Here is a 72,089-nt window from a genome sequence, read left to right as displayed (position 1 = left end):
GGGCTACCTCATATGGGTATGAGGTGGATATTTGGAGTTTGGGTTGTATAATATACGAAATGATTGCAAAGAAGCCATTATTACAGGGACAAGATAAACAAACACAGCTCGATTTGTGTAATTCATTGAATATTGAGCGCCTGGGGGCTGAATTGACCAAAAAATATGGTGTTCCCATATTCTTTGTTGAAGTTATTAAAGGATGTTTTGCTGTCAATCCAGATCACAGAATTAAAGCAGATAAAATCGTAATGATTTTAGAGAAAGTTTATTATAATAAATAATTTTTTGTTTCCATTAAAAATCTTTTCATTCCCCCCAAATGTCAAAGAAAAAGCACTCATTGGCTGGACTGCTGTATAATGATAGATTTTCTGGGGAGATGAAATCAAAGAAGTACTTACAGAGAAACTCAATTACAGAATATACCGGACTTTCTGCATTAAATGAGAAGTTGATTGTAGAGAACAAGCATATTTCCTGTTCAAAAGATTTAGACAAACCAAACTCGATAGTAGAGCGATATTTTGAACAGATTCAGAATTTAAATTATAATTTGTCTATCCCCCCACGCGTTCCTCATGTTGGAATAAGTGCAGAAGATTACAAGATAGTTGAAAGTTATGCATTTAACGCCTGGAAATATGAACATAGAGATTTAATTTTTGAAAAAAATATTGAAATTTGGCGTCAATTTTGGTTAACTTGTGAACGTGCTGATACTATTGCTCAAATTGTTGATTCGAGAAATCCAAATTTTTTTGTGAATGAGGACATTCTAACTGTGTATCCGAAGAAAAATCATGTTATTCTGTGTAATAAATTCGATCTAGTTGATCGGATAGATCCAGTGTATGAAAATGTGTATAGGTATTCTGCTCTTGACAATTCTTTTGATTATAAGCTTGAGGGTACCGTCGGATTAATAGGGTATCCAAATGTTGGGAAAAGTTCTACAATAAATTTTATATTAAGGCATAAGAAAGTTAGAGTAAGTAGTACGCCTGGAAAAACAAAGTATATTCAAACAATTGAGACTCCAAAATTTACTCTTTTAGATTGTCCTGGATTAGTATTTCCAAAGCATTCGAAAGTTGATCTTATCATGATGGGGATATTGAACATTGATCAAATTACAGATTTGCAAAAATATGAGAAGTATATTATTGAGTTCATCGGAGATCAAAAAATATGTGATTACTATAAACTCAAAGCACATTATAATAATGCAATTGAAGGAATAAGCAAAGAAAAAGGTTGGGTTAAGAGCAAGTGTTTAAAAATATTAACGAAGGACTTTGCCCTTGGTAACATAAGATTTTAAATTAACAAGGTAATTTTTTTAATAAATAAGGGTACTACCAAAAATCTATTGTTTTTATATCCTTAACTCTCTTATTTTTCTCAAGTATAAAAATTGGGGTTTCCAGGGATTGAACCCGGGACCTACAGAGCTTCAGTCTGGTGCTCTCCCACTGAGCTAAAACCCCATGCCTTCAAGACTTAACATATAATAAACAAACTTATTTCAAGTTTTAGAGTTTTGGTATCGTGCTATTTTATAAATGATTAAAACTGTACCGTCAAAGCTACATTTACCATGGATTAAATACTATAGAAGTACATGATTCTTAAAAGTGATGAGTATGTTGGTGAATTTATCTTTTATTCTTGAATCATACTAAAATCTTTTGATGCTTATTCATAAATCTTACGAATATATTTCTTAAAAGATCCGTCAGGGAATTAGCATACAATAAATCTGAAAAATATCATTCTTTTTCTAGGTTTTCTTTTATTGTCGTTATAATAAAGTTGTTTTGGGAAACTTAAATATTTTTTTAAATCATCAGATTACACTGTCAATACAATTTCTCAATACACATTTATTTTATTGTTTCTAGTAATTCTGCAGAATCTTTCAAAAATTCCACGTGAATTTGTGTAAATCTGCCCAAAATTGAGGCAACATCTGTGGCCTTAATAAAAGACACCATTTCTTTTTGAGTTTCCTTGACTTCTTTGTCGAATGTTTTCCTTTCAACCTTTTTTATTTCATCGTTGTATCCACCATCTTGCAATAGTAGTTCTAAATCATAACGAGTATTCCTTAAATTCTTTCGTAGTCTATCAATTTCATCAGCTTTAGATCTTAATATATCTACCTCTTCACATAGTCCTTTAACTTTGTGGTTAAATGTCTTTTTTGAATCCGAAATACCTCCATAAGCATTTTCCATTCTTTTTGCTGTTTCTTTCAAGTTTTCATCATTACACTTCCGATTCAAGCTAAGCCCTACAGAAGCAATTTTTTCAAACATATCGGTTCTCTTGTAGAGCTTTGTTTTTGCCTTTTTATCAAGGAATTCAAGACCATCACCTATCATCTTTAGTAATTTGTTTCCATGCTCATAATGCCTGAATGACTTTAGGCAGTCTTCTAAAATCGTTAATGAATTCCTTATCGATTTGTACTCGGTTTCAGTTGATGAAAATGCGGGTGCAAGAGTAGTATGAATATACTCAATGGATCTTATCCTTCTCATAACGGTTTTTGTAATATCATCGAGATTTATAGACGTTGAAACTTCATCCTGCATGCTCCTAAATCCATTTTAATATTTAAATTAGTTTTAAGGGGACAGACCAATAAAATATTAATTTCAAGGGGAAGAATAAATAACAACTTACCAGATCAGATAAAATGAAATACAATTCTTGTACTCTATAAAATATTTTGTGCAAATCAACATTTAAAGTCTATATTTAGTTTGGAATAGGTATAATCCACAAATTGTTAAAATATTTCTTATTTTTAAGCATTAATAGGTTTTATTTCAAAATGTTTATTCATGGATAAAATGTTTGATAAACCACAAACATTGATTCTTCAAATGTAAATTCCATCATTGTACGATCAATACATGAACATGATCCTACAAAGTGTTGTCCACCAAAAACACACCATCCTTTTCCAAATTTTTCATCCAGTGCATTTTTGACTAATTTTGTGCGCTCGGGTAAGGATGATTGATTAACTGTTGATAAGAATTCCTTGATAAATTCTTCATATTCTGGTTTAGCCGACATTTTCTTAAACTCAATGGTTGAATCGTTAGTCATTAGGGAGAAAAAATTATTATTTTATTTCTATGAATAATCTCAATAAACGGAATATACCCCTTAAAATTATCCAATTAAATACTTTTATCTAGAATTAATTTTTTAATGATAAATACATGATATCATTTAATTCTCATAAAAATAAAAGTTGTAGGAGTGACCATTTTCTTTGAAATGGCCATCACTATAGCATGCTAAGGTATCTATTATGGGTGAAACTTCATTGTCCAGACTAACTAATCTGTCAAAACCTAGTTGACTAATGTTATCTGTACTATTTGGTTTAATCTCTATTGGAAATATAACATCCCCAATCATAGAATCTTCTTGTACAACTGTACATATTAGTCTATACTTATGATTGAGAGCTTCTCTGTAAATACACTCTCCACCCATTATAACGACAATCTTATTTTTTGCTAAACTAAGTGCATCATCAAAGCTATGTGCAAATAGTAGTTTACCATCGTTATAAACGTTGTTTAAATTTTCTTTGTTCCTAGTTAGAACAATTTTGTGATATTTCTTAAACTTAGCAACTTCAAATGTGGTCCTACCCATTATTAATATGATATTATCCTGTGAATTGATTAAATGATTCATAACTTTGAAATCTCCTGCAAGACGGTTCCATGGTAGGTTATTCTTGTTGGAAATATACTTGTTAATATGAGTAAAAGCCACCAAAATATTTAATCTTTCCGTAGAAAGTTCTAACTTACGGTTATTTGCAAATTGTTCAAGACCATGATACATTTCAGAGGCTAAAATTTTGAAAAAAATATTATATTTTAAGAATAGCAATAAAAGTGTAAAAACCTCATGCTGTAACCATTTAATTTTCCAAAGTAAAAGGATACTTGCTACTAAATGGATAGAGATTTATTCAGGTTTGTTAGTTCAATTCTAAGTTAATAAAACTTATTTTATATAATATTTTAAAATTATCCAAACTTTATTCTCAAGTTTTCAATATCCTATACTCTTTATTGTTGGTTAAACATAGCACTCTCTTAAAATTCTGAGGATTTTCATGTATACTGTTGATTAAAATTCATGCTTACAAAGTTTACTAACATTTGATAAACTGAACTTCCTCAACTATTATGTTTTTTTTATTTATCTAAATCAAAAATTCACCAAAATGAGTTTACGTATTGTTAATCGAAGTATTTCTCAAATTTCCCAGGATTAAAATTATCTGGGTCTGGAAATCCTGCTTTCTTATTTTTCGATGGTGCTATTTGAGATTTGTGGATTAGAGGATTTAGGTCGTCGGATTGGAACATTTTCGTTGTAGCTGAACTATGATGGCTAATTTCTCTCCTAGAGGATTGCTTAATAATCCTTTTTACATCTTCCTCAGTAACTATGGAGCCAGATATTGGAACGTTATCAATACCATCTTGATTATAAAATGGATTTAAATCTGCTTCCCCAACTTTATAATCTCGGTTTCCATGAATACCATTGATAACCGGATTTGAGGATCCAAAATCTCTACTCTGTAATATCTTATTAAAGCTTTCTTCGGACAAAATATTCTCGGATAAATTTGATGATTTATATGGATATTTATCTGATATGTCTTTTATTTCATAAACTGTATCACCATCTTTCAAAATAAGTGTACCTTCTTCATTTTTTTCTACCAAATAATTTTCTAGTAAATATTCTATCAAGTCTACCATTTTAAGGGGTCTCTTATTTTGCAAAATAAAATAACTGTACTGGGGTAGAGATCATGGCTAGCAATATTTACCAAAACTTGCTACAAATAAATTTTAAATTTATTTCTTATAAAATTTTTTATCAAACATTGAAGTATATGCTATTGGAATACACTTTTTTGGATGCTTTTTATAGAACTTCCTATATCCACCATCCAATATGTATATTTCTGGAAAGTTCAAATTAGGATAAATGGACTTTTGTCTATCAAAGGCACGAAGTTCCATGGCCATTGTAGGAGCTCTTTTTGAAGAATATTCACAGTGGAATATAAGGATAGTATTACTAAAGCAATTTCCATAACAACAACTGCTGTTAGTTGCATCATCACAACACTCCTCTGTGAGATTCACAAATTCATGGGTCTCATCTTTTGAATCATTTCTATAACAATATTTATCTATTAAATTGGAACAATTAATAGTACCATTTTCTGCATTTTTCTTTATATATAATAAACTATTCTTGAAATTTCTGCATGAATCACCACCCACTTGTAACAAATTAATCAATGTTTTTATATTCTCAATATTAACAGCACCATTTATGTGACCACCATCAAACTCATACAAATTCCTTACATCTATTACTATAAAATTTCGCTTTACAATCCCAGTAAGTAACTTATATAAGGTATCTACAGAAATTCTTTTAATTGAATCAGATCTACCCTGTCCAATGGTTGGCAGGGTAATGTTTTCCCCTGGATTGATATAGCATTGAGAGTTTTTTGAATTCGGGAGCAAATGGTCTTTGTACTTCCTCACAATCTTAGGAATATTCTCTATTGGTTTTAGAACGTTTGTTCTTTTGGAGTTGTGGTTTTTTAAAGTGTAGGCCTGCACAGTATCCATAGACTTTGGGACTGAATTATGTAATTCTGAAAAGTTTATAGTACTTTGGAATTTATTGGAAATGGACTGATTAGAAGTAATAGACTCATGATATCTATAGCTACCACACATTTTAGTTACGATATCATTTTCTTCTTTCCCAAATGTCTTAAACAATTCATAATCATGATTATTTTCATGAACTTTGCAGTTTACATTTCCTATGTTTTTATAATTTATATTACAATCAAATGCCAACTTGTAGGTATCATCCTCGCTTTCCTCTAAAACGTACTCTTCGCTTTCTTCTACCATTTCCTTAAATGGTTTGTTATTTAACAACTCTATTTGATCAAGGAAATCTTCAGATACAATTGAAGGATCTGAGAATAATGAGTCTAAACGCATTAAAGTATAAAAAGGGCAAGGGATTTTATGTTATAAAAAGAAAAAGGTTAATAATTTTTTCATTGGAAAATTTAGAGATCCAATCGCTTGTTCACAATTAATGCGTCGTACTACCCTTATTATTATGTATTCTATTCAAAATACTGTAAATTTGTTGAAGGCAATTGCCAAAAAGAAATATCTAAACCGTCATTACGAATCAAAAACTATGAGAAATCAACCATGTGAGACAAAATATATGAACTTTGTTTGTTCTGGTGAATTATTGAGAGAAAGGAGAGAGAATATAAAGAAATGTAAAAATGAAATAAACAAACTCATTAAAAATAATATTGAAAATAGCAAATTGATTAACAAGAATATTATGAGCGATCTTGAAAAAAGAAAGGAATTCTTAGATAAGTTCGATAACAAATCAAGTGAAGATGACAGAATTAAAGAAAAATTAATTAAGGAGATAAGGCAAATTACTGTGGTAAGTCCCTCCGCCACGATTTGTATAGAAAATGGAAATGGTGATTATGCTTCAGATAGTTTTGTTTTTGATAAACAGCAAACAATCTTTCTTTTGAAGAAATTACATGAGAACCTATTTATTCCAAAAAATGTTCATTTAGAAGAGTTTCTAAGTGAAAAGATTGTGCTAGATATAGAAGAAATCACAAATAAGGAGGATGAAGTATATAGGAGAATACTTGAGATAAAAAATGTACTATAATCGAAATCCGTTTTAATTATGAGTATGCCCTGAAGCCTCTAAAAATGTATTGAAGTAGTAATCTTGAATAAACATATTAATTAAGAGTGTGGTATTATATCTTTCAAGTATAATATCGATTCATGTCTAAAAATTTTTTTTCTCAATTTAATTTTATTGATCACATGAAATTATTTTGGCAAATTGTGTGTGAGATTACTGTAATCAAATTGTTTTTGTTCTGTTGGAGGAGGACATTTACAATGCAGATTTTCTTGCTTCACATTACCATGTACAGTTGCATTACGACAATCCCTAAAAACTCTCTTCTCTTTTGATTCCTTCTTATACTCTTGAACCATGGGTAAAACTTAAATCAGATATATATACTTTGAGGGGTACAAATATTAATTAAGGAGAAAAACAACCAATCAGATTAAAAATATTTTTTTAAATGCAATAGGGAGGGAGTCCAAAGCTAACTAAATATTACAAAAAAGTTTATCCAATCAATATTTATTCTCTAAAATCATGTAAAATTTGTTAAATAGTTCATTCGATTTTATGGTTTTGGTACCAACTCCACAACTCTTCTCTTTTTTAGGGAAGCTGTATTTAATCCTGCTGAATTTACATTTTTCATTGTTGGAATTGTCACGGGTTCTTCAGTCAGTTTTATAGAAAGAATATATTTCACCATAATAATAGTTGAGAAAATTATTAAGATGGTCAGACAATGTGCCAAAGATGTTACATTTATGACATATGACATAGTTCTGTGTGCTATTTCTGCACATACATTTGAATTAGAATTGCTAAGAATTCCCATAACTTCTCCCCCAATGTCTGTGGCTGTTTTTACTGCTCCTCCAACTTTCTGTCGAAATTCAATTTTATAAATTGAAAATATGTAAAGTGTTAATATGCCTAGCAATATAGAATATATAAATGATAGCTTAGCATATAGTTTCATATAGGACTTACGACCACAGGTTATAACACAATTTGAAAATGTAAATATCAGTAGATTTATACCAAGACATACCACATTTACATCATACTGAGTAATATTATAATCTCTCATGACAGTAGTTTCCACTCTCCACATTTTATAATTATATGCACACACGATCAATGCCATAATATTTATCAGAATGCCTGTAAGTGTAACTAACTGGGCCAGGGCACGTGTTGATTTATAAGCTGGGGTTGCTTTCATTGAGAAATTGAATTTTTTTGCTAAAATATCCCAAAAGGAGAATATTCAACAATTGGTTAAAAGGAGATTGTTAATCAAGTACATGTGACAAATCAAAGACCATTACATATCATTTGGTTAAAGATAAATATTGATATTATTTTTGATTGAATGACTTTATTATATTGGTTAAAAAACCTATAATTAAAGATAGCTAGTAAAAAGGAATCTTGCATTTATAAATCAAATCTTCAAATCCTTGTTAAATATTCATTTAAAGCTATTTCAAATTATACTAAAATAATTCACTCTTGAAAAGCATGTCTACTTATTCAGTCAAAATACAATATATACAATGTGCTTACTAGAGGAACAGAGACATTATCATTGATTGGTGATATGTATTCTACAATGCCTGACATTATGTATAATTTAAAGTCAATCGTACCAAATAATAAATATTCCACAATATACGAAGATATTTGCCCGGCTATAAATCCTGAAATAGATTTGTGATAGTTAAACAAAATACGTTTGGCATCAAATATAATATGAATCGGAGAATCTTTACTAATTGTTTGTGGGCAATTCCATTGATTTAAATATAATTTGAAATAATAGTCTGAATCATTTTTTATGGAAAGAGGATAAAAATCAGGATTACAATCACAAGTATTTTGTTCTACCATATTTATAGCATTAGCTGTTAATCTATGACATTTACTAACCATAGGGTCATAAGGAATATCATCTGTATAGTGGATCTGTGTGTATTTGTCGAGTATTAAACCATTTTTTTTTGTATGTCCTAAAGAAGTTCCAAATATGGAAGCGAAAGAATCCATTATACAGATTGGAATGATCGATTTTACATATGCTTTTCCATCAAAAAGGTAACCGGGAAATAAAACACCCATAAGCAAGAATACATGTGAAAATATTATTGTTCCAAAATCCTTTTTACTTTTGAATAGAGCAAATATGTCATGAGAGATATCAAACTGGGAGAACCACAATAGAAAATACAGCAGACATTCTCCATATTTCATCATATTTTGGGTTTTATCGATAAAAATGCAAAATATCAAACAATGAAAGAGTTTACGCCTTAAATTAACTGTGATTTTGCTATTTGGATATATATTGTGATAAGTTATGTAGGATAGAATTACCTGAAGCGAAAGCCCCACAAATAAACAAATGCATGCTTTAGTCTCTAAAAAGAGAATATTTAAATCTATTTTGAAATTATATTCAAAAAATATTAATGTGTTTATTGCTGACATGATATAGTTCATTAAAAATATTTTGCAAGGCATTTGTTGCAATATTGTATTGAGGGATATGGCACACTTTGGATTCTCATGTTTATTCCGAAAATTGTTTCTTTGGTTATTGTCTGCTTGATTCAAAACAAAATTGAAAAAGGAAGCATAGAGAATTGAGTTCTTTTCAAAGAGTGGGCTTTTATCAGTATGCTTCAAAATCCTGCAGAATATTAATGCAATAATCCATAATTCTAAGGTTTTAAATGAATCACTATGTCTTTCTAGTGAAAGGACAAAAATAGGAGAAATAAGCCAATAGACCATCAGGGGTATATATGTCCCAGAAAGTTTATAATTGTTTCTAGTTCTATTATTCAATAAACTGTGGTAGTAGAGAAAAATATGCTGTGTTATTGTATGATGGAAATCATTTATTTTGAAACTTACTATGCTAAAGTCTTATATAAAGGCTATTTATTACTGTTGCAGATTAAAATCACCAATCTTATTGTTAGTTTGGTGATTTTTATTAAATTAAATCAAAAACGCTTTCTTCTGCTTTCTTCTTTATTGGCTTATAAATACTAGAGTTGTTATTAACTGGCTTAAGTTTAATTAAATCTACTTTCTTTACTGAAAATTCTTTGAAAGTATCTGGGAATATATGATTAAGTTCTATCTTTTTAGCACATTCTTTAATTTTAGAGGATTGCTGATGATTTATCAAGCTTACGTTTGATGCAGTGATTGGTAAATTTCTAATGGTATTTTTATTTGAAATAAGCTTGTCTTCATTAGGGATTTTAATGTCTGTGCTGATTTTGAATTCCACATGATCATTAATGTTGCTCGAAAGTAACTCTGTCTTCATCTTTTTGATCTTCTCCTCCTTTATACTTCTTTCTACATCCCTTTTCATAATCTCCTCAATTGATCCTTCTTTTCTAAAATTATTGCTTGAAAGTGGTTGTTTATCATTTACAGAAACACACTTCTGATTCTCAGATTTGTAATTGATGGAAGGCTGCAGAATAACTGGTTTGTTTAATCCAGAATCAGCAGCCATGGTTTGTTTGATATTTGAAGGCTGTAGATATTCTAGGGATTTCATAGTTTCATTGAGTTTATTAGGCTGCCATTTTGGCATTTGCAAAGAATTTGTACGCACCGCCTGTCTAACAGTATGAGATATTGTTTCCGTATCCAAATTTGAATGACACTTCTGAAGCAAATTACTTCTAATGGGCTCATCTGTTGCTACATTGCCCATCCTGGCATTATATTTCTTGCTTATAAAAGAATCATTCGAGAATTTCCAAGTTTTTGAGGTATTAATCTTTGTAAAAGCTTCTCTTAAAAGCGAAATCTCCTCTTTTTCTTGATCTGAAGTTGATTTAATATGAAGAATTTGGTCTTCTTTTAGCATTTCCACCGTAAAGATATTTAATATTTCAAATCCATCTGAATCTACAAAACATATATTATTAAAAGTTTGTAAATATTTTATTTCTAATACTTTCTTTACCAAATATTCTAGTGTAGAAATGCTTGAGTTCTTATTAATCTGAATATAAAAGTTAATAGTGTCTGGAAGACTAATTTTGAGACGAATTAAGTTTGATAGCATGAGGAGGGGGAAATATTTAAAAATAAAATAATGTATACATATAGCTGAATTACTGCTGTCAGATGTGCTTCAATAAGCTTGTAAACCCATTTGTAGGTCAACATATAATCATCACCCCGTAAAAAACACATAAATTATGAAAATAAGTCTTTAAAATAAATGCGAGCTATTTACTACTATATGTGTGCTCTTGTAATTATAACCTCTAAATAATCTTTTGATGTAAATATTTCTAATGGAAAACTACTTAATATATTGATCTCTTCACTTCTTATCTTCACACGTGTTGTTAATTATGCCATCATAAAAATATCACATTTTAATAACTAGAAGTTATAATGTCCTGATATATACTCTGTTTCTAATTATTAAAAGTTTTATTATATACGATTTTAAGTATTCGAATTTTTTATTTTTTCTATTATTGAGTGTATAAAATACATATTTATAGATGTAGTAGTTAGTATCTTTCTTTATTATTTTTTTATCTAAATCTATTGATAGTGTTTATATCAATGAATATTAGGAATAATAATTTACGCTTGTTAAAAATAATATTGTGCAAAATAAACCTTCAAATTAAGATTTAATATCATAAAACCATTCTATTTAATTTCTTGATTACTTAAATGCCCATTTCTCTTTCATCCTATATTATATTCCTTACATCAAGAATACAGATAATACTCTAAAAATTTTCAATGTCAATTTCTCAGCATTTAGGTAAAAATACGATATTCATTTAATCGGTACATCTATAATTCCAGCTATTATGTGATTTGTTTTTAGATGACGCGGTTTTTTCTCCAGTCTATTTATTTCAAAAAGAGCTTTTTATAGTTTAGTGTTAATTTTATCAATTAACAAAACCAGCCAATTACACTATAAAATATTAATTTGAGATTCCTTGACTTGAAGGGTAGGTTAAGACTTGAAAGCTTTTGCTTTAAGTTGCAGAGGGATATAAACTTCATTTGTATATTTTTCTAAATTGTGATTTTCTGATTAGATTTCGTTTATTATGTTTTAAAAACCCTAACTATGATCAAAGGTATTTTTCCAACTCCACAGGTACTTACATATCCTATTATGGTGCACTCCATATCATTTGTAATAAAGAATTTCTGCATCTTCTGGCTAACAAATATTGATATAATTACTGGAAAATCATTTTCAATCGAGGTAAAATCCAAAATACTTCAAACCTTTCTGATAAACTTTGGAATATTTATCATGTTCGTGTATAGTTGTATAACACTGGATATAATTCGGTATAATTGTCTAATCTATATTACCTTGATCTATATATATTCAGCTAACACATGTATACAGGTAGTGCAGACTTACCATCATTATGAAATACCATTTAATAGGGGCCTAGTGGTCTTTACATGCTTGGCTTCACTTTCAGAATTTATATTTGCAAAGTGTTATCAAAAAAAATTAGCACCTTTAAGTCTCAGAAAATACAAAAGAATGTCTGTCAATTCACAAATTATTGAAGCCCATATGATTAGGCTGAATATTAAATCACTTAATGACGCTCTACTACTAGGATTATTCTGCAGCATGATTGAGCTATATTTCTTTGAACAACCTTCTAAACTACCTATGGCTGGACTATTTAGTAGAATAACGATTAAGATAATTGAATCTCAAAATTCAAAGAATCAAGCTTCTTTTATAAACATCTGGAGTATATTTGGGGTGAAGTTTTGTCAGAAGGTGCTATTATGGAATTTAATCGGAATTTTGATACTTTTAAAAGTTAATTTCAATGCTGAAATTAAATGGCAACGAACTATTGCTATTATGTTCCTTATTTTTGGATTGTATGGCAATATTTCCCTTTATGAGCTACAAATCTTCGGTAATTTTGAACAGTAAGTGTTCATATTTTTAATTTAAGTGTAAATCATATTTACTTGCTACTAATCATATTATACTTTTTTACTCTATATTATATTTATAAAGATTATAAACATCTAGGGTCGGGTTTAAACAATGTGTTAAAAAATGATTTAGATGTGCAATTTTTAAAACTTTAATAAATGTTTCCGTAAAAACTTTATCCTGTATTGCCTTAACAACACCACATCCTTCTTAAGTAAGAAAGTATACCAACTAATAACTATGGTATTCTAAGAAGTTTTCTGATAGAGCTATATAGTGACACATGCCAATATGTTAATTTCAAACTAATATATTTAATTTTTGATAATGAATAGAATAACATACAGTGATTTAATAAAGATTATACAAAATAATTTTCTTTAAATCTAATAATAGAGTTCTTAATTTACATAAGTAATATGAAGGACTTAAACTATTTATAGTTAAATGTTCCAAAGAGAATTTACATAGAATAAAGGCAATATTTATAAGCATAATCTCAAGATACACTCCTATGAATAAATTATTACCTTGGATTAACCTAATCATCAGGATCTTCGTGGGCTAAATTTACTAATTCACTAATCTTTGGAAATAGTTTGATAGTGTTTACATAGGTTGTATGCTCTACCTCTTCTATATTTACTCCTTTAATACTTGCAATTATCTGAGCAATTAGCCACAGATATTTGGGTTCATTGTTCTTTATTTTTTTAATATCTTTTTTTTGATCCTCTGATAAATATTCATAGCACTTATAACTTTTTCTAATAAAACAATATGGGGAATCTGTTTCTATAAGCATATACTCCAATGGAATATCTCTAACAACCTCAATAGTTGATTTCATAGAACAGCCATTTATTCCAATGTAAAATCCTAGTTCAATCAATCTTAAGGCATCAGCCAGACTTCCATCGAAGCTGTGTACTACACCCCTTATTTTAAAATTTTTAAAATCCTTTGTATTATCTTGGAACTCCTTTGAGCCATATATTAAACTGTTAAAATCAGCCTCACTTATAGGGAGCTTATCAATGTTGTACAAATGTGAGATTATTTCAATAAAATCTTCATAAGCTTCCCTGACATGGAAGAAGTATGGTTTGTCTATTTTCCATAATTTCAAATGCTCTAATAAAATAATTCTTTGTTCCAATTTGTTTGATGCTCTGAAATAATCTAGCCCACACTCTCCAATACCAACTATATGAGAGTTCTCCCATAATATTTCATTACTCAATTGATTGGCAATAAAATTTTGAAATATATTCTTTTTCTCGTTATTAAATGTACATTTGACAGTCTTATTGGAAGTGCTAAGTGGGTGAATACCACAGTAACACACCAAATTGTGTTTTTTAGATAAATCTAAGGCTTCTTTGCTACTTTCAATGTCCAAACCAACAATAATTGGGAAAACTCCAACTTTCTTACAGCTTTGAACTATCTTCTCTACTTTTAAAATGTCATGGGTTGCATTGAAAGCTATATCAATTAACATGGGATTAAAATAGTTGGAAATCCATTGTTTTTAATATTTAGAGTACTAATAATCAATCTTTCATTAGATAAAGCCTATTCAATCCAAGCACAAATCTTCTACTGTTGATTTTATCTTTTGGGAATATTTTAATGATTTATTTGACTAGTTGATCCATAAGGTATTACCAAATGTAATTCTTTCAATACTGTGGCCACAAGTTGCTGAGCAATCAAATAATATTAAAGCAAGCCGATATATTAGCTTCGTTCAATGCTTTAGTTATTTTGTCAACCTTATTTAATTGTGATCATATCCAAAGTTAAATACCTGATATTTTCAGAAGCAGAGATTGGGGCTTTTATGAACCAATATAAATATTTGGTTGAAAGAAATTCGGAAACATTTGGCATTGTAGTTTTTAATTTTTAATAGAGTAATTTGAATAACATTGTTATTTATTTTTTCGCCCATGCGTAAAATATATAAACCGTATGACAGGATTCAGAAGAACGCTGAAATTTATAAGGAGAAGAAAATCAATCTAGGAGACGAGCTAAATTTAAAGAGGGATGAGAATGATATGGAAAGCATTGATGAATATTGGGAGATTGTTAATGGTGTTATTGGAAATGATACTATAGAGTTAATAGATATGAAAAAGAGATCTTTAAGGAAAGTTTCCACTCCAGAAGAGCAGGTCAACGAAACACTCTTCGATTTAGATACTATCAGAAAGAGTATTAGATTAGGAAGCAGAGAAAATCAATTAAAAGATAAAGCAAATAATGAGGATGATAGTATATTAAGAAAACGTAACAGTAGTGGGCCTGCTTTTCTTAATTCTGATTACCTAGATGAACTCTTTAATAAAAGTATTAATGGCGATTCTAATGATAACGATTTTTTAAAGAAGTTTTCAAAAATGGGAGAGGTTGGAACTAAAGAGGAATCAAAAAATTTAATTTTTGATGATAGCTTTATGGCCCAATTGAATGAGGAGGCTGTAGTTGTAGAAACAAAACCAAATATTTTACATGATAGTGAAGATAGCTCATCTGATGGAATTAAATTTATAAAAAATACAGAAGAAACTAGACAGCATCTGAATGAAGGAGTTTCAATAATTGTACCAACACCCGCCAGTGTTGTACAAGAAATTGTTGATATTGGTAAGCAACCAGATAATAATTCTGCAAAGGAGAAATTCAATAATCAAAGCATGTGCAATTCGAATATAGAGTTAACCAGCATTATCGATGATGGAGGCGCAATCAATAACTTGGTGGCAAGTAATTCCGATAATAACAGTTTTATAGAGAATGAACTTGTGGATGATTTAGTTAATTCTGATTTTAGAAATAATTTTGGTGAGAATAACGAAGCATGTAATCCTGCAATAAATGATCAAATATTTCATAGACCAATTGATAAAATTACAGAACCCCTTAAAAATAACAAGCAAATAAAAAAGTTAAATGAAAAGGGATCAGAAATGAAAACTAGGCGATTTGATGATGGTAAGATCCAAAATTCTTTCAAGGAAAGTATTTCAATCTCTAATGAGAAACGAGATTCATCGCAAAAAATACCCAAAGAAAGTCATCATTCATTAAATACTGTAAATATTTACAAATCTAAGAAATTGAATAGATTGAACTCTTTGGTGAATACTAAGGAAATAAATACCGGATTGATAAATATGAAGTATAACTCGATGATTGAAAATGAATTGGCCGAAAAGGAGTTCTCAATCTTTGTAGAAAAAGGGAAAGTTGAAATAAAAGTTGCCAGAAAAAACAAGGAAATGTGTGAAGATGATTTAAAAAGAGGAGATATTGTAGTTATAAAGAAAAATTCGACATACTCCTTGAAATGTGTTTCGACTAATGGTGCAAGAATTATTATGACCTTTGCAATATAAAAAACCGGCTAAGCATAGAATTTTAAATGTATATGAATAAATGTGCTCTTTATGCATATGCATGCGGCCAAATGAAATAGGTTTTAAGAATTATCGGGTTTGACTCATAGTTACAAATTGCTATTTTACAGAGGCTTCATTCTACCTAATAACACTAGAATTTCGATTTATTGATATACAGAAGAACTGTTAATTTTCAAAATAATTTATTCTGGGAAACTAAGATTCTCTTCATAAAACTCTAACAGCCTCAATGGAGCTTTTGTGTGAATCTCTTCCGATGATCCAACTCCTTTTTTTCCATCATAGGTTTCATATTCCACCTCTAATTTTCCAAGCTCATTCTTAGAAACCCCAGTCACAGACTTAATAGTTTCATCCCACTCATTCGTAACTATAGGTCTGAATTTATTAGGCTGCATTTTTTTATCCTTAGTTTTTTTACCCCCTGATTTTTTCTCTTCATATTCAAGTTTTAGATCATCACAAAAAATATTTGATTCATATTCCCATGTATTCTCAGATGAGGGATATCCAAGCCATTTGATAAAGTACTGCTTCTTACCCTTAACAGTTCTATCTTTGAGAATTTTTTCTACTTCATAAACCTCTTCATCACTAGAATTACTCATTTGGGGTTAAAAATTAATAAAATTTTTCAAAAAATCTATAAATTTTAATTTGTTAAGCTTCACGGTATCTTAATAACAGAATTTGAAAAATTCCCGAGTTTTAAATAGTATAGATATATAAAATATGATCTTACGGCTGATTAAATTTAGATAGGAAAAAGTAGTGTTCTGCTATTCTTTTATGTTAATAAAGTCCGCATATTGTTCTTGAATTTGAAATGTCCACACTAATTTTCATTCACCTCTAATCATCTTTTATAATCCGATAAATTAGCATAAAAATAAAGTGAAATTATCTTAAGGGACATAAAAAAGGTAAGCATAAATGAGTATATTCATTAAAAAAATATATGACTAACATTAATTTTAATATTTTTTGTAAATATCTTAGTGTTGATATTACTCACCAAATTACCAGAGATGAAAATATTGTTTTTGAGCCGATTATCTGTTATTATTGTATTTTTTCATAATCATTCAATTTTTATCAAAATATAATTGTTTGAGGATACAATCCCTTACCATGGTAGGATATTAATATTGAATGACATTACATTTTGATAGAAAATATGGACTCTTGTCAAATATCGAATTATCTTTGATTGGATAATTTCAGGCTATTTTTATTAATAATAAACTTGCAAGTTGTTAAATGTGTCTCAATCCTTTTTGTATTGACATTCTGGAATATGTATTTGTCTTGTACGAATGGGATTCTTATTAACAATTCTAAACCCCAAAAATATTGATCCTCCAAATATCACTACTATTCCAAATAGGAAATTCCTGAATTGGGATGTTGAGAAATGGTCAAAATCTTGGAAATATATTCCTGCGGTAAGAATACTTAAAATAGTCCATGAGATGTGGAATATAGGAATAACAAGCAATGCATCAAAATGCTTAAGGGCTCTGTTCAGCCAATATATTTGCAAAAGTGTACATAAAATAAGAGAAAATAGAAAGACATAAGTAATGGATTGAGTGAATTGATTTTCACCTCCAATAGTTTTGTCAATAATTTCACCTAAACTTTTGGCTGAAAGAGTTGTAAATGATGCTATAAAGGAGGATAATCCAACGTAAGCAAAAACCATAAAATACTTACAAACGTATCCATCTTCAGGGAAAAACGCGTCAGTTTGTAAAAATGAGAACGAATCGTTGATCAGATGCCAATCACTATTAACCTCTACAAATTTGATAAATAGGAATAGCATTATAATTGCAAAAAAAATAAAGAGAAACCATACAATAGTTCCTGTTTGCTTATACATCTTTATGAGTTCACAAAGAGTATAGATAATGTGTGAACGAGATGTATTCGCCATAATAATTGTAGAGCCTATAAATACAAATAAAATAGCTATCACATCTTTCCAGGTAAATGTTTCATTGTTTATTAGAGGGGCAAAAATTGAATTGGATACCAGTCCTGTGGCACTTAATCCTGCCAACATAGATTGGTTTCCGAAGATGTATGCTGTAAAGCTGACTAATTTCCCAATCCCATAGATTACACTTCCAAAAATCAGAGTATTCAATGAAACATTGAAGATTCTAATATAACTTTGCAAATAACTTTTCTTTTGGAAGTTAATTCCAATATTTATAAATAGATTTCCAAAAACACTACAAAGCATTCCAAGAATCCATGATTTTCCGGTTTTTTCTACACATATTGACTTTCCATCAACTAAAGAACAAACATGTGAATTAGCGCATCCACTGAGAATACCAGGTCTGTCAATATTACAGTCTCCCATCTTAGGAATCGATTTACAACAAAATGAGGTTGGATCAACATGAAGTTTGCTACATTCCTTCCCCTTTTTACATTGGGATGAGCACGCTAAGGGGCCAAAGTATAAAAAAGATGAACAATCTTCCGGCATATTACAGCTACTTCCAGGCCCTTGTAGTTTACTACATCTATTATCTACACAAAAGAGGGAATTAAAATCTGGAATAGTAGACACTCTACAATCAGAATCTACAGAGCACTGAAAATTATTTAAGTCACCTGCAAAAAATGGAAAAATCATTTTGTTTATTTAAATAAACAAATTTATTAAACTTTTTCAGAGTTTTAAAATAAAAACAATTTGAGGCTCATATACAAAGTTAGTTATAGAAGAATGTTTATTATTGAAAAATAAATTCAATTCACGGGATAACTAGTACTAAAAATCTACTTTCCGACATTTTTACATGACACCAATAACGAATACAACAGAGGCCTGGTTTCAATATCGTAAATATCCTCATACTTTAAAGAGAACTAATATGAAAGGAATCAATATGATACAGTATTCTGGATGAAATGCTTTTTCTAGCATGAAACTTAGGTAAACTCCAAATTAGTGATGTACTTTTCAAGTTTTATGAAAGTCTCTATTCTAATTACAAACAATATCAAAAGAGTTATCATGGTGATTTATTCTTACTTAGCTTAATATAAATCAGCCCTAATATTGGGCCTGGATCATTCAGCATGATGCAGTAATTCCTATATATTTCAAATTCTTCATCACATTCATCACATAGGATGTTTACCAATTGCTTATTTTCCAAAATAATTTTTATTTCCCTGTAAGAAGAATTGAGCAGTGGATCTATTGAAACTTCAATAATGCAACTTATCCCTTCCATGTAGACCCTACATTCTCCAAACAGTTTCGTATAAAACTCTGTCAATTTTTCATACCAATAATATACTTCCTCTATGTCATTTTCAGTATTCTTCTCAGTTAATCTTTTAATTTTTGCAGTGAGTTCTTCCCTATCTTTTCTTAACTTTAACTCTTCACTTTCCATCGATTCTATAGTATCGGAAGCAACAAACCTTTTGCTCTGCTCTATTTTTGCAGAATAATGCTTTATTTCCTTGTTTATTTTATCGAGCTCATCAGTGAGATTTTCATTCAATACTAAATTTTCCTTGAGTTCACTTAGTCTTTCATTCTCTTCTAATAAGTTTTGATATGTTGCTTTCAGGGAATTAATTTCAGTCAGCATATCTATATTTTCAATTTCATAAATTTGCTTGCTTAATTCTTTAATTTCTTCATCAGCCATGTCATATTCTCTTTTTACTTCTTTTAGTTGGTTCTTGGTAGTTTCCATAATTTTTGTGCAATTTTCAATTTGTAACGAATTACCGATTGAGTCTTCATTACAAATAGAATCATAGAAGAACAATTTACTAAATCTTTCTCTAAAAGCAAACTTAGTATTGTTAAACTGATCCTTGGCATTAATATAATCATATTCGATGGTTTCACAATCTTCGTCCATGGGGGAAAAATAGCCTCAAAATCTATTCATAGGTATTTTACAAAAGATTAAAATATACAAACCATCTAGCAGAAGTAAATTTAAGCCAATAATTTACTATTTATATTTTAGTTAAGCTGTTGAATATATCTAAGTCACAATTATACAAACACACATATTTATTAAGCTATACTAGAGTATTACATGCATTCATAAATCAGCATACCATAGCTCTTTACTGAATAATAGTGTTTCTTCAAACCTATCCATAACTACGATAATTTTCCACCCAAGTAATAAATCAGACAAAAGTATTGATTGGTAATTACCAATCAATATCTAGTCATGTAGCATATAACTATTTGTGAAATTAACTAGATCTTTTTTATTTATATCGATGTATAGAATTTGCTTTCAATAATTTGTTTGTTATTTTGTACCCAATGGATATACCTGAATACATTTGTAGCGAAATTAACATTCCGATGTGTAAAGCACTCAATGTGAAGCATACAACATATGGAAGTCGACCAGGAAAGGTTTTTTTTTTGGAAATAATTGCGCCATACACGCTCTGTCTACTTTTAGCTTCCATAATTCTAACAGTAAGAATGATTCGACAAGTTAATACATTATATGCTTCCATAGGAAGGGGAGAAATGAAAATAATATTCTACTTGTATATTATAAGCGGTATACTAATGTCGATATTAATTTCCTTTGAACCATATATAAGTAAGATGGTGTATTCTATTTTATCCTCTTTACAACTAACCTTCTCTACAACCATGTTTTTCGGAATATTTGTTTCTGGAATTACAATTGATAGGATTTACGGCATAATGAGGACGACTTCTGAAAATTTTATGGGATCTATTGTGGTTTTATATTTTGTTGTAATGCAAGTGTTCATTTTCTTAAGCCTTTTTATAGGAAATACCTATGTCTTTATAATTACTACAGCCATAAATACAATGAGTTTAGTCCTGTATACAATTTTACAGATCCAAAAGCTTAGGAAGATAAAGTCTGACATTTGGTCTTATGGAGTCCTCGGCCTAGTCATGATTTTTTATATATTTGGGATTGTAAATATGTGTGTTGGGGCTAAGTTAATTGCGTTTATTTCAGAGAGAAATTTAGACAGCTTATTCTTTAACCTGCTAAATAATTTTGTGATGGTCATGATGATTCATAAATATTGGCTAGGTACATGTGACTTTGAAATTGAATGCTTAACCCTTGAGCAATAAATATTACAACAATTGTTTGTACAAAAGTTAGGTTTATAGTAGCTACCAAATTTATTAAATCTTTTCAATTATTCTTAAATGCTTTATATAGCTTCCCCTCACAAAAGTAGTCCTTAATTTTATTATTTCTTCTTCATTTTTTGTATTTTTTTCAGCAAAAATTGCTTTTTCTAAAATGGTATTCAAATATCCATCTATTGATCTACAAACTCCCTCAAAGTACGCTCCATCCGAACACTCCACATTTATATTTTTATCAACAAATTTTGTTAGAATAAGCTCCTCACCATCCATGGGGCATATTTAAAGAAATTAATAATAATAAGATAATACAATAGGATAGAATTAATGGCAAATATATCAATAGATACACTAAGTTGAGATAGCATAGTCTTTCAATCCAGCTGGAATATTTATAGATCACTCTACTGTTTCAAACCAATCATATTCTTTTTCTGTAGAGCCTTTAGCATTTAAACTCGCCCTTAGTTTAGAACTCTTCATCCCTACAAGTCCATTTGCCAGCAATTTACAGCACAGTTCTAAAAGATATACATACTCCAAATAGTTTGCAGCTTTGCAAACATTTATAATTTCGTGGGGACTCCAATCATCAAAGTAAGACAAGTGTTCTGGTGAAAAATATATTTCAAGTGGATTGTAAGAATCAGCAAGAATTGTACCATTAAAATTAAGTACTATTTCTAGAACATTATAATCTACAAGAAGCGGAATAATAAATCCATCACAATCTCTTAAATCTGTAATGCGACGTAAGAGTCTACATTTTACATACTTATCATAAGGTATTTCCATAAGTAATCCATCAGATGTTTTTACGGTGAGTTTATGCTGCATAATATAGGGTGCAAAATATTATATAATAATAAAAATTGGTGAGTCTTTCGGGAAGAACTACTATTTTTTTATGAAATCCATTCCAAATTATTATTTACATCATCCATGTTCTGGAACCTCTACAACAAAACATGTCTCAAAACTTATTTGCAAATACTTATTTCGTAATATATAAGGAATCAGTTTCTATCAAAATACTATTAAAGAGTATTTATAATATACTCAAGATATATTTTTTTAAAAAATAAATATCTTGTATAAAACGAGGATAGTATTCAATATCATTACTAGTTGTAATAATACGTAAATTGATGCTTACACCCCATTTTAGTGGAATAATAGCCATTCCTTATGAACGCACTTATATATCATTAAGATCAGGTCAAGAATATTTCACTTTATAGTAGGGGAAATCGTTACTAAAACTAATTATTTGATCACTACAATTGTGGTTGACTAGATTATAAAGATATTTTAATTATCCATATTATTGCTTTTCATTAAAAATTTTCATGAGTGGACTTTTCCATTTTCTAGTGTGATATTTTTTCCGAAGAGAGAATAAATAGATTCAATTCAATTCAATTTAATTTAATTTAATTTAAAGTATGCTGGACACTTTCAATTTATTATTTACCATATGGTTTCTACATCATAACCAAGTAAGATACAATTAGAATATGATGATTTCATTAAATAGTGAAATGGCTACATTATTGATTCCTTGGTAATAGGTCCTATATCTCCGAAATATACTCTTTTCAATACACATACACGTCATATCAATTAATACTCTGATTTTTAAGTTTATGAATTATTACAACAGATTCATATTTCACCATCCTATGTAACATGGTTGATATATGATAAATTATAAAACCGTTTATTATTAAATAAATAAACTTGCATTTTCATCAATCTTCAAAAACTGAATTATAATTTCAATTAATTTACCAAAAAGCACAAAGATTACATTCTCATAATTATTTTATTAATTTGATAAATCATACTTAGCTATATTTCTTGTCATCTTCACTTTTCTTTGGAGTACGGGGGCTGATATACCTTCCAGATTGTGGAGAATATCCAGGACTTTTTGGAGTGTAAGAGGGCGATTTGGGTGAATATTTTGGGGTCAATGCCGAACTATAAGAGCCGTTGGGACTGAATCCAGGTGTCATAGGAGAATATATTTGTGTTTTTGGAGAGTATCCAGGACTCGTGGGTGAATATGTCGGACTACAAGGTAAATAAGTTGGACTATTAGGTGAGTAGTCTCCTCCTGATCGTGGACTCATACTGAAACCAGATGGACTTCTTGGACTATAGCTAGGACTAGAAGGTGAATATAGTGAATTATACTCTGGGTTATAGCTGGGACTCTGTAAGTAGCTTGGAGACCGTAAAGTAGGCTCGTTATAAGCAGGGGAGAATTCCATGCTACTTGAGTAAGCAGGACTAAATATTGAATTGTTTGAAGAAGGAGAGAAACATGAAATTGGAGAAAATGCACCAGATTCACTCGCTGGGCTCCTAATTGCAAATGAGCTAGTGTTTTGGTAAATTAATTTCGATGCATCCAATTTTTTAATATCTAAAATTAGCTCTACATTTCCTGTTCCGAGAGGAGCAAGCTGGCCCAGCATAATACTTTCTGTAATTCCACGAGTATAATTACACTCAGAATCCACTGCTGCATCGAGAAGAATATCCACGGTTTCTTCAAAAGAAGCTTTTTTAAGGGCTCCAGCAGTCATCTCTCTATTAACACCATGGCGTGTAATACCAGTAAGATATCCACAGACAGTCATCACATCTGCCAAAAGACTCAAATGCCTATTGTTAACATACGAACCATTTGCCTCCATAACAAGATTTAGCTCATTAATAATCGACTGTCTAGCTGCTTCAATCCCAAGTGTTTCGAAAACAACATAAAAGTCATTTGGGATAACTCTAGGTGCATCCACATTTTCTGTCGAAAGGATAGATTGAAAATTGATTCCATCGGTTTGCAATGACCATCTAGACTCTTCTTCTTTATTATTCTCTACTGAGTTATCTTTCGTTAAATATGCCTTTTTGATATTTTCAAGCCCTTTAACATGCATTTTCAGTAACTTCTCTTCTTTATCATGATAATAATCTAAATACTCTGTATCTCCAACCTCAAATCTAATACGAAGAATTAATTTCTGATCATTTTCATCAGAATTGATTATGTGCACGACAATGTTTTTCTCTTTATAAAATTGTCGAATTTTAGACGCAATGTCTTCTATGGAAATATTCCTGGAAATTAAGCTATACCTGTTAAGCTCTATACGAATCACGAATTTCCCCAATTTTGAATAATCCACTTCCTCATCAGGCATTTCAAAGTAATTTGTTACAAACTCCAAATCATCTTCGATAGATGTACTCATCACATCTGAATCATAAACTACCATAGAGCTCTTATACAAATCTTCCAAGCAAACATATTCTATTTTATTTTGAACAATTCTGACTGAGTTTATATCATTTTTCTTAAGAAATATTCTCAGGCTGGGAGTCTTAATAGTTCTTGAGACATTAATAATTTCATTAAGCCTGGGAACTCCCATTGTTACAGTAGAAGCCACTCCTGCCAAATGAAATGTGTTTAAAGTCATTTGGGTAGCTGGTTCTCCTACAGACTGGGCAGCAAGTGTACCAACCATTTCATTGGCATTAATTCTTGCTTTGAATATTTTGGATTTTATGGCGTTTATTATTGCAAAGAACGATTCTGAATTCAGCTTAGTCAGACAGGTTCTCATATTCATAGAATATCTAATGTAATAATTCAAAAAGTGGTTCGAGGTCATCAATAAATCCAGTGTATCCAAAACAACATAAGGACTCACAGTAACTGAGGTAGTTGTCAAATTATTTTCATGCACTTTTATGGTTGCATAGTTATTATTTGTATAATAATCGTTTGCATGAGCATTTTTCAGAGAATTAATGTGTTCCTTTAAAATTCTCTCGATATTTACGGGTGAAGCATAGCCATTATCCAAAATATTTATATGTTTGGATAGGTATTCATACTCTTCATCTAGCTTAATCTGTAGATCCAAGTCCTTGCGGAGCATTTCATAAACATCTTGAGATACCTCATTTCTCTTAATCTCGTATTCTAAATCAACAAACATGTCGATGAAGAATCTCTTTTTGAAATTCGTTTTATCAATTGTGACATTTTCCAAATGTGTAGCATCAAAAGAATCTTCCCCATACATAAACTGGTATATTTGTCCATTTCCATTTCTAACGGAATAGTCGTGTCTGGCAGTAGCATCTTCAAGGGCTTTGACAAGACGCCTTTGGATGTAACCAGTTTCTGCCGTTTTAATAGCCGTATCAATCAAGCCTTCCCTACCCCCCATAGCATGGAAAAAAAACTCATAAGGTGTCATCCCAGTAAAATACGAATTCTCGACAAACCCTTTAGACTTAGCAGAGAAGTCATACTTAAGGAAATGAGGCAAAGATCGCTGTTCAAAGCCAAAGGGAATTCTCTTCCCTTCAACATTTTGCTGTCCAATACAAGAGGTCATCTGTGAAATATTGATTGTCGATCCTTTAGAACCCGACATTATCATGGCATTCATATTGTTATATATAGAAATATGACCCTTGTAATCTCTAGCTTTATTTAGTACCGTATTTACCTTTGATTCAAATGTCTCCATCATTGAAAGACCTGGCATTTTCTCCAATTCATTCTTTTTTGCAGATTCAATAAGAATATCAACCTCTCTCATTGCCTTTCGAATATTATCTTTTGAAGCTTTAACAGATGGATTATCAACAAATGCATCGCCTATTCCTATGGAAAAAGATGACATGTGGAGCATAAAGTAGTTAATAAGCTTCTGAATTGCATTTATAAAATGTTTTGCAACCGAATTCCCACAATCATTCACTACAATATGAATCAACCCTCCTTGTTGTGCTCCACACGATTTTTTGTCTAAAACACCAGTCAACAATATTCCACTTTTAATAAGGAGAAAATCATCATATATGTTACTGTGGAACTCCTTTAACAGGGACAATCTATTTGGAGCCAAACTTCCTTCTTTTGCAGCATTTTCGAGCTTATAAATCTCATTTTGTAACTCTTCATCGAGAGGTATATTCTTTGGACTATTTATTGCCTTTGCATAATAAATGCATGGTAAAATAGCTGAAAAAATCTGTTTCCCTGTCCAAAGCTCAATAGGAGAGCAAATAGTGGGCTTCATAAAGACATGAAAGTTATACTCTCCATTAAAACTATATAATAAATTCATAGCCTCTCTTCTGTTGAAAAAGGTATCCTTGAGTGTAAACAATCTCAGTCCAACCAGAGTATCTTGAACAATTCCAACAACGGGCTTGTTTGATTGGGGGGAAATTATTTGATTTTCTACATTGGCGAGTGAGTCCAACTCTGATCGGCTATTATAACTCTGTGGCATATGCAAATTCATTTCATCACCATCAAAATCAGCATTATAAGGGGCCGTTACACTCAGATTCAGCCTAAATGTTTTGTTTTCCATAACCCTTGCTTTATGACCCATCATACTCATTTTATGAAGAGATGGTTGTCTGTTGAAGAGAATATTATCTCCGTCTTTCATATGTCTCTCAACAACAAATCCCCTTTCCAGTTTTAATTCGTGTCTGTTATAGTGCAAGTCAATTCTTTGTGAATCATTTCTTATGACATAATTCGCACCAGGATACTCACTCGGTCCGTTGTTAACAAGTTTCTGTAATTCATTTATATTAAAAGAGTTGACTTTTTCCGGGAATGTATGAATTTTTGCAACCTCTATAGGAACCCCTACCTCATCCAACGAAATATTTGAATCGGGTGTAATAACTGATCTTGCTGAAAAATCAACTCTTTTCCCCATTAGGTTTCCTCGTACTCTACCCTCCTTACCTTTCAATCTTGCAGTCAGACTCTTTAATGGCCTTCCACTTTTTTGTAACGCCTGTGGCTGCCCACCAATATCGTTATTAATCAAGGTGGCCAGATGAAATTGCAACAACTGCTCATAGTCTCTGACAATATGGCCTGGCGCACCTTCTTGTTCATACTTCTTCAAAAGTGAGTTTGATTTTACTATATCTGCATATTTATGAGTCAAATCATCTTCTCCTCTTAGCCCACTACCCAAAACAATAGATGGTCTCATCGAAGGAGGAGAAACCAACACAACTGTAAAAAGCATATGCTCAGGATGACAAAATTCTGAGTTGAACCCCAAAAATTTATAATCATCTTTAGAAATTTTCTTGAAAATATTATAAACCCTTTCTCCATTTAAAATCACCTTACCCTCATCATCATTTCCCTTCATATAAGCAATTAGATTCAAGCCATCCTTCTTTATTATTGGTTGTTTGTTGCAGCAGCCTATTTTTTCCCCATTTTCGTTTTCTGAATCACATATGGTCTTAGATTTCAAAATATCCCAACAATTGTCTAATCCCTTCGGGAGATTCTTTCTACTTTTTAACTTACTGCAGTAGAAGCAAACACACTCCAACAATTTTTTGGTTTTACTTAAATATCCGACATGAAACATAGGCTTACATAATTCAATGTGACCAAAATGTCCAGGGCATTCAAACGATGTACCATTGCAAGTTTGGCAATATAAGCTTCTTTCTGTTGTACCCATTCTTAAATCTATCAATCCGCTTTCCTTTGGTGATCCACTCTCCATGGTTTCTGGATGAATTACATTGCATACGCTTCCATTTTTTATTTCTTCTGGACTAAACAAACCAAACTGTACCGAAGAGACTCTTCTAGAAACATTCTCATTGAACATAAGGGCTGAATAAAATTTTCATTAAAATACACAACTAAGAGACCCAAGCAATTAATATAAGTTTACTACATTGAACAAAACTTAAGAAGAGAGTATTATCAATTATAATACATGATTTCGAAATTGAAATTGGAAGCTCTTTTGCAAAACTCACGAGGAAATATTCTTTGTAAATAATTGACTATGTGGTTAAAATTGTCAGAATACTGGAACCTATTACTAAAGATAAGATGATTTTAAGGTCTGTATTAAAGAATAGTATTACAATATAGCTTTACTGTAACAAATGTCTATCTTAATAAATAGCTTATATGTGTTTATTTTTAGATAACTATACGTATGATGTTTAAAACAAATTTTCGTAAAGAAAATTAATTTTATTGCCTTAAGGTAAGGATTATTACAAACTACTTTTTATATGGTTTAATCTCTTAACTAGCAACCGTATTCTTGAAAAGCATTTATTAGTCTTCGAATCCAATAGCATATTTAATTTAAATTCCTTTCATAAAAATGTTTTAAGAATCCCAAGATTGAGAGGAAAAAATCAGTGAAATTTTATAAACCAGATCATTTTTGAAATCTGCAAGGTTTTCAAATAGTTGTCTTTACTTTTTCAAGAATAATGGCTTAACTATACACAAATTTCAATCAATAAGATTATATTGGTTTTATGATGCAATGAACTCTGTTCTTTTCCATACAGTAATTTGATGATATGCAATTTAGAATTGCAAACGAATATTTGATAACTTTTTCGAAGAAATGTTAAATTTTTTAACTATTTTCTAGCTTATCCCAAATGAAACCAGTTAGTCATCGGGAAGTTATTTCAGAAAGTTCTATATTTTTTGATCGGCTACTTACAGATGCTGAAGAACGAAAGATGGAATTTGTTCCTATGAAGGCTAGAAAGATCAATCCTACGGATATTTCCAACCAAATTAACAGAGTGAATATTCCAGAGCACTTGAAAAGCATAAAAAAATATACAAATGGAAGTTATATTTTACTTGGGAAAAGTAAGGAGTCAGACCCCATAAAAGAGGGCTGTGAAGGAATAGAATGTGGGGTTACAAACAATTTAGCCTATAAGTCTCCATATGATGATACTATAACAGTAATGGTCCCGGCATTTAAGCCAATAACTCTTAGTCAAATAGAAGAGTGTAAAGACTCGTGGCCATTTATTTATGCTAAATATTCAGAAGAGAAAATTGACGAAGTAACGGCAGATTTAATTATGAAGGAATTGAGGAAAAGAAGCGAATCAGTTATACATAAGCCTTCAATATTAAACAGTTTAAATAAAAGCGACCGTCAAACACAATTAGGTGTGATTGATATTCCAGTAGTTGGCCATCAGAGTAATCGAAATTTTTGTAGTTGTGGAATTATTATAGCTGATAAATCTAATATTTTATACTGTGGATTTGATAGTGAACCACTTTTCGGACATTGTATTCTTGAAGCGGTAGAAGATGTCAGTCAGAGAAGGAATTTAAAAGGTAGGGATGGGGAGTTATGTAAAATAAAAACTCAGAAAAATGGAAACGACAGTGAAAAAACCGCACTGGATTCAAAAAAAGGTTTAAAAAATAAAATAATCTTGATTGATGATTATAGCTCAAATATTAATCAGTATTCCACAGCTAGCCAAGTCAATGATGATATCGCACCGATTTCGAAAGGTTATTTGTGTACCGGTCTTTCGGCATATTTATTGAAAGAACCGTGCCAATCCTGTGCCATGGCATTGGTTCATGGAAGGATTAAGCGAATTTTTGTAGAACAAAGAACAACAAATAACAAAGGTGTTTTTAGCGGAGAGAAATTCAATCACAATACTAATCTGAATCACAGATATAATGTATATTTTATGAAGAGTAGTGTATGTAAAGGAAGTTCGATTCGAGGTATAGTTTTAGATGTTTGAATTCTATAGTTCCTTTAATATTTCATCACTATTTTAATATTAAAAAGCTTAATTACCTTGTTGAAACTAGTATGCAATAGTTCTAATTTTAAAAAATATTAGTGAAATTTGATGAAATAAAGTCATTTCAGAGTATATTTTACAGATTAATCTTTACCATAACAGACAAATACAATACATCTGGATCATAACTGTTGAATTCAAGGTCCTACGAACCATTCTTCTATACATTGCTTGTGTGTTTGTTTTCTTATACATCACTCTTTAATGATGAGTGGGTTTCATGCTACTAAATTAGTATAGAATCTTGGAATAAAATATTTTACTTTGCTTTAGAGATTTAACTATGGAATAATTGAACTCCTATATCTAATGCCTCTTGGAAAAAAAACCTGCAAGACATGTTGCAAAGTATCGAAAATACGAAAATTTTAATTTATCAACATAGCTGTGTTAATTTGTTAAATTCGACTCCTAAAACATTCCTAATTTCTCTCTCTAATGGTTTATTTTAACGGTATGATTTTTGGTATCTTGCACGTGCACCTGGACCACCGTATTTCTTGGCCTCCTTAATCCTTGTATCAGTCACGAGAGAAAACCTGTCAAACTTCATCAAATCCTTCTGTATTTCTTGTTTTTTATACTCATCAGAATATGTTCCAAAGTAACTGAGCACAGCTCTGCAAAAAGCCTGCCTGGCAGCATAAACAGTTCCCGTAGTACATCCTGCAGCATTTTTGAACTTGATAGCGAAATCCAAACCTTCCAGAGCCTCTGGCGTAATAATTTCCAAAACCTCTGTTATCTTGCCTACCATTATTGGATCTTGACAATTTGAGAGTGGTACACTGTTAATTCTAATTTCAAAATCTCCAGTCTTCTCACACTTGCAGACAGCTGTGCTACTCTTCTTCACACCTCGTGTAACAATCGAGTTCATATGGGTCTAAAAAATTGTACAAATTTTTTAAAAAACTATCGATATCCTTCGGTTCTCCAATTGTGAAGCACCAAATGAACCAAATGAAAAATCTTTCATGTATAACAAGTTTTCTTTAGCATTCTTATTCATGCTATGATAATTGCTTTTTTAACTAATTTTTTGTAAATTTTTTTGTAAATTTTTTAAACACCCATAAATGAAGAGAAATAATGCATTGCCAAATAATCATTTTAAGAAGACTGCTAAGAAGATTAAGACCTGGTTTGGTCAGGCTGCTGGTGCTACGAGGAGAAGAGCAAACCGTGATCTTAAAGCCAAAAAATCCTTCCCAAATCCCATAGATAAGCTTAGGCCGGTTGTGAGATGTGAGACCATTAGATACAATAGGAAAGAACGATTAGGCAGAGGGTTTACCGTAGAGGAATGTAAGGCAGCAGGGCTTGACTATAAGTATGCAAGGACTATTGGTATAGCAGTTGATTTAAGAAGAGCTAGTGCTAATTTAGAATCGTTTGAGCAAAATGTTCAAAGACTAAAGGAATACCAGAGCAAGATAACCATATACGATTCTAAAGAAGCAGCAAGAGAATCGAAGGCTACATCATTTAGAGGTATAATTATGCCAATTAAGAAGAAGGCCATAATTGTCCCTACAATTAAGTCAAGTGAAATTGCTTCATTTAATTAAAGTATTTAGTTAACTAGTGTTTTGTCTTTTTATACATGTAATAGAAAATTATTTATTCTTTCTTTCCAGAATCTTCATTATCCCCATTGTGGACAAACATTATCTGAGTTACAATTCCTATCGTAGCTAATGCTAGCCAAACGACTGTATAACTGTTGGACAACTCATTTAGACCTTCTGGACCATTTAGACCATTTATGTACTGTGTAAATGATTCTGGGGAAGGGATAGTAATCCATAAAGCAGAGATCAAGATTGTAAACAGAGCACCATAAAGTGCAAATACACCAATCAAAATAAATTTGAACAAGCCGGTGATCCTATTAAAGATGAAGTGTATACCTATAATCATCAATATTAGAATAATTAAATTGATAAATTGATTCTCTCCAATTAAGGAAGAACAGATTAATTCATATACGAAATATATCAATATGGCTGCAAAAACAGGTCTCATTAAAGAGTAGAATAGAATGAAGAATATTGATACGAAAGCCACTATGATGAATAAAAATTCTCTTGAAGTTAGTGCTCCATGTGGAATGTATGAGGCATACCTAGAAAAGAAAGAAAATAGGAATACACTCATAAATGTGGCCATTGGAAACTGTGGTTTTCTAATTCCATAAAATGTTAGATTGAGAGCAGCTGGTGTTATTATTATGACGAATAGAAACTCTATTGAAAATATCTTGTTGTAGAATGGTGTAAAATTAAAAATTTTATCTACAGCTGAAGTGTATACTGCCAAAATATTCAGCAAGTTCGTTTTGGTCTCGATGAAAAGCGTGGTACAGCTTGCTGAGAGTGCAAATAAGAGCAGTTTAGAAAGCATAGATGCATTCATATAAAGTGTTTTAAATAAAAATGGTCTGAAACATAATTGTGAAACTGAAAAAAAGAATCAATTATATTTAAAGCATTGACATACGACACAATAATTGATTTCATTCTTAAAACCCACCCAAATTATTATTGTTCATTACTTATTACAATTTGGTGATTTAGTTGTACAAGCATCCACGCAATTTACAAATATTGGAGAAAAGGTTGATTTTGTGAAGCGTACCGGTCTTGGCCATTTAAATCTTTTTATGAGTATAATCCTCGTCCTATTAACTATCATAGTATTTATATAAAAATAGTCAACATCAGGTAAGTAATTTTTGGAGTAGTTATATTAGAGTTTAAAATAAAGTAACACACCCATATTTAAGTTTCATGGTTATATTACCAAAAATGAACCCTAAACTCACTATTAATCTCAAAGCTATTTTTTTGCAAAAATTTTTGTAGCCCCACATGAATACGACGGTTACTTTAAATCCTCAGCTTTTTTTCAAAAGATGTCAAGATATCTTCAACGCTGTAAATAGACCAGTGATTATAATGCTTGGTAAGAGAGTAGATGTCCCTGAATTTAATATGAATTCAGCTATATTCAACTTCATTCTTGGATTTGAGTTTTCAGAAACAGCTGTTCTGATTGATGATGGCATTTCTACAATCTATACTTCTTCAAAGAAGGCAGTTATATTGGACCAACTAGTTAGGTATGACAGAAGTAGAATAAGAGTAATTATTAAGGAGGCACTTAGTAATAATATGTTTTTGGATTCTCTAAGTGGAACGTATGGAATTGTAGATTTGGAAAACATAAAAGGGGAGTTCTGTCAAAATATTTTACAAAAGACGAGAGTAGTTGACATTTCAGATCAAATAAACAAATTATTTTTAGTGAAGGAATCTGATGAGATAGAGAACATAAAGAATGCAGGAATACTATGTAATTATCTGATGGAGAATGGAATGGATTTAGCTAGAGACAATGATTTTTCCATAGAAACTTTAGAGAATTGTATAACTGAAAAGCATTTGAGACAGTATATAAATGGCAGGGTGAATATAGAGATAGATTCTATAGAATTCTCATTTCCACCTAAGTCCATCAACAATTCTGTTAGACTTGGAATAAGGTATAAAGGATATTGCTCTGAGATTGGAAGGGGATATTTAATGGATTTAACTGAAGAATATAGAACATTAGACCTGATAATTAAAGAGATAAATGATAGAATTAATGACGGTCAAATTACCAGCAATGATGTTTTGAAATTCATTTCAAATAGCCAATTTGTGGCAGACAACATTTCCATTTATACTATTGGCTTAATGAGTAAGGAGGTAGAATTTTCAACCGATTTCGTTCTGAAGGATGGCATAACTTTTGTTATTGCTATAAGTGAATTGGTGAATACCTTTGTATTATTGAACAATAGAATTCATTTTATTACTAAGGTGGATTCTGCTTCGATGTATACTACAGCTGCAATGAGGTTCAGAAATAAGACCATTGACACCAATTTACAGAATCGTATAAAAGAGCATCAGAAAGAGTTGTTAGATAATTTATGTGAAGCAAGAATTGAATATTTTAGTAAGCATAAACTAAACGAACAGAGTTTAGAGACTACAAATCCAATTGTTTACTACAAAACTGATGAGAGTGTTCCAAGGAGTAAGAATATAGCAATAGATTACGAGACTTTCCATATTATTGTGCCAATATTGAACTATTCTGTACCAATACACATTAGTTGCGTAAAGAATGTATCATTAAATGACAATAAGTTAAGAATTAACTTATTAAAGAAAAATACGAGTAGCCAATATAGTGAATCCACCAATCAAGGTAATCCATTTGACACATTTATAAAATCAATTACCATACCCATAAATGATCCACTTATTTTATCGAACATAAATATTTTGAGAAGAGATTTTAGTAAGCCAAAGGCTCACTTGGAGAAGCAAGGTAAATTAATTTATAGGAGTAGATTTAATGTTATAAAGGATTTACTCATTAAGGTAGATACAAAAGTTAATAGGAAAATATTAGGTAATTTGGAATTGCATGAGAATGGTTTTAGGTATGGTGAAAATACCGTTTTGTTCTCAAATATTTTTAGGGCATTCTTTATTGCAACGAATTCTTCAGATACTGGAGATGATATTATTTTACATTTCAATTTGAAGGAGAATCAGATGATCAATGGAAAAATTACGAAAAATATTCAATTTGTTAAGAAGGGCACGAATAGTGGTAACTTTGTTGATTGTAACAGAAGAGAAAATGAGCAGATGGAGATTATTAGACAGAGGGAAGAGGAAGAAGAATTATTGAGGTATATTTCAGAATTTGAAAGGTTCATTGATGCTTTTAACGCTACTGATAGCATATTAAAGATTGAGAGAGTTGATAATTCTAGAGGGTTTTATGGTGTTTATCACAAGGAGGCAGCCTTTCTGTCTTTCACCAATGACTGTCTAATTTCTCTTAATGAAAGTCCTTTCTTCGTATTAAATTTAAATGAAGTTGAGGTCATTAATTTGGAAAGAGTTACTGGTATAACTAAGACCTTTGATATGGTAGCTGTAAAAAGACTTGATAACGCAGATGATACAACAAATAGTAACCCAAGTTCTACCAAACCTATTTCTACAAAATCTATTACCACATTTATTGGAGCTGTTGAAACGACAAAACTAGGTTTTGTGAAAACCATTCTAGATTCTATGAACATTCTATTTATGGATACTAAAGTAAATATCAATTGGAGTTCACTGATGAGTACTATCACAAAGGATCCACTCAACTTCTACGAAAATGGTGGTTGGGCTGAGTTGATGGTGGATGATACTGCAGAAAGTTCAGGTGAGAGCAGTAGCAGCTCTAGTCTCTCTTCTGATGAGTCCATGGATGTAAGCTCTTCCGATGAGGAAGCTAGCAGTGATGTATCATCTTCGAGTTCAGTTTCAGAGTCAGATGTGTCAACTACAAGCTCGTTTCTGGAAAGTGACACTGAAAGTGAAGAAAAAGTTAAAAAGATTAAAGGAAATAGAAGAAGATAAATAAAATCTAGTTAAAGTTATTCGTGTTCAGAAAGAGACTCTACCAAGGTACAATAATAAATACATGGAGCTTTATGAAAAGTTAAACCTTGATAAATGATATATAAAGTATCTCTTACCCAATAATAAATTTTCACATACCGTATTTACTTGTAGCAATTATTTGCCCTGGAGTATATTCAAGCCAGATTATAGCAAGAAAAGAGCAGTACTGGGTATATCCTTGTCACATGCAGCTCTCTTGAGTGTGCTAATGGTTGTTGACCCTTTTTGAATAGATAAAATATTTCTCATTAATGAACTAATCAAAAATGTCTTAGTACTTTTCATGCCAAAGCGATCTTCTAGTTAGTTTTTTTTCATAACCACACCCATGATTTCTCTGATTCAATTTGAAGACAAAGATGGCCATAACTTATCGGAAGTTTTGCAAGTCCCAACTGCCATAAACTTAGAGCAGCTTAAAGGATTAATTTCGACTGAAAAGAATCTTTATCTGAATGGAAACTTGATAAGTGATACTTTAGAAACCTCTTTATCAAAAAATGACTTAAATGACAGCGAAAAAATTTATAGAATAAAATTAAGTGATGATGAAAAGATGACACAGCCGGCAGTTTACTGCTCATCTTCATATTCTGGACATGAAGGGCCAGTATTAAGAGTTAGGTTTTGTCTAAGAGGAGCTGATAGTGATAAGAAAACTGATTTATGCCCAACAAAACTTTTATTAGTTACTGCCGGGGGTGACAAAACAGTTCGGTTCTGGGATATGCTTACCAAAACGCAATTTAAAACAGTTTCTCATCATACCCATTGGGTCATGCATTTAGAATCAAATGACAAGTATGTGTTCTCTGCCGGAATGGATAGCCTAATAAACATGTACGATTTCACAGGAAAATTCTTAAAAACGATTTCAAAGCAAAAAAAAGGTATCAGTTGCTTAAAGTTGTCCAAATTGAAAAATGGAAATACTATATTAGCAAGTGGAGCAAGGGATGGAAGTGTAGTTATTTACGAAGTACAGGAATTAGAAGCAACACCATCTATATATTCAATCAAGGACAATTCTAATGAATCATCTGGTGATTCTGCTAGCTTATCAAAAATTAGAATTTCAGTTTTACAAAAGTGGACTCATTCGACTGCAGTTACTGCAATTAATGCTAATGAGGAGTCTATTATTTCGGGGTCTAAAGATGGCACAATGAAAGTGTACCAAATAAATGGAACAGATATAAAATACCATGGTGATGTTAAGGGACATACTACCCAGATCAATGCAATAGAAACCACTGGCCATTTTATGGTTAGTGGGGAAGATTCTGGACAGATTATTATCTGGAAAAATTTTCAAATCAGGAATAGATTAGTCCATAAACGAGAGGTTATTTCTATTTCTATTTCTCCAAATGGAATTAATTTTGCCAGTGGGAGTTTTGACAAAACAGTAAAGGTTTGGAATTTGGACACTGGTGCTATCTTGGGAACATACTTTCATGTAGGTTTTGTCTATAAAGTAAAGTTTTATTCTGATTTAGTAATATCATGTTCTAAAGATAGGACAATTAGAATGTACAGGGTAAGTCAAAGCAAATGCATAAGTGATTTGGTAGTTGATGATGAGGTTTATGACTTTGATTATAGTAATGGTTACTTAGCTGCAGGATTAAAAAATTCTAAAGTATATTTTTTTAATTAATAAATTCAATCGTAGATTTAATATCTGTAAACTATCTTCACTTTGGGATGCTATTTAAAACAAGGTTATCAATGATCTATACAGTTGTTAAGTGATCAAATAAAAATCTCTTTAAAACAATATTTGAACTCCATTGATTGGACAAGTAATTTTAGGTATTTCTCTTTGTTCAATGAAATCAATGCATTGTAGCCATGCTTTAAATTTCTTCAAGTCTGGATATGATTTCTCTCATAATAATTTGTTTGTATTTGGTTACAAGTATCATATATGACTATGATGTGATGAATCCATCATATATTAACAACAACTGAATCTTTTCAATGCTGTTACACGTTCTTTATAAATTTTAATTTCTAAAATATCTTTTTTGGAAATTTTTTCCCCAATGAAAAGTTCGGAAATTGGGCATATGCATATTGAGCAGTTTAATGCACTTTTTGAAAGAAATATTATAGACAATGTGGTTTCTAAGACATCAGCACTGGATTTTAAGAATTTAAGACTTTCTTTCGAACAAATTCAAATCCATCGGCCACTAAAAATGACAAATATTGTAGATAGAAGACTCCTACCTTGCGAATGCAGAGAACAGAGCCTAACATATGGTGGAGCCATGTTTTTGAAGGTTAATCTTACATTTAACGGAAATGTTTTATTTAGTGATTTCAAATCTGCAGGGACATTTCCCATTATGTTGAAATCAAATCTATGCAACCTCACAGGAAAGTCCGAAAAAGAGCTATTTGATATGAATGAGCATTCTACAGAATGTGGAGGTTATTTCATAGCATCTGGATACGATAGAGTAGTTAGATTTCATGTTGCATGGAAGAGGAACCATTTGTTTGCTTTTAAGTCTAAATCTAAAGATTCAACATATTCGGATTATACTGTTGCTATCAGAACAGTTGGAGATGATGAAATAGGTCAGAAGAATGAGATCAAGTACTGTAACGATGGAAATATCCACTTTAAAGTATATCTCTACAAGAGAATATATCTCATTCCAGTGGTTTTACTTTTAAGGGCTCTAAAGTCCACAACCGACGAAGATTTGTATTTTAAGTTAGATCAAGACCACAGAATTTTACAACTTCTTCATAAAATATCTGATTCAGAATGTTTTTCCCAGAGAGAATCACTCTCATATCTCGGAAATCGTTTTAAGCATATTATCAAAATAGAGGATCCAATTTCCTGCGGGAAAGAGTTTTTAAAACGAACCCTAGTCCATTTGGATAAGAATGAAGACAAATTCAATTGTATCATTATGGGAATTAAGAAGTTATTAAGGTGTGTCGATGGATTGATAGAGCCGGATAACATTGATCTATCATCCAACCATGAGCTGTATACAGAAGCCCAATTGATTCCTCTCGTTGTAAAAGAAAAATTAGAAGAAATTAAGAGAATTTTTAGTCGAAAAGTACTGGCATTGATACGAAGAGACAGTAAAAAAATGCTAGAAGATGATGGGGAAGAGCTGAGTACTACCAGCAATTTATCCACCACAACTTCAATAAATACAACAGAAATGGCAGAAGCTTTTGATGGAGAATTAAGTCCAAACTATTTAACCAAAATTAAAAAGATTTTTGACGGACTTGATTTTAGTATCGGCTTGAAACTTCGCAAATTTCTTTCTACTGGAAATATCACCACATATTCGTGCTCAGATTTGTTACAAATGACAGGGTTTACGATTATGGCTGAACGAATTAATTTCTGGAGATTTGCTTCACATTTCCAATCTGTTTCTAGGGGAGCATTTTTCACTACTTTGAAGATTACAACAGTTAGGAAGCTTAGGCCTGAGTCTTTTGGATTCCTATGTCCTATTCATACACCTGATGGATCTCCCTGTGGACTACTGTTACACTTGACACAAGGCTGTAGCTTGACCAACACATGTAATTCCTTACTGAATTGCAAAGAATCACTCCTTTCACCTTTCTCGAATATTCTTTACGAATTTGGAGTGAATCCAGATATGGATATCGTAGGCATTCCAGTATTTTACAATGGAAAGGTTTTGGGAACAACATCTGAACCAGTTGAACTTACAGAAAAACTTAGAAAATTTCGAAGGATTAATGATTTGAGTGTAGAAATATGTTATGATCGTGGAAGCCGAATTTATGAAGCAATTTATATTTTCGACCAAATCAGTCGACTTATGAGACCTGTAATTAACCTATCCGATAATCGGGTGGAGCTTATAGGAATGAAAGAACAGGTATTTTTGGATATTCAACTTGCTGATTTTGCGAGTAAAGACATATATGATGGAAATGGTGGTTCAAAAGAAAATATGAATGGCCAAGAATCGATATATGATATTTTCCGTTATAAATACAGAGAAATTGATAATATGAATATGTTTTCTTCTGTTGCTGCTTGTATTTCTTTTGCTGATTATAACCCATCACCAAGAAATATGTACCAATGTCAGATGGCAAAACAAGCTATGGGACTTCCTGCCTATAATAACCATGCTCGCACGGATAATAAGAGCTATTTCATAAATTATTTGCAATCTCCAACAGTACGTACAAACTGCTATGATATATTTAAAGACTATCCTATTGGATACAACTGTATAGTAGCTGTAATTTCATACACTGCCTATGATATGGAGGATGCCGTTATTATCAACAAGGCATCAGACGAACGAGGATTATTTAGTTCTTATATCTACAAAACCGAAAAAATTGAATTGGGTAAGAATGATTCCATTGTGTACACACCGTTTGTAGGCAATAAAATAAATCCAAGCAGCACTCTTGTGATTTATAAGGATGAAAGTGGAAAGGAGAGACTAGAAAAATATCATGGAACAGATAACTGTATAGTGGACAAAGTAAGAATCTTTACTAATGAAACAGGGAATAATGTAAATATCACATTGAGAGTAAATAGAAAAGCCAATATAGGCGATAAATTCTGTAGTAGACATGGTCAGAAAGGAGTGTGCAGTTTTCTTTGGCCCGAAGTAGATATGCCATATACTGAGCATGGAATTAAACCTGATATAATCATCAATCCCCACGCATTCCCTTCTAGAATGACGATTGGGATGTTACTCGAGAGTATGTGTGGAAAAAGTAGTACCATCCTTGGCAAAGAATGCGACTCAACACCTTTCCAGAAATCGGTATATTTTGAGGATATTAAATCTTCCGAACAAAATAACTCTGAATTGACTGCTATTAATGTAGGTGAAGAGCTTAAAAAATGTGGATATAACTACTATGGGAATGAACCGATGTATTCAGGTATCACAGGGGTGGAATTAAAAACAGATATTTTTATAGGTGTGGTTTATTATCAGAGGCTACGCCATATGGTTAATGATAAATTTCAGGTGAGAACAAATGGAGCAGTTGTATCAACAACTCATCAGCCTGTTGGTGGAAGGAAACATAAGGGTGGAATCAGATTTGGAGAGATGGAAAGAGATGCTGTCATAGCACATGGAACTGCTGCTGTTTTGAAAGATAGGCTTATGGATTGCTCGGATAAGCACGTATTTACATACTGTTGTAAGTGCAGATCCATTTTATTCAGTCAAGGGAAGATGGTCCGTGGTGGAGAGTACAGCTGTATATGCAAAAGTGGTCAATATAAATTGGTTGAGTTGCCCTACGTATTTAAATATCTTTGTAGTGAGTTAGCTGCTATGAACATAAAAGTGGAGTTAGATATAAAATAATTTATAGAAGTGTATTTAATTTTTGTTTTTAAATTAAGATATAGCTCTGATGCATTTATTATGGCTAAAGTATTGAATGTGCGATTATATTGAAGGCATAGTTATTTTTGTTATAAGTATAATTTTTATGATAGTAAATTCGTTTTTGGAAATACAAATGAACTAGAACAATATATGAAAAAACACCAATCATATAATATTTTTGTTAGTTCCAGTATTTTTCAAAGATAAGCAGTGGTGGATTGTAGTGATTAAGAGTTTCTATGCCATCGCAGATGACTATTTTACTCAAAATATATTGGCTATATGCTTTCTCATATCACATTTGTTGAATTGTATAAATGGTATGTTAATAAGCTCTGATCGATTGTTTTCGGTATATGGCACTATGGAAAATTAAATATATCCTATAGTCTTTTTATTTTCAGTTTTTTGTATTTAGTGATTAATTAAAAAACTTCATCTTGATAATAAGAGCTTATCCCCTTCTTATTATCAAGATGATCAAATTATTATTCATACTATTATTGTTGTTATCAGTAATTCTGTGTCTTACTGCTTCCTATTTGAATAATCAATCCATTCTTTACCAACTAAATCACTTAATTATCCAGAATATTGCTTGGAGTTAGTAAAAAGTAGGGATTTTGCTAGACATTACATTTTAACATCTATTGAGAGGCTTATAATTAATAGGGATGATCAAAATCAATATCATTGTGTATCTGCTACTGAATTTATTGCAAAAATTGAAATCTCCATATCGGGTGAGACAATTACCAAGGAAATAAGAGAAGCTATAGATACTATAAAAACAGGAACTATTCATAGAATGCCAAGGGATGGAAGTTGTGGATACCATTCAGTTTTATCCGCAATTTACTCACTACTGAAAAATAATGATTTTCGGAGGAGATTTTTTAATGTTAAAGATTTGTCGAATGTGATGAATAGAGAGTTATTAGAATTTTGGAGCATTATGGCTCTTAATTCTTGTGATAGTTATGATTCTTATGATGAGATGTCAGGAGGTGCTAGAATGTTTATGGTTATTTATTTGAGAATTTTATCTTGTGCCACAATTCTCAAAAATCTTGAGTTTTTTATGTTATATATGAGTAAACTTGATGTTTTAGATATTGCATTCACTGCTATATTGGGTCATGATTCCTGGATTGACAATTTATGTTTTCAAGGATTAGCCCGGTATCTTAATTTAACCATATATATCTTTTCAGATAGCCCATCAATTATATATTCCATCCAGGAATCAAACAAGACCGATGCATCGATATACTTAAAGTATAGCAGTGCTCATTACGATTCCATTATTCCAAACAATACGCTACAATAGATTGTTCATTTTTACATATTTATTCTACCAATGGTATGGTACTAGTAAATAAATGGGCTATTGTTAAATATTTTTTGATACCATCCACGTGTTAAAATTATTTATATGTCCATGAATATTTTATTTATTTTTATAGTAATCTATATTAAGATTACTATAAAAATATAAATTTAGATCAATTTAAAATAACTTCTGATTTATGTTTTCATGAAACAAAAAAGACTTTTACTAAATCAGTTGGAAGATTGATATGAAAGCAAACCAGATCTACAAAAAATAGTGCAAATTGAGAAATTTAGTCCAAACAACATTTTGCCTGATCAATGGAGAAAGAGAAAACCAAATAATAAATTTAATAAAGGAATTATGATAATAATAACACAATTTATTTATTTTGTTAAATGACTTTTGGTTTCACAATTGATCCTTTCGGGCATCTTTGAACTTTGCTAGCCATTATCATTGTTATCCAAATCCTCATTAGTTGGCTGCACTGCTACATTAATATTCTTCAAAATATCTTCCTTTGCTTTTTTAGAAAAGACTAACCCATTTTCATCAAAAAGGTTTATACTTTTATTTATTGCTTTTACAAAATCTTGGCAATCTCCTTCATAGAAATAGTTGAATATCCCGCTCCATTCTTTCGTCGGGTGTCTTAGATCTACATATATTCGAGTTTTTGCATATTTTGAAAATAATTTAATCATTTTTTTTACACCTTCTATCTTTAAAGAGGTTCCAATTACTATAAGCAAGTCTAGGCATATATCTTTCTGTATCAATGAACGTATAAAATGGTCCTGAGGATGTGCTTGGTTATAATGAATAATATTAGGATGCATCAGTCCAATAGGCCTGCTTCTTTTGTTATTGATCAAAGCTGTGGAATTTCTTTTTAAGCATTCAGAGCATTTTATTGCAATAAATTCAGAAGGCTGCAATTTCAACGGGTTTATTTCATTTTCACAATCTTTGTGACAATTGTTAGAATGGTTTTCCTTATTGTCTTGAAGGGTAAAAGGTTCTTTGTTTCCACAGTATTGGCAGCATAACTGATTTAAATTTCCGTGAAGATACACCCCCCTTGTTTCTTGAGTTAATACAAAGTTCATCCCGGTTTGCTCTTCCAACCCATCGATATTTTGTGTATAAATTCTGGAGCGAGGAAAGGAATTAAGAAAATGATGAACTATATTTGGAACAGCAGCATCAATCATTTGCTTTATTTCAAGAATATATTTAAAATAATGGACTCTATCCCGCATTCCAAAGGAATAATCAAAGAACTCTCTTCCAGAAACCCGAAGTTCCTTACGTATTTTCTGGAAAATCCCAGTTCCAGATCGAAAATCGGGAATACCAGAAGGAACGGAAATACCTGCCCCAACAATGAATACACATTTTTTATACTTTGTAAATACGTAAGGATTCTGTGCAATATATGAATCATCTATTGGAATCATGGGCTAAGGGTGAAAATTCAATATGAAGAGAAAAATATAAATAACAAAAATATTATGAAAAGACTATATATCATGTATAGTAAACAAATATTACGAAGGTTTGAAATAAATAGCTGCTGGTATGTTTCTAGATTATTCAAGACTGAAGCTATCAATAAATATTGGATGTAATGAAGAGTATTGGTTTTCATGATTTCAATCAATATGTGAAGAACCACACAGTTCCTAATTTATTTATAGCTTTGAAGATACAAAGGATAGAGCAAATTATTATTAGGCTACCCCCAAACAATGTTCAACTACAATAACTTTAAAGAAATATTGGAGGACACAATGAAGTTGCTTAATGAACGCAAACAAAGCGAAGATGAAAAATTGAGAATAAAAAGTAATATCAAGGCATTGAGACTCATAGCAGAAACTATTCAGGATGGTAAGATGAGAGAGGAGGCATTGAAGACTATCCAAAGTATTAGTGGGGGATTGGCTGTAAGTAGAGAATTGTTACCAGGAAATGCCATAAAAGATCGTGAAATCATACCAGTTCAAAATGAATCGCTAATCCGACTAAGTTCCAATGAGAATATAGCAGAAAGCCTTGTCCAAGAAGAAATGCTTAAAAATTCAGTAAAATTGAAAAATATGGCAATAAAGTTTAAAGAGTCCATGAAGACGGACAAAAGAGTTTTGAAACAAAATATTCAGAAAATGGAGAAAAATAGACTTGAGACAACGGAAGCTTCGAAAAAGATTAAACCAGAACAAATCAATATAAGCGGATATTTACTTGCAACATTTACTATATTCTTTGTAATGTATTTCATCATAAGATTCGTGTAACTAATTGGATTTAAATAAATATAAAGAAATCAACCTATGAAGTAGTTAGTGAGCTTTTTATATAAGACAATAGATTTTTATCACGTATCTATATTGATAGAGTATTCTTTTAAAATGTTGAGATGTCTTAGAACTATATGTAATGGTATAAAAACAGTTTTAAATTTTTAAAAATATTACCCTGGCTTTCTTGAGAGTGATGTGTTTTTGTAAACAGCTCATAGTGAGAAGGCCTACATTTTAAGAAACTTTTTTGCTTATAAGGCAACAACTTCCCTTTTTGTGTACTGTGTATCACTTTTCTTGGATTAAATCACCTAGCTTTCACAATTTGGAAATAGTCAAATTAGCCCATAAAGAAATTTCTTTGTATAAGTTATAGAGATGTATATCTCATTTAAAATGTATTTTGTAAAATGTTGCTACTGTAAAACTATTTGTGTATTCTTTTTAAAACACCAATTTTCCAAAAAATCAATAAATTTGTGGAACAAATAAAATTTAAGAAATAATTTATTGCAAATCTGCTGAATAAAACTAATTATATTAGTTCATAATTTTAATTTTTTCGAAAGTGGTCATACTATGGTTACTTGTGTGAATTATGTAATAATAAATGTGTATGGCTGTGTTATATCTTTACTTGAAATCTACTGATTACTACTTATTCTATTATTAAATTGATTAATTAAAATCGACCTCAAATAATAATAACTTTATTAAAAAAAGAATTAATCTAAGTTCCTTTTTTGTTAATGAATCTCATGATTCTAAGATACGAGTTTTAATCTATATTACCTGTAACATATCATTATGACCTCATAGCTTTTTAGATAGTTACAATTGCAGATATGAGTAGCACATAACTAATTCATCATATCCAATAGTCTACTAAAGCGTTTTCTAATTATTGATATTTCTATATAAATATGAGTACCAAACCAACCACTCCGCAGATTCTTAATTAATTGTAGACTGAAAGCTCATAATCAAACAGATGTGCTTTCAATATCGTTATGTATGACCAAATTTGAAAATTGGAATTTTTTTAAAAGTTTAATTTAAGAAAATTAATTTTCAAGACCAAAACCTCTAAATAGCTTTTCATACCATGGGATTTTAATAAATTCCTATGCATTTCGACTTGAATAAAGCTTACATAAAAAATTCACAGTCTTCTAATTCCTTTCCACAAATTAATTTTTACAGAATGAACCCATTCCCCTAAATCATTTAAACTTCTGGCTATACTTAAACTCTCTCTTTAAAACTAGATTTAAAAATTAATCTTCTGTTTATGGCTAACTCAAATCATCTGAAAGCATCAAAAAAACTATAAAATGAGTAAATCATGAAATGCTATGATCAAGATATTTTAAATAACTAATAGAGAGATTTTTTAATTACGGATTAACTAAAAAATGATAAGATATAGTTGTTGATATGAATACTGATCTAAAAAAGTATATATACAAATTACCCCATTTATCTTATGGGAAAGTTCATGGATACTTTCTTTACAACGATCCTATGCACGGTGGGGAGTGCACCTATCTTGTCTGCACTTGTTATGACCTCAGATACAACATCACCCATTATAGTTAATTGTGCACTTGGGGCAGCAGCCATCTTGGCGCTGTTATTTTCATATCTGTTCTCCACAATAAATCAAAGAAACAGCAGCGGCCAAAGTATTGTTGATCATCTTGCTGCTTGCAATCCATGGATAAGAATATTGCATGACGTGTTTTGGTCATTTGTAGTAGTGCCTATGTTGTATGCTATTTATATCTCAATATTATCTGATGCATTCAAAATTAATATGTTCATAGCGTATGGGATTGTAATTGGAATTGTACTTATTGTACAACAGATACTTCTTATGAAATCAATCGCAGATACATTTAAAAACATTGCATCATATATCCAATTTGGAACAATTGTTGTTCTTCTATTGATATTGATTGTTCTATGCGGTATCTCTAGCTCAAATTCAGAATCATCATTCTGGAGCCATCATATGAATGATTCTTCTAGTTTAGAATCATTTATAAGGACACTTGCAAATGCATTCTTCTGTTTCTTCGGATTCAACATTTCCAACTATTCAGATGGTGATGAAGCTAAAGGACTTATACGACCCACTTTCTCTGCAATTTTGATTATTGCATTCATCTATGTTCTTTATGTCAACATGTATATGTATTTATCACCAGCCGAAGGAATAAACAAGGACTTCTCCCAATACTTTGATTGGGGAGTTCTACCTCTTACTACGGCTTTAGATTATGGTTTAAAAGTTATATTGCTGTTCATACCAATTATCGGTACAACAAGTATGTTCCGTAAATTCATCGGGGCAATCGTTCCAAAATTCTATAAATTCACCCAGAAAATTACTAAAAGAAGGATACAACCATTTCATTGCAGTGAAGATAAATCATTTGGAATGAAAATAATAGAGTGGATTGGTCTCAATATTGTTCTTTTGATTGCTGGGGCAATTAGTTTTTCTGGTATCAAGGATATGGCTATTCCTATAATGGCTTCTGGAATGATATTCTTCTTTTTCCTTAATTTTTCCATATACCTAGCACAATTACTAAAAACGCCATCCTCCCAGACTAGGGCCAGATTTATAATTAATATTGGTGCTGCAGTAATTGGAGCTTGTGCAAGTGTATTCCTCATCGTCATTGTATTATATTATCTTGTTTGGGGAAAGGGTTCTGAAACATTTCAAACTATCACTCCAAACATGAATATAACTTCAACAACTATTTCTTCTTAATAGGAATAAATAAATTATTCAATCAAATTGAAGATGTGGCTATTTATAACGTTGACAATTATCTCATCCAACATATTATGATCAACGAAACTATTACCGAGGATATTAGCATAATAATCCAGTCTTATTCGAGTAATGATAAGCATGATCATTAAAAGACTGGACTATTCATAAATAGCTACAGTTTGATAGATTTACTCCTTTTATACATTTCTCTATTGCATCTCCTTTTACATATTTTTTGCCCACTATGCCACAAAATATTTTCAGAAATCCCCAAAATGTGATCTTATTACAAGAAACACAATTGATTATAAGCCAATATTCCAATATTTTGCTTACAGAGAAACTATTTACCATCAATGAAGTGACCAATTATATATTGCCAATGTTTTATTATACTACTCTTGGAGCAATTCCATTCATTTTTCTTCTTCTTCAACTTATGAATTTAGAAACGATTCAGCTTCTAAATTCATTTCTTCAATTAGTCATGGTTCCATATACATTTTTGTTTAAATCTCGCTCAATTACCCAAGGATGTATTCTGTATGGTCTTGGGGGCGTTGTTTCTACCTTTAATCATATTTTAAGGGTATTAACCCTTCCAAAATCTAAAGATGTAAAGCTAGATATGGCAACACAGCGACTAAAGAAAACATTTCTGGTTAGTTTTTCATATTGGCTTGCACAAGACTTGTATTATGAATCTGGATCCTTTTATATTATTTATCTAGTGTCTATGATTACCACATCTACGGGATTTGTAATAACTTTACTTAATCAGAGAGATTCCGATGTTGGAGTGGAATCAAATATAAAGTTTCTTTCAAAATGTCTTGAATGGGAATACTTTAGGTCGATAGTCACTATTCAAAAAACTGTACTCATAAGCTTTATTTTGAGCAGTGGTGCTGTAATCTGTTTAATATATCTTTCTATTTTTTACCAAGCCCTTCTAAATGAAAAGAAGGCCATTTCATCCAATAGTCAAGAAGATGATTTTTTCACTCTTGCCTTTAATAATGTGTTTTCATTTCTTTACTATATAGTTCACGCATTCACAGTTCTTTTGATCACAATGTTCAGTGCTTTAAAGGGTCTAAATCCGTTTAACTCAAAAATAACCACAGTTGAGAATGGGATTGAATACCCTTCAACAGATAATAGTTCATCTCGTCCTGAGAAATTGCTTTCAGATGCCGATAAATTAAAAACAGAAAAGAGCTCGATAAAATCGCATCTGAAGAAAACCGTGTTAGCAAGCGGATATATCGAGGGTACAAGTAAAGTATGCTCATCACTTCTATCTTACGGAATATTGAAAATGATTGATAAGGATCTTAATCAGTTTTATGCATTTCTATTCTTTCCAATTTCAATTGGGCTATTTCTCGGATTAAATTTGGTTAAATCCACCGGAATGACCATATTTCTCCATATTTTTACCTCTGCCTCAATTCAAACTACTGAACAACTGGCAAAAAGTGCCCTACACCAAATCAGCTATGAACAGAAAGTATTCTACTCCTGCTTTATACTTCTAATGGAATCGGGAATACACACACTTATCAATTTGTTTTGTAGATATTATTCGCTCAAAACATACAGGAAGGGCGTTTTATATTTTGGATTTGCACTTATTGCGTATTTTATAGCTGCAATGTTAAAAATATTAAATTAATTGAAATAGCTTTAAAAATATGTAAATTCAAATTTGTTCTTAGTAAGTTCTCAGTATTTCATAAAACAGCTCCAGTTTGTTTAATATCATCATATTGAATGATAGCGATTCAACGCATTATAACATACTATTAGAAACTACATTCTGTGTGTAATTCAGTATAATGAACCCATTCATAGGGCTAAACCTTTGAAAAAATATCCTGGAAAACCATGACAGGCATGATTTATCGTTGTACTTTGACCCTAGGATCATACCCTTCCTTTATTGTTTTTGTCTTTCTTGAGTTTTAGTTGATTATTTTAAACTACTAAAAATAATTTTTCTAGAACTTTTCCTAAACTTTTTCTAGAAAGATTCTTGTATAAATCATTTCATAAAAATAGCCCTAAATGAATGAAAAACAAGTTACTAGTCGAGCAAGAGAAGCAATTGAAACAGCAATGCAAATAGCAAAAACAATTAACACAGACAAAGTTATTCCTGAGATGCTTTTAAAGGCTTTGCTTGAGAAGCCAAATATTTTAAACAAATTGATTAGTTCAGAGGATATTGATCAAATTAAAATTATCTTGACATCGGAAATAAACAAGGTATGGAGGAGCAACAATACACAGGAACCTCAGTTCAGCAAGGATTTATACACAATTATCCAAAAGGCACAAAACGAGGCCAGTGATTTTGTTTCTGTGGATATTTTAATTAAGATATGTCTGGAAAGTTTATCGAAAATCAATTCATTTAAAGAAAAGTCTGATATTCTAAAAAATGCAATTTCAGCCATTACTAAAGAAATTTCCTCAAAGAAATATGATGGCCCAAATAGTGATGATCCGGAAGATGCAATGAGTAAGTATGCGGTTGAAATGGTTCAAGAAGCCAGGGACAATAAATTTGACCCTGTTATTGGTAGAGATTCCGAAATTAGGCAAATTATAGAAATTCTAGCCAAAAAAACCAAGAGTAATGTTATAATGGTGGGTAAGCCAGGTGTGGGTAAAACAGCAATTGTGAATGGAATAGCACAGCTAATTGCTAAAAACGAAGCAAGATCACTCGAAGGGTATAAGATATACAATGTGGATGTAGGATCGATGGTGGCTGGTTCAGAATTGAGAGGAGCTTTTGAAAAAAGATTGACTGAGCTTATTAAGGAAGCAGAGAATAATGACAATGTGATTCTTTTTATTGATGAGATTCATATGGTTCTTGGGGCGGGTGGAACGCAGGGATCCATGGATGCAGCAAATATTCTCAAACCTGGATTGGCGGCTGGTAAAATTAAATGCATCGGAGCTACTACATTTGATGAATATCGGAAGTATATTACCAAGGATCCGGCATTTGAAAGAAGATTTGTAAAAGTGAATGTTCGCGAGCCGAGTGTGGAGGATTCTATAACTATTTTGAGGGGGATTAGAGAGAAGTTAGAAACTCATCATGGTATCAAAATATCCGACAGTGCATTAGTCTATGCAGCTACTGTGGCCAAGAAGTACATTGCGAATAGGCGATTGCCGGATATTGCAATTGATTTGGTAGATACTGCTTGTGCTTCATTGATTATTACATTAAACAGCGAGCCACAAGAAATCCAGGAATTGAAAAATAAACTATGGAGTGCAGAATTAGAGAAAACCTCAGTGGAAATGGATTTAGTGCGAGCACAGCAAATGTCTGGTGGTTCTGCTGATGGAGGTTCCTCAATACAGACAATTCAACAAAATTTAGATTTGATCAATCAAAAAATCAAGAAAATTCAATCTGAGATTACACCGCTTCAGGAGCAATTCTTTGCAGATAGAAAATATCTGGTTGAAGCCAAAGAATTAAAGCAGAAAATGGAGGAGGCAAAGATTAAGATGGAGGAGGCAAGAAGACTCAATGATAGATATGCAGTGCTAGATATACAGAATAATGTCATTCCAATTTACGAAGATAGACTAAGACAGCTGTCGAATGTAGAGATTATCGAACCATTTCATGTTGCAGAAGTTATTTCACGTCTAAGTGGAATCCCAGTAAGTAAACTACGTGTTAAAGAGAATGAACGGTTGTTGGAAATTAACAGGAGTATCAAGAAGCAGATATTTGGCCAAGATGAAGCTATTAATACAATAGTCAATTCTATTTTAGCTTCCAGAGTTGGTCTTGGAGATGAAAACAAGCCGATCGGATCGTTCTTGTTTGTGGGACCAACTGGAGTAGGAAAAACGGAACTATCGAAAGCAATTTGTAAAGAGTTGAACGATACTTGTGAAAACATGGTGGTTCTGGATATGTCTGACTACTCAAGCGAAATCAGTATTAATAAACTTATAGGAGCACCTGCTGGATATATGGGATGTGAAGAGGGTGGTGCTCTAACAGAGCCAATTAAAGAAATGCCATATAATGTTGTTCTACTTGATGAGGTTGATTTGGCCCATCAGAGAAATTTGAATATTCTATACCAATTACTTGATGAGGGAAGAGTTATTGATGGACGTGGTGTCAAGGTTTCTTTCAGGAATACAGTGGTTATTATGACAACAAACTTAGGACAGGAATTTATTAAACCTGACGAAGTAAATTACGAAGCCATACAAAGCATTTGCATCCAGCGATTTGGCCATGCTCTTGTTAATAGAATCGATAATTTGGTCATATTTAAGCATTTGACTCCAGAAGCACTCAGATCGATTTTCTTTAAAGAAATTGATCTGTTGAATTTAAAATTGAAGGAAAAAAATATTAAATTTGGGATTTCAGGAGCAGTTTTAGAATATGCAATTAGCCAAGCAATTAGTTCAAACTTCGGAGGAAGAGTGTTAAAGAGGTTTGTAAAGGATAATTTTATTTCCGGAATCACCACAATCATTCTAACAAAGCAATCTGAAGATTCTATTACTATTATTTGTCACATGGCATTTGAAAAGGTAACTGGAATAACTGTTGGGAAATGCACTTATGTGGTACAAAATTAATAAACTTGATGAATTTGAAATTAGTAAATTATAGTACTGTCAAAACCGGTTTATATGGCATATGTAATTTAAATGTTTTTTATGCTGGATTAGGTAGTCACAATACTGTAAATATCATGTATAAAACAGAACTTATATATTCTTTGAGTATTTTATTGGCTAATAATTGTATTTATAATTTTTAATTATACAATGAAGATAATTCAGAAAAATAAACGGAGATCCATTGTTTTCCAAAGGTATAACTTTATTTTTTCTTTATTAGTATCTTTCTACATGGTATTATTCTTGATTTTATCGGCCATGTTGTTGTTAATTTTATATGAGTCACAACTTTGTATTTCCAAAAAATTTAATCTGAAGAATTACTTATAAAGTTAACTGAAAAAAATACTTTGTTAATATTTACTTTCAATTATTACCCCAATGAATAGGGATTTGCAGATGACCCACAGCGTGATTTTACGAGGAGTATTGATTCATACACTATCATTTATTACAAAGAATGTGTTTTTGTTAGTGGCATATCAGAGTGATCCTTCTGTTTTAACCGGTAAAGCACTTGGATTAGTAAGTGATACATTTAAAAAGGTATTTATGATGAACATGAGCATTTATGTCATATTAATTTCCTCTTTATTATCATCCAACATAGTTCAATACAAGTCTCTGCTATATTTATTCCTACTAAATATATATTCCTGGGTTTCTATATGGCAAACGTTTAATGTTTATAAAAATAGGGGCCTTATTCCTACGTACTTCTATTGGATTATATTTACGGTGACTGGACTACTCGAATTTATTTTTGCAAAAACCTATCAATCCAAAATTGCCTCCATCAGCATTCGAAAGTATATAAGTCTTTCGTCTAATTCCAATATAGTTGAAGCATATATGATACGATCTGAAATAATGGCACTTAGTATATGCATGCTATTTACCATGATTTGGATGATAATCAAAGGTCCAGGAGAGTCTTCGAATGTGACAAGATATGAGATATATTCCGATGCAAATGTAGTAGCAACAAGTTTGATATTAATCATAATAATATATTCTCTATTCAAATATGAGATCTTATGGCATAGATTCTTGGTATTTACACTTGCACTAATTAATTGTTTACAATTGGCAGGGACAATTACAATAAGGGCTGAGAAGAGCTTTCTAATTTGGTTTAAAGAGAAAGTGAATGGTATATTAATTTAAGAACTAATCATATACACGACCTACTATTTTGTTATTATTTTTTTTTGGTATATTATGTCTACATCGACTATATAAAACTAGGCTCGGGCTTAAAAGATGTACTTGTAGATAAATCAATGCCAAGAAGTAATTCTCCAAAGGTTTAAATAAAATATTTTTTCTTTAACTCAAAAAACCATTTTTATAAGCATCAATGGTGGTTTAATAAGGGATGCTTTGATTAAATTTGGCAACTTAAAGTATGTTGGCTGCATAACAATCGAGTGTTCTATATATCTGCATGACATAGGCTTTACTAGATCTTCCAATTTCACTATATTTCTGTACATTCTTCTTTATCATTTTGTGTATTTTCAGATATTAGTTTTATACAATTTATCAATGAACAGCCGAGCCTAATACAACAATTTATAGTGTTTTACCTGATGTATATTATTAATATATCTTACTATGAAAATACAGGACATGAAACTCCCTTACTACAAGGCTGCATAATATTTATTGTATATACTATCAGTATTAGCAGAAATATCTTGTTATAGTGTTTTTTAAGGGATAAAAAGATAATCAACGAGCACACGTTAATATTGTTTGAGATAAAAAGTACAATATTCGAAAAATTAATTATGTTGATGAATAGAAATCCATTTTTATTTATTTTTATCAATAGCACTAAGTTTAGGAAGCTTAGTAGAATCTTCCTTTTCGGATAGAGCTTTTAGTCTCAAATACCAATCGATATCCTGGGAGGTGAACTCCAAAAACGATGGAACTGCTAAGAGTGCAAAAAAATGCCACATAGCGTGACTATCTAAAATAAAAAATATTGGTGGAATATCAGACATTTCAAAAAGGGAGGCCACAATGATACAGTTCGTAAACATCATAATATGGCTACTTACGGGTCTGTGACGGTAGTAAAAATATGTTGTACCGTAGCATATAAATGAAATGATAAAAATGAATCCACAAACGATTTTGTTGAAAACATAATCAAAATCTACATAGAGCATGTAATAAACATGCATTGAATAAAGAAAAAGCCCAAAACATAGCAGCTTGCTGTAGTATGTCTGGAATTTTGTGGGTCTATAAATTAAGACAATTCTTGACATTGCTACTATAGTTCCCATAAATATTGAAAAAATAGCTGTGAAGTAGTCTGCATTTCTAGTCAACTGAGTTTCATGAAAATGGAATAAAAATGACGAGAAGAAGGCTGCATTAGCACCATACCAGTGTAATTTTATGGCCTTTGACATTGGACTTTTTTCCACCTTCGATCTAATCTTATTAAATCCCACAACATTCAAATACAAACTTATTAATGCAAAGATGGATGAACAAAACTCTGTGAATCCCAAAATTGTCTCAAATCCCCAACGGCCATTTCTCTTAATATTCTGAATTCCCAGATTCTTCAAACAATTCAAGTGACATAAAGATTCAACTTTGTCTTGTAATGTTCTTCCAAATAATCGATCCATAAAATTAATTTTAACGAATTTATCTGTTGCAAACCTGCAATTTTTTGAACATTCAACCAAAATATTTGAATTTTCGGCATTAAACTGATCTTTTAGATAAACAATAGCCTGTGAATTGAGTGCCTCAGCCATTAAAGGGGGAAATATCAATAAAACAAATAATCAATAATATCTTATAAACAGAGTTATGCTCATACTAATGACGTCAGATATGAGAATATTTATTGTGTCTGGAAGCATAGCTGATTACTAGACAGGAGGAATATTAAGTAATAAATATTTCAAAATCAAAAACCTTTGTAAATAGATCTAGATGATTCCTCATAGTACTTTGTATAGAAATCCCATTATTACAAAAATATTGATTTTACTTAATAGCCTATGACTAATCAAACAAAACAGAAGTATTTTGATTGTAAAATTTATCTTAAAACTGTTCTCAGACACACGAAAATCCCACCACTAAAATAACAAAATTTTAACATATTAATTGCGCATATTTTCTCTGCAAAAGTCTGAATAACCCTGAAATATCCTTAAAATTAATTTTATTTCATATTTAAACTACCCATCATATCTTTCATCATTGTAGCCAATTCATCTGGAGACTTGTCCTTAACAAAGTTTTTAACATAATCCTGAATATTTTTATCTCCCAAAAGTTTCTCCATATCACCCAGGTTTTTCATGTCAAATGGTAGTTCTTCATTGGAAGGTGAAATATCCTGGATGTCATCGTCTATTGGTAGTGAATTAACCATCTCCTTTAGAATACTGCTGGATGGGTCAATTTTCAATCCTTCTTTTGCATACTTCAATGCCAAAGCTGGGTTATCCCTTTCATAGATGGTAGCAAGTCGAATATAAAATTTAATAAATGATTTGTCCAATTTTATTCCCTGAAGACAATCATCGACAGCCATTTCAATGTTGTTAGATTTGTGATAAACAAGAGCTCGATTTGAACGAGCAGCAATATTATTCCTATCGATCTTCAATGCGGAGGTGTAATAGTCAATGGAAGCTTTTAAATCACCATTTTTATATGCTAAATTCCCCTTTTCCTTGAAAACATCCGATTCTTCGGATCTCCTCTCATCTTCACTCTGTACAAAGCGAATTTGTTCTATTAAGTTGTCAAATTCTGCCTCTGATAAATAATCTTTTCTATTCTGGAGATATTCTAAAACTTCTTCTAGCATAGGGATGCAAAATTTTTAAAATAAAGATATTGGAAGCAAATTATAGTTTAATTATCAAGCATTACTTGTACACATCAAATCTCATGTACACAAAGTATATTCAGGGACAAAAACTGTTTTATAGGCTTTGGGATGTCTAAGCATTCTCAAATTCTGTTAAAGAAAATGATTAATTAAAAAAATTTAGCTATGGTCATATTATCAACAATCAAATTTTTTATTGAAATGAAGTATTCCAGGCATCTATGATAAGGAAGTTACTTTTAACCTTAGTGTTGATTCTACATAACAATATCCATCTGTTAGTTTAATCCAGCCTATGTTTTTTATATTGATTTGTTTGTTCTTAAATTGATTTGCCCCTAATGATCCATAACGGATTTATTATTCCACTAGAAGTAATTTTTCCATTAGGTATCCATGGTGGGATATTTATAGTGAAGAATATCTTGGTATTTTATTTGGCAAATGTCTCGGCCTTAGTGGACCAACCATTTGCACGAAGGGTGCAAAGTAAAATTCTTCAGACATTTATGATCAATCTTGGAATGTTTGTGATGTTTTCTTACAGCTGTGTGATGGTTGATATAGTTCAATATAGTTGTTTGGTTCACATTGTATTTATTTTAACGTACGCAGTATCTATTTGTCTTCAAGTTGTTTATTTGTATCTAGACAAAGACATAGAAATTAGTCTGCTACTTGTTGCAGTTGCAGTAGTGATTTCATCGTTTGTGATTATATTTGCCTATATTTATCAGAATATCTTAGGTCCTCTTAGCTATAAAAAATATGCAAGAATATCTGCAGACTCTAAAATTGTAGACAGTTATATCATTAGAATGAAAATCAAGAGCATGTCTAATGTATTATCAGTGGTAGTTATCAGTGCCTTTTTTGATATTTGGCTGGAGGATGATACACTCTTGGGTAATGGCTCAGTTGAGAAACCACATAGTATTTCACTCAAAGTTCTTAATTTGTTGAAAAAACATTTGAAAATTATAAATATCTTTTCTGAATACTATGAGGATGGAGCGTTGATAACAAAATGCATATTTGGGAATCTAGTGGTTAATGTATATCTTTTAAGAATGGAAATTAACTCAGAAAGCCATCATGTGCGCATTCTAAACTTGATCAACTTAATCTTAGGATGGTTTGTAAATTGGGGTGTAGCCATATATCAACTACTGTTATTTTTTTCTAGTGGTAAATTGTAAGTGAATTTTTTTTAATTTAAGTCCAAACTTTATCTATATACTACTTGCTATATTGTATTCATTTTCCATGTACTATGTTTATAAAGATTACAAGCAATTAGGATCCAGATTGAATGATTTTCTTAAACGCCAGCATCAAGGTAATCGAAACAAAAAATTTTAATAAAGCTTTTCGTTTAACCTATCGGTTTTTTATGTATAATTAGCAAAATTCACAATTTTTCGTAGAAGCACCACGGTTGTATCATGGAATGAATGAGTCATTTATTCCAAAAATTTATCGAACGTAGATATTAAACTCATAAATATTACATTCCAAATTCTGACTATACAAAAATATTCAGGAATATTAGTTTCTTTTATAGCATTGTGTGGTAAATAACATCATTTTGGTTTTTTGTATTAAATTTATAAATATTTCCAAAGACACTTCATTCATTTTTTTAAGTCCACCCAAATGACACCTATCGGGTTTAAAAATTATAACAAAATGGTTTTGGATATCTATGGAGCAAATGATCCGATATCCATTCGTCTTATAGAGTACTGGGAAAAGAACTTCGATATTAATTTTAAGAGATTACAAGAGAAGTATGGGAAGAATAAATGAATAAAACAATTGTTATTAAAAATATTGTTCCATGGCGTAATTGGGAGTCAAATACAAATTTGATCTTAAGTTTCCATGGGTATGATAAGTATCTGCACTCTTCTCATTTGTCCTATATAAGTCACCTGGATTATTTAACAAACAAAACTTTATTAAAAATCTATACAGCGTATAGCTACTGTCTCACTTCTGTAACGAACACAATAAACAATTACAGCATTCTGACTAGAAGTGATGGGCAAAAAATTAAAAAAATTATTTGGTACGTAAAAATTTGCAGGGTCTAGTTGTAGAGATGTTTATTGCTATGGTGAAGCCAAGCTTATGCTATTTTAAAAGTCATTGGTGAAGACTTTATGGTATTAGCTTATTTGATCTATCATAAACCATTGTGAATAAGTCTCAAAAGTTTTTACATACTAATGTATGTGAGAGTTTGTATGCTTTACGTCAACAATCATTTATTATAAGTTGTTCTGGATTAAACTTATGCAATCTAATGGGCATTTCATCATAATAAAATGGATTTGATAATACTGTGTCACAGAAGTGCTCGTAAACACGCTTAAATGTTTCTTCTGTAACTGTCAATGTACTTACAAAGATAAATGTTCTTTGTGTCAGGGTTCTAAACACTGTAATGGTTCGTTTCTCCATTCTTATCTCTTGAAAATAGGTTTCGGTTTCGAGCAAATTCCGAGATATTTCCGCAATTGAGTGAATTGAACTTGTGAGTACAATCAATTCGTTTGTTGACATCTTTAAATCGCTCCTTGCATTTGTATATTTATAAATCATTCCACCAGATTTATTTACAACAAAAAACTGTTCTAACATTTGTGGTGAAGTAGTTAAAAAATTATCGATAACCAATAAAAATGGACAATTAACTGAAAAAACATACTTCTAGTAGATATGTCTTGCGACATTCTACTTTCCAGAAAAATGTATTGTTTTTGATTTTAACTCGCTTGAATATGACTCAGTAATATCAGAAGAATTTCATTAAACCCAAATACATTAACTTAACAGGCACAATGAATTATTATTAACGTATACATAAAGATAACAATGATTTCCCATGTGTTAACATGATAGTCTAGCAACGTTAAGTCAAATTATTTAATTAAGTGCTTCTTCATCTCTTCCACAACCTTAGTAAATACATCCTCTACCTCCCCGGAGCCATCTATTTCAACCAACTTCCCTCTGGATTTAAGCTCAGTAATCACTGGGCGAGTATTTTCCGAAAATTGCCCAACTCTAACTTGGAATGCTGCAACATTGTCATCATCTCTTTCTTGTTCCTCCGTAGAACTTCGACCAAACATTCTTTCTCGGGCCTTTTCCTCAGACACATTGAGGTAGACTGCCACATCAATTGGAAATACATCAATTTGATTTAATGAACGAGGAAATCCATCCAAAATATAATCTGAGTCTTCAATAGTATTCTTCAATAAGTCAATAACAAACTCATCACTTACAAGTTTTCCAGAAGACATGGCTTCTTTTTCACTACTACTGGATGTGGACTCATTATCCTTTAGTTCCGAAATCCTTTTCATCTCATCTCTCAACAAATCGCCAGAACTGATATGCTTCAACTTAAAGGCTTCAGCTAGCCTACTTCCTACTGTCCCCTTGCCCGAAGCTGGCAATCCAAACATTGCTATCCTCAATCTGTTTCCATCACTCACAAAGCTGTTGATATCTTCAATATTCTTGTCTAAAGTGGAACCATTATTAAACTGAAACATTTGCTTCTTTGCTACAACAACGGAGATTCCCGCAATAACCAAAATTGCCAAGACTATCTTTAGTGTTCTTTTAACCAATCTATTGCTCTCTTTCTCGCTATTAATCATCATGCTCATGGGGTCGGGCATATAATTGCTTTTAAATAATCAATAATTAGAAAATAAATAATTCAAAACAGGTATATAAATTGCAGAAATACATCAATTGTAGTCAAGGTATCTATTCGTTGTAATATATGATATTCCTTACTTGATATGATTTTCATTATTTGAAATATTTGGCTTTTTTATTTTGCCAATAAAGAAACAGTCAAAATAAAATTAAACAATAATCATATTAAATGAACCTTTTAGAAATTACCTTTAATAGTGATTTCAACAGTATTAGAATATATGCCCTTTTAATTTTCATCATATATTTGATTAATACACTATTCAAAAAGTCTAGACTTGTAGGATTTTAAACTTGTCGAAGTCATATTATGATAAAAGCATCATCATACATATCAGATACTTTCTAACTGAAAACAAAACAGTTAAAATTAATTATTCACTTCTGATAAAGATATTTTGAACCATTTCAACAGTGATAGATATAAATCTGGAATATATAAATCTGGATTTATATAAAACAACTGGAAATTAACGTAAAAAATACTGCAGCATTAAACAATTAATATTCTATATTAAAAAATTTCACATAACATATATGCCATTATACTCTGGTTCAGAGGATTCTGTAAACTTTCTAAGCTATTTGTTGCTAAAAAATAATGAATATAGGACTGGCTAATTTGAAAATCAATATGTTAAAAATAGAAAATCAATATATTTAATGAAAAATATGGAGTGTAAGGCAAGCTCCCAACATACTACTTGAAATTTGGCTATTAAATATCAACTGTGATAATGTTACCATTAGCATTTCATTATAATCAACAGTTCACAACACCAATAGTACATTCACCTATTAAAAAATTAGTTTGATTGTTGCTATATTAAGCAGCTTTCGATTCATTCCACATTAACTTCATGGAATTACTTCCCAACCCAATAGGCTTGCCCATGATTATTGACTCACTTACACCTTCTATAGAATCAATCTTGTTACCCACAGCAGCATTAAAAAGATAATCTGCTGTTTGCTCAAATGATGCTAACATCAGCGTGGATGCACGCATCTTACCGATTCCAAATCGAGTAATTCCAAGAACGCGCCCTCTAAAGCACATGGTATCGCTTAGCAGCATAAGATGTCTATGATCAATCTTAATTCCGTGTGTGCCCATTGTGTATTCTATCTCCTTAATAATTTGCATTCTTGCAGCCTCAATCCCCAGAGTGGACTCAATTTCCAAAATATTATTTGTGGAAATTGTGTACGGATTCACTCCCTTCGTGCCCATTATATCCAACAATCCTGTACCTTCCAAAAGCAATTCGTAGGAAGGGCATCCAGTATTGTCATTAATTTTCCTGACCTGAGTTATCATTGCCCTTTCAATGGTTCTAAGACCACCAATCTTCATATTTAGTATTGTTTCCTTGGATCTTTCTATAGTAAATAGGCTGTTGTCTTTGACCCTTTTTATTCCATATTTAAAGATACCGTCCATATTTTCCACCATGAATCCACCATCTATCAATACTTTACAAATTTGGTCAATAGAACCAATTCTCAATTCCTTAACTAACTCTTTATCAAGCGTGAAAAAAAGGTTTACTCCATCAGCGTAAATATCCGTCTCGATCTGACTACAAATTTCTTTAAATAACACCTTCTCCAGCATACCCTTTACATTCTTTGCATTTTCAAGAGAATCATCTTCCAGTTTGATTAGTGGTGTTGAAATATGTGTTGTAGCATTAATAATTTCCTTAAGCCTAGGTACTCCTAGCGTAATGTTGAAGCTTGCTACTCCAGCAAAATGGAATGTTTTCAGAGTCATTTGTGTTCCTGGCTCTCCGATACTTTGACCTGCAATAGCCCCAACAGCTGTTCCCGGTTCAATCACCAAATTCACGATTGCCTTGTGTAGATTAATAAAAAATATTTCTATAAACTTGGTATTTAAAAAATATTGATAAAATGCACCGTCGTGAAAAAAGGCATTCAACTTGGTCATTTGTAAAAAATTAATAAACTCCTCCATGAATTTCATATTCAAAATTCCGGAAGTAATCTTATTAGAAAGCAGATCGGAAACAACTGCGTTAATAATATTTTTTTGTTGATAGTTAGTCGATACGATATTATAACAACCATTCACAGCTTGTACAATATCAAATGGATTTCCATCTTCTGTTTTTATCTGTTGTTGAATCAACTCCTCCATATTTTCTCTCCCATCAAATAGTTGTGTAGCTGATCTTTCAAAAATATATTGGAAAAAGGCATCATCTTCATTTCTAAGAGGCTGAACTGAATCCTCCCCATATAAAAATTGCACAAGATTCTCCTGACTATTTCTCACGGTATAATCATACTTAACACTTAGATCTTCGAGGGCCTTCATCAATCTTCTTTGCATATATCCTGTTTCTGCTGTTTTGACAGCCGTATCAACCAACCCCTCTCTCCCACTTACAGCATGGAAGAAAAACTCATAGCTTGACAGCCCTGAAAAAAAACTGTTGTAAACAAACCCCCTACTCTGAGGGGTTAAAGAGTTTTCTTGAAAATGTGGAAGGGTTCTCTTGTGCATTCCATTTGGAATACGATGTCCTGAAATAATTTGTTGTCCCACACAGGCAATCATCTGCGAAACATTAATCTTTGATCCTTTACTTCCACATTCCTGCATAACAATGGGACTATTATATCGGCTCAATTCCTTTATGCAAATTGTACCACACTCTTCTCGAATCTTATTCAAAACAGAACTAATCTTCATCTCTACAATATCCAATTCTTCCCTGAGATTTGCTTGTTTGGAATCAAAATCAATAATTTCAATCAACTGGTCAACCTTAGCATATTCAGAGTTCACAATCAAATTTTTCTGTTCTATTAATGCTATCCCTGGATACACATCATCCAATCCTATCGAAAATCCAGTTTCTGTCAAATATCTACTGGTCAGTCTACTAAAGCTATTCATGAGTGTTACAGCAGCAAGTTTAGAAATCTTTAACATTTGATAGATCAATGATCCTTTTCTATTTTCACCCCCAATTATTGCCTTATCCAGACGTCCCTTGATATAATGATTATTTACAATCAACACCTCTCCATCATTGGGGTTGTTAGGATCTATAAATGATTTGTTTTGAGCTTTCAGGTTGACTTTAGCGAATATAACATCCGTATCCTTTGAAAAATCCGCGGAACACTGCTCATATCTTGAGGAATATTCAATTAATACTTCAATGAGTTGTTTTCCGGTAAAAAGTTCTGAAGGAGAGCAAATTGCCGGCTTTATACGGATTCTATGGGGAAAATCGACAATAAAATATGAGCAAAGTTGGCCAAACCTCTCTCGATTAAAAAACATGTCCTTTGCAGTAATTAAAAATGCACCTGTTAAAAAATCCTGGGTACATGAAATCAGTGGTTCATTATTCCTAGCAGTGCATATGTTGTTTTTGATACCCATCAACTCTTCAGCCTCAGCTCTGGATTCCAATGTCTGAGGAACATGAATATTCATTTCATCTCCATCAAAATCCGCATTATACGGGCTGCAGTCACACTCGTTGAACCTTAGTATTCTATGCTTGTGGATCTTTGCTCGATGAGCCATAATACTCATTCTATGTAGTGATGGCTGTCTATTGAACAAGACAATATCCCCATTCAGAAGATGTCTCTCTACAATATCTCCGATTTCAAGACTCCTGCTCTTTGCAAACTTCAAATATCTCTTCATCTCCTTTCCATTCTTATTACTAACTATATAATTGGCTCCGGGCCATTTTGTTCCATTATTCACTAAATTAGATAGAAATTCAAAATTGTTTTTTGTTACTGTTTCCGGAATCGTCAAAATAGATGCCATTCTATCAGGTATTCCCACCTCCTCCACAGACAGATTCGGATCAGGTCCGATAACTGTTCTCCCTGAGAAGTCTACTCTTTTACCACTCAAATTACATCTAAATCTGCCCTGCTTTCCCTTCAATCTCTGAACCAATCCTCTAATACGCGTTACCGTTCCTAATGTCTTAATGGATGGTAAATCTGCGTTAATAAGCAAGCTGACCTGGAGTTGTAAATAATCCCAATCATCGTTTATCAATAACTGGGAGTTACCTTTCCTAACACTTTCCTCTAAAATAAAATTGGAATTAACAATTTCACTTATTTTTACAGTTATATCGTCCTCGTTAAAACCCTCATCACCCATATCAACCGAAGGCCTGATACACGATGGTGGAACCAATAAATTCTCAATAACAAAGCTGGAAGGGTTCTTTTTTAAACCCAAATATTTCAAGTCCGAATCCTGAATATTTCTGAAAATATTTATACAAGCCAGTGGATTAATTTCATAAGCTTCCATCTGGTCCTTTAGTTTAATTTCGTGAAAAATCCTAAATCCGTGATTTTTCTTGACAACGCCGTTTGGTGATTTACAGCTTGGACACACTTTCACCTTTTTGCACTCAGCTTTTATTTTTTCGACACTAACAGCAAAAGATCGGTTGTGTCCAATTAATAAGGAGCTACAGCTCTTACAAACACTATTTAAAATACCAATGGTACTTTTTAAAAATCCTATATGGAAAACCGGTAGAAATAGTTTAATGTAACCAAAATGACCAGAACATGTGGCTAGGGGCTCATTACATGTAGAGCACACGGTGTTTTTGTTAGAAACACCCATTCTGGTATCTAATGGCCCATTGGCCATCGGCTTTCTAGTATTGATATCGTAAAGGGTTTTATTATCCACTGCAGCCACACTCATTTGTTGAATCTCGGATGAATTAAGAATATGAAACTCTATACTTTTTATTTTATTCTGGGACGAGCCATCTTCTATTTTCTTAGACATCTGGGTAAAAATATTTTTTGAAAAACATTAAATAAATTTCTATAAAAACTTCACAGTGGATTTATGATCAAATCACCATCAAGTAAGCACCGATAACTTGCTGCTTTTACAAACAGTTTGCAATTTGCCTTAAGAATATAATTTAACCAAGTTTTTTATTTCCTATTAATATGCTCCAAATATTCAAATGGACTTAAAAATGTAATAATCTGGCTATTTTTAAAATATAGTATTTTATCAAAATTTTCCAATAAAGCTCCCTCGTGAATAGACATAATAATTGTCTTGGACTTATCAAAATTCAGAATTGACTCAACAATTTTTAGAGATAGATTTGCATTAGGTTCATCAAAAACCCAAATGGGCTTGGTTGATGTAACTACTCGTAATATGCCAACACATTTCTTAATACTTTCGGATGTTGATTCACATAGCTGTTTCTGACCTTTGTGGAAATCGAATATTGTGTCCATTGATAGATCTTTAATTATTTGATTAACTAATTTGGGTGATTTATTAAATAAATTGGCATATAAGTTTCCCTTAAATATAACACAATCATGGGGTGAATGTGCACAGTAATTTCTCATAGAAATAGGGGCTGAGGTTTCTTCCCTTAGAGCTCTGCATTTATCGGAATAAACTGTTGATCCTACCAGCAAATCAATAAAAGTGGTTTTTCCAGACCCATTAAGTCCAACAAGTGCTATCCTTTCTCCTTTTTTAATTGTCGAGCAACATCTATTTATAATATTCCTACCATTTCTAATGATTGGGGGATTTTCGAAAGTAATTTGGCTAAAATCCATGAACTTTAAATTACCACTGCCATGCTCATCAGTCTCTGAGTCATCGAAGTAGCATTCTATATCAAATAATTTCATTCTTTTTTTTTCAATTTTTATGAGATTGTGAACCAAGGAACTCAAATTTGTATTTAATATTTCAAGGACTTTAAGGTATTTCAAGGTTAAAAGTTTGGTGTGGTCCAATTTAACTAGTAAATAGAGTAAAAATGCTAGCAGTATTTTATGGAGGGCTTTTGCAAGTATTGCAGAAACTGAAATGTAAAACTTAGGAAAATTTCGGCAGTCAATTTTCGGAATGATTCTACTCCACTGAATAATAGTAAAGTTATCAAGGACATTTTTGATGGCAACTTCATTCTCCTGAATAATTTTTGTTTTCTTCCATTCGTATTGAAAAATCATTTTGATTGCTAAGACTAGACCAACCATCAACACAAACTGTGTTAAGATGATCAAACATATTAGTTTATGAAGTGAGGGATGGTCGTTTAAAATACTCTTTAACCCTATCAACGAGCTATAAATTAGAAATATGCTCGAGGGGATCTCTAAAAGAGATATAGCTAATATTTCTGTTAGTTCAGTAGCATGGCGATTGATAATTGTAGAATATACAAATCTGTCCTGAATGGTTAGAGGTTCCGATATATTACTTGATGCAGGAAATTTCAATTCCTTTAGGGTATTTTTGTTTTCAACCTTAACAATATTATCTGAAGAGTAGGGCAAGGTTGGTTTTCCAAAAAATCTTTCATATGTAAATTCTACAAAGGTTTTTTTAAATCTCTCTGATAATAAGGGATCATATATATATCTGAGGGATATTAAAAATGGATCAAGCAGAAAAAGAAATAGGAAGCTTGACATACTTTCAGCTGTCAATTTATCCATGTCTGTAACAATCTCTGGGATTAATGTAGACACTATGCTTTGAATTTTTTTCTGAATGTATAAAATAACTATAAACAATACGGAAGTCAATGCAAGATAATGCTCCCTCATCATAACACTCAAAAGCAATTTTGCCAACAGTTTCCTTGATGGATTCATTTTTGGAGTCTCTAAAAAAATTTTGTTGAAAAGTCCAAATTATTTATTTTAAAAGATCAAAATTTTATTTTCTACAGAAATACCAAAAAATATCAATTTGCTACAGAGATATTTTTAGATAATGATGTTGTTTCTTTGCTTTGACTTTTCAACTTTCGATTTATTTAAGGCAAACAACTATTGCCAATATCCACGATAAAGAATAAAGAGGGTTAAGATATATGGTCCTATTCTTCTAGACTTGCTCTTCATTTGGATTTCTAAATTTGTCATCATATCTTTTTGTTTTTCCTCCACGAGCATAATTCTTAAAAATAACATTTTTTAGCTCATTCATCTGTGGTATTTTTTTCAAATAAAATGCATCTGCTAACTCGTCAAAATCTAGATTCTTATAGTTCAGAATATGATTGATCTTGTGTTCTTTATAGGATCGAATATACGACACAAATGCCTTAACTGACAAGCTTAGCAAATTATCATCAATACACTGAAGTGGATCCTTATTTAGATTCAAAAACAACTGATTAGTTGAGTCGTGGTTCAATACTGCTGGAGTGTCTTCAGCATGGCTTCTTCCTACGATATCACCAAATTCTGAAATCGATATGCCTATAACCTTAAGATAATTAATGTAATTAATCTCATTGTCCATCAGAAATAACACTGCCGTTCCATTTTGCTTGCATCTAGCCGTTCTTCCACTTCTATGAACTATATTTTCTGAGTCCTTTGGAACATCATAGTGAATTACAAGCTCAATGTGCTTAAAGTCAATACCTCTTGCAGCAACATCGGTGCATAACAGTATCCCACCACTAAAACCATCATATATTTCATTTCTTTCATATTGTGGCATTTTCCCATGTATTTTCCTCAGTTCTATTCTTCCTTCAAATAATTTCTGAAGAAGAGAGTAGTAAAAGTCAACTTGTGCACAAGTTGCAAAAAAAATTATGGTTTTTTTTGAAGAGAAATCTCCTTTGCCCAACACGGGGCTATTACAGCTTTTCTCTCTGAAGTTGTGTTCTAAAGACTTACTATCTGAACCAATCACTTCCACGGTAGCATTCATGATTAATGTCATAGCTAATTTGATCTTATCACTTGAATTCACTCTCAAATAAGTCAACTCCAGTCCACTGGGAACACCTTCCAAAAGAATTTTCTTTGGCTGACGCAGGCATGCACGGCAAATTCTTTCAACCCCTTCATTAATTGTTGCTGAAAACAATCCGGTTTTTCTACTTTTAGGGAGTAGTGAAATAATTTCTAGAATTTTTGGTTCAAATCCCGCACTAAGTAGCTTATCAGCCTCATCAAGAATTAAGTATTTTATATTTGAAAAATATTTGGAGTGGGTGTGGAGTAATTCTAAAATTCGTCCAGGTGTAGCAGCTACCAAGGAGATGCAACTGTTTGAAATATTCTTCTCATTAATGTCATGATTTTCCTTTGAACTTGATATCTTTGTACGCTTGGAGGTATCTTCACTCAAGCAATCAACACTCTGCAATATCTTTCCCGGACATTCCAAAATCATCTTATCACTTTCAATATCACTTCCTCCAATAAAAGACTGGCAGTTCATATTAAGTAACTTACTGACATCTTGAATTTGTCTACATAATTCACGAGTTGGTACAACCACAAGCGCTTGAATCTTGCGAGAATCTTTTTCTAAAATATGTGCAATTGGCAATAAATATGCTAGTGTCTTTCCGGATCCTGTTTCACTTTGAACTATCACGTCTGTCTTGAGTAATGATGGGATTGTGGCCGCTTGTACCGGTGTTGCTGTAATAAAGCCAGATAGCTTTAGACTGGATTTAACTGATTCTTTAATCTGCAATTCCGATATAAGCATTTTAGTAGGGGCTGAATAAAAGTAAGTTGTTAAAAATAAAATTATAAAACAATTTGTGTCGTACCTCAAACACCACTATGGATTTTATTTCTAATGAATGTTTATTTTGTGTAAGTAAACCCTTCGGAATCAACTCGACAAATTTTTTTCTTCTTGTCATAGCAAGCCATAAATTGGTCAGCTTCTTTTTCAAGCTCCTTTGAGGATATCTCAATTCTTTCTACCGATGCGGTAGGATTTTCCAGAAAGCTCGAGGCTTTTTCCTTTGAGGTGAATTCTGCAATATAAAGATATGTAGTACTATGATTATTACAAACTGTGTCGATCTTTACGTAGGCATCTTCAATAGCAAGCTGTAGTGGATAGTCTAAAACGAATGCAACCACTTCGGATTTCCAATCGAACTTTGTAGGTAAAATATCACATCTCGGAGTATCTCGAATTAGAAAAGGATAGTTTAGCAGTATTGTGGAAACTGACATGGGGAGGGTTGAAAAACCCCAGCTTACTATCAAAATTACTCCAATCTACAGCAATGTGCATATATTGGGCCCACACAAGTCACTAACTTCATAAAAACTATTTAAATACACAATCAATCCGGTAGAAATTCTATTTTAGCTTTATTAATGTGGCAAGTTGAAAATTGGTTGATCTTCATCGCAGTTCATTGCATCTAGCTTCTTGAACCTCTAAATCACATTCATCGTGAATATCCTTTCCATATGAAATAACACCGCATATTACACATTTCATATTTTTTTCATCTAAAGAAAGTAGTAGTTCGTCAAATTGTACAATGGCCCGGGGTGTCAACCTATTTCTCCCATTAGCAATCTCCACCCATCCACGTTCTATTAGAAGAGGAATTATTGCTGGATGGGTAGGCTGTCCTTTTGAAATAGCTTCAATAGCAAGCTTGGCCATTGCAGCAGTAGACTCTTTCCATGGATGTGTCAGTCTTCTGTTTGGAACACAGTCTTTAAGAACAATGAGCTCCTTACCGGGCCAATAGAATGCTATGTAGTTTAGTGGTCTTAACTTCTCATTTATGTCGATAAGCGCAATGGATGCATCATTTTTTGCAGTTCCATTACAGAGTAGTGAAGAGAGAATTTGGGACATTGTAGCCATAAGGGGGAAGTAAAAATATAGACTCACATTTTACAGGTATTCTAGCGGCGAGAAAATTCCTACCTCTTTATATCTTTAATTTGAGGTGGAAGAGTTTGATTGATGAGAGATATATTGCACAAAATCTTTTTGGTTTTTTCATTTAATTACAGTTGTGCAATAGTTTAAATCCCATACATCCCTGTAAAATCTATAGGGAAACTTTCTGTTTAGAACAATTGATGATTCATAAGAACTTTTCAACAATTTTCAGATGATCTTTTTAGCCCGCATTTCTATTAACTGAACCAAATTTTATGCATCAGATATTATCCAAAATATAAAGGCCACGATGATGATCAGACAAAGAATGTAATAATTGAAATAATTTATTTCTGCAGCAAGTTTTTCAAAACTTTTTTTAAAATCTCTTCCTTTTCACAAAGCTTACACAAATCATTGAAATCCTTCTGGGCAACTTCATAGTTAATCTTATTTTCAGCCAGTTCAAGCTTATGCTTAAGTAGTTTGCTTTTTAGGACAGAAAGAGATTTTCCAATATCACCACTTCTTGCCAATTCATCAAAAAAAAATTCCATAAAGGAAGGGGGACTGGAAATGCAAAAAGCCACCGGCGGGAATTGAACACGCGACCTATTGTTTACTAAACAATCGCTCTAACCACTGAGCCACGGCGGCACATCCGTGAGTGACAATTGTATTGAATTGACAAAAGATATTAAAACTCGACTGTTTACTTAAGATGTAATTTGTCTTATCAATAGGAGCTTGTATCTTTATACTACACAATATCATGAACTATTTGTTTTGTTTTACATTGTAGAATATATATACAAAAAGTAATCATTTGGTTATATGCAAATAATTCTGACATCTGCTTTAATACTAGCCACCATCTCAATCTTTACAAGTCCAATAAATATCCTAGGCTACTTTGGAATATTTCTCTGCTTTATCCTATCAGCCCTTGGAACAGGAGAGGGAATTCTTAAGATTGCCAGATATGTCAGTGGTGCCTCAATCAAAAAACCATCAGTGGGGGCTAAATCCATTCTGGGAACTGTTGTCTGTGAGGCCAATTTCCTAACTGGAATTATTACGTGTGTGATGCTCAACAATACCCTGCAAAGTGGAATTCAGGTCAAAGCACATTACATCTATTTCTGCTCAGGCCTATTTGTGGGATTATGCAATTATTTTTCATCCGTAGCGACAGGAGAGCTTTGTGCCATTATTAGTATGATGGATGCAAGAGACCCAACAATATTTTATAAAATTGTGGTTCTTGAGATTATTCCTGCCAGTGTTGGCCTTATTGGCTTTATTATGGGGATAGTCTTAAACTCAAAGGCACCCTCATTCTCAATCGAAGCGGATGTTATTATAAACGAATCATTTAATAAATAATAGTCAAAATACCAACAATAAAGGTCAATTATAAATTTGAGATGTACAAAGTAACTAATACCAACAACAAACAAATGTAAGTCATTACAAACACCCAATTTTTATTGATCAAGTAACTGGCACGTAAAGATATGGAATATTTTCATGATCCAGCTTCTCTTTTTGATCTGCTCTCGCTTGAATTCATTGTTTCTTTCTTGTGTTACAAACCCATTAATTAATTCCATTGTTGCATTTCCAAATCCGGTATCAGTCGAAGAAAACTCTGTTGAGGCCGTGTCTTTCAACATAATCTGGGTAGATTTTGGAATTTCATTCCATCCCGATAGACCTGATCGAGAATATTCCTCTTCTGGAATTGTACCACTATTTAAAATATTTGAATTTCCTGCTGATGGGTTATTCAAGCCTTCTAACTCGATGCTCGTGTTAAGTATGGGCTCTAAAGACTTATAGTTGGAAGAATTTATATCAGCCTCCTTAGCATTATGCGGTTTATTCTTTGAAATCACTCCAAATAGGATTGAAGTTTGATTTTTACCCCTTTTTTTCTTTGACGACTTTCTTTTGCTCTTGGGCATTTTGGGGAGCCTTTACAGATTTATTTTAAAGAAATTCGAAAATCAAAATATTTTCAATTCTCTTAAGAAAAAATATACATTGTAGGTTGTAGCATGGAAGTACTCACCAATGTTACAAGCTTCATAAGCAATGACATTTAAGGAGAAAAATGGAGTGTAAAATGTAGAAGAAAAGAGTTGTAAAAACGAAGAAAAATAACAAAAGTAAGTATTCCCCTTTAATTATTTATTCCTCACCGTCCTCCACAGTGTTAATGTACTGGAGAGATATTCCATCCTCACTGTCTCCAACAACTCTGATAAAATTCCTGAGAGCTTTTGTCCTCAGAAATCTCCTGATATACTGCTTCATGTCGGCTTTCAGAACATTTCCCTTCGAGGACGAAACTTCGATCGACGTCTCGTTGTCTGTGAATGTCAGGACACGAGAGGCATATTCCCTGCTGTTTTTGACCTTCATTTTTGACTTGAGGAAGGAAATCATGTCGTCCGACTTTACTAGGCCGTCATTGACTTGGTCTTTAAATGATACTGTAAAGATCCTGGTGGCTGTTTCCATTGGGGCGAAAATTTTTGTAAAAAATATCAAATGGCTGTGGAGTTTATAATATTCTAGAGTTTGTGGATCCTACTGTGAGAGACAACATAAATTCCTGATCCATCTGTTATACATATCTCTCTG

The 72,089-nt window shown here is 31.7% G+C and overlaps 1 protein-coding gene, 2 non-coding genes and 1 pseudogene across 3 annotated transcripts; all 4 read right to left on the bottom strand.

Annotated features, from left to right (window-relative positions):
* Positions 1-1,418: 1,418 nt before the first annotated feature.
* On the bottom strand, positions 1,419-1,490 carry TRNAF-GAA (transfer RNA phenylalanine (anticodon GAA)). Its single transcript has one exon. It is a non-coding gene; the product is annotated as a tRNA-Phe (tRNA).
* Positions 1,491-35,294: 33,804 nt separating this feature from the next.
* On the bottom strand, positions 35,295-64,559 carry LOC147073044 (uncharacterized; annotated as a pseudogene).
* A 2,402-nt stretch (positions 64,560-66,961) lies between these two features.
* LOC147073043 (uncharacterized) lies at positions 66,962-68,285 on the bottom strand. Its single transcript, XM_085945674.1, has 4 exons — positions 68,054-68,285; positions 67,536-67,816; positions 67,113-67,322; positions 66,962-66,997 (listed from the first exon to the last, which is right to left on the bottom strand). The coding sequence occupies exons 1-4, from the start codon at positions 68,283-68,285 to the stop codon at positions 66,962-66,964; spliced, it is 759 nt and encodes a 252-aa protein (XP_085801800.1).
* Positions 68,286-70,024: 1,739 nt separating this feature from the next.
* Positions 70,025-70,097, bottom strand: TRNAT-AGU (transfer RNA threonine (anticodon AGU)). The gene has a single exon. It is a non-coding gene; the product is annotated as a tRNA-Thr (tRNA).
* Between the last annotated feature and the right edge of the window lie 1,992 nt (positions 70,098-72,089).

The sequence above is a fragment of the Rhyacophila brunnea genome, unplaced genomic scaffold, assembly GCF_057557595.1.
Source record: "Rhyacophila brunnea isolate RB1 unplaced genomic scaffold, BYU_Rbru_1.0 scaffold_186, whole genome shotgun sequence".
Classification (NCBI taxonomy): Eukaryota; Metazoa; Arthropoda; class Insecta; order Trichoptera; family Rhyacophilidae; genus Rhyacophila; species Rhyacophila brunnea.
The sequence above is the reverse complement of the archived record's forward strand: the minus strand, read 5'-3'. Positions and strand labels throughout refer to the sequence as shown.

Coding starts and splice junctions, on each gene's coding strand:
- LOC147073043 (XM_085945674.1), bottom strand. CDS start 68,285: ATGCTTATATCGGAATTGCAGATTAAAGAATCAGTTAAATCCAGTCTA. Junction 67,817..68,053: donor GCTTGTGGTTGTACCAACTC/GTGAATTATGTA, acceptor TCTCCTTGGTAG/CTGCTACACCTGGACGAATT. Junction 67,323..67,535: donor TGGAGTTGACTTATTTGAGA/GTGAATTCAAGT, acceptor TCTCTTCTTCAG/AAATTATTTGAAGGAAGAAT.